The sequence below is a fragment of the Eulemur rufifrons genome, chromosome 30, assembly GCF_041146395.1.
Source record: "Eulemur rufifrons isolate Redbay chromosome 30, OSU_ERuf_1, whole genome shotgun sequence".
Classification (NCBI taxonomy): Eukaryota; Metazoa; Chordata; class Mammalia; order Primates; family Lemuridae; genus Eulemur; species Eulemur rufifrons.
This window is the reverse complement of record NC_091012.1, coordinates 101,068,127-101,140,215: the sequence shown is the minus strand read 5'-3', so window position 1 is coordinate 101,140,215 and position 72,089 is coordinate 101,068,127.

Below are 72,089 nucleotides of genomic sequence, written 5' to 3'. Positions count from 1 at the left end.
AAGCGATCCTCCTGCCTCAGCCTCCCGAGTAGCTGGGACTACAGGCATGCGCCACCATGCCCGGCTAATTTTTTCTATATATATTTTTAGCTGTCCATATAATTTCTTTCTATTTTTAGTAGAGATGGGGTCTCGCTCTTGCTCAGGCTTGTCTCGAACTCCTGAGCTCAAACGATCCGCCCACCTTGGCCTCCCAGAGTGCTAGGATTACAGGCGTGAGCCACCACGCCCGGCCAATTTTTCTATTTTTAGTAGAGACGGGGTCTTGATCTTGCTCGGTCTGGTCTCGAACTCCTGACCTCAAGTGATCCTCCTGTCTTGGCCTTCCAGAGTGCTAGGATTACAGGTGTAAGCCACCACGCCCGGCCAAGACAAATTCTAAAAGGGCTGTAACACTCATCCTTTTACTTTCAATCTGCAGTCGTGAGCCACATAAGGTTGCTATATATTATAGGCCCAAGGCCCATCAATACAACTATAAACATACTGTTTTATGCAATTGCTCTTAAAATCAGTTAGGAGAAGATACTCAGCCATATAACTGTTCTCGTTATATTAACAATGGCTGGATACTTTCTGGACAGCCCTTGTATATGTGCATTCACCGTTTACAACTACATAATTACCTTTCCCAGAGCTCTTTGTGTTTGCGCGCCTGGGCCCCAGTGTGTGAGTGTGTGTGTGTGTGTGTTTGTGTGTAAAATTTCCCTTCAGTGTTTCTTTTTTCGTTTTTGAGAAAAGAGTCTTACTCTGTCACCTAGGCTGGAGTGCAGTGGCCCGTTCCTAGCTCACTGCAGCCTCAAACTTCTGGGCTCAGGTGATCTTCCTGCTTCAGCCTCTTGAGTACGTAGCAGTAGCTGGGACACGCCGGCACATCTGCTAATTATGTTTTTAATTTTATGTAGAGACGGGGCCAACCAGCCAGCTATAGTTTAGCCTATATCTCTAATAATTCTCCTAATCTCCTCCTAATTGCCCGTGACCATAACTTCCATTATTGTTGAGTGTCCTAAGCCTCAAAGTTCTCCATGCTCTTTTGCAAATAAAGTCAGTTTTTTGTAGTTTTATTTTATATTATTTTTTTTTTTTGAGACAGAGTCTCACTCTTTTGCCCAGGCTAGAGTGCCATGGAATCAGCCTCGCTCACAGCAACCTCGACCTCCTGGGCTCAAGCAATCCACCTGCCTCAGCCTCCTAAGTAGCTGAGATTACAGGCATGTGCTACCATGCCTGGCTAATTTTTCCATTTTAGTAGAGATGGGGTCTTCATCTTGCTCAGGCTGGTCTTGAACTCCTGACCTCGAGCGATCCTTCCACCTCGGACTCCCAGAGAGCTAGAATTAGAGGCATGAGCCACCACGCCGGCCCAATTTCCACATATTTTAATTTTCACAAAAAACTTTCTGTTATTGATTTCTTTTTTCTTATCTATCTATCTATGTTTATTTATTATATTTTGAGGCAGAGTCTCACTCTACTGCCCATGCTAGAGTACACTGGTTTGAGCCTATCTAACGGCGACCTCAAACTCCGGGCCCAAGTAATCCTTCTGTCTCAATCTCCCAAGTAACTGAAACTACAGGCATGTGCCACCACACCTGGCTAATTTTTTTGTTTTTATTATAGAGATAGGGTCTCACTATACTGCCCAGGCTGATATCAAACTCCTAGCTACAAGAAATCCTCCTACCTCGGCCTCCTGAGTGGCTGGGCCAACAGGCACACACCACCACACCCGGCTAGTATATCTCTATTTTTAGTAGACACAGGGTCTCAGTTTTGCTCAGGCCGGTCTGGAACTCCTGAGCTCAAGCGATCCTCCACCTCAGCCTCCCAGACTGCTAGAATTACAGGCATGAGCCACCGTGGCTCTTTTTCATATTTTAGAGATAGGATCTCACTCTGTCATCCAGGCTGGAATGCAATGGTGTGATCCTACCTCACTGTAACCTTAACCTCCTAGGCTCAAGCAGTCCTCCCGCCTCAATGTCCTAAATAGCTGGGACTAGAGGCATGAGCCACCATGCCTAGCTAAATTGCAAAAATGTTTTGTAGAGATAGGGTCTTGCTATGTTGACCAGGCTGGCCTCAAACTCCTAACCTCAAGCGATCCTCCCTCCTTGGCCTCCTGAAGTGCTGGGGTGAAAGACCTGAGCCACTGTGCCCTGCTGATTTTCAATTTCATTCCAAGGAATAAAATACATTGTATTACTTCTCCCCTTTTAAGTATATTCAGGCTTGTTTTATGGCCTAGTATATGATCTAACCTGAGGGATGTTCCATGTGGACTTGAGAAGAATATATATTCCGCTATGGCTTGATGGAGTGTTCTATGGGGGTCTATTAGGACTAGTTGGTTTATAGTGCTGTTCAAGTCTTCTATTTCTTTTTTGATCATCTGTCTGGTTGTTCTAAGCATTAGCAAAAGTGGGATATTGAACTCACCAACTATTACTGTTGAATTATCTATTTTTCATTTTAATTTTGTTAGTTTTTGTTTCATGTATTTTGGTGCTGTTCTAACGTGCCTACGTGTTTATAATTGCTATATCTTCCTGATGACTGATGCTTTCATCATTAGAAAATTTCCCTATTGCTCTCTAGAAATATTTTTGTTTCAGAGTCTGTTTTATGTGGCATTTGAATGGCCACTGTAGCCTTCTAATGATCGCTGTTTGTATTAGGTATTTTTCTATATTTTCCTTTTTTTACTGTGTAGTAGGGGTGTCTTCTGTTGAAAACCAGAAAACCTCGTAGACAAATTCCTTTTTTTTTTTTTTGACACAGAGAGTCCCTCTCTACTGGGGCTCGAGTGCTGTGGTGTCAGCCTGAGTCATAGTAACCTCAAACTGCTAGGCTCAAGCAATCTTCGTGCCTCAGCCCCCCAAGTAGCTGGGACTACAGACATGTGCTACCATGCCTGGCTAATTTTTCTAGTGTTAGTAGAGACGGGGTCTGGATCTTGCTCAGGCTGGTCTTGAACTCCTGACCTTGAGCGATCCTTCTGCCTCGCCCTTCTAGAGTGCTAGGTATACAGGCATGAGCCACCATGCCTGGCCCTAATTTCTACATATTTTAATTTTCATAAATAACTTTCTGTTATTGATTTCTTTTTTCCTATCTATGTATCTATCTATCTATGTTTATTTATTTTATTTTGAGGCAGAGTCTGACTCTATTGCCCAGGCTAAGGTGCACTGGTATCAGCCTGGCTCACAGCAACCTCAAACTCCGGGCCCAAGTAATCCTTCGGTCTCAATATCCCAAGTAACTGAAAGTACAGGCATGTGCCACCACACCTGGCTAATTTTTTTGTTTTTCTTATAGAGATAGGGTCTCACTATACTGCCCAGGCTGATCTCAAACTCCTGGCTACAAGCAATCCTCCTACCTCGGCCTCCTGAGTAGGTTGGCCAACAGGCGGACACCACCACACCCAGCTAGTTTGTTTCTATTTTTAGTAGACACAGGGTCTCAGTTTGGTCAGGCCGGTCTGGAACTCCTGAGCTGAAGCGATCCTCCACCTCAGCCTCCCAGACTGCTAGGATTACAGGCGTGAGCCACCGTGGCTCTTTTTCATATTTTAGAGATAGGATCTCACTCTGTCATCCAGGCTGCAATGCAATGGTGTGATCCTAGCTCACTGTAACCTTAAACTTCTAGGCTCAAGCAGTCCTCCCACCTCAATCTCCTAAAGAGCTGGGACTACAGGCATGAGCCACCATATCTAGCTAAATTGCAAAAATGTTTTGTAGAGATAGGGTCTTGCTCTATTGGCCAGGCTGGCCTCAAACTCCTAACCTCAAGCGATCCTCCCTCCTTGGCCTCCTGAAATGAGGGGTGAAAGACATGAGCCACTGTGCCCAGCTGATTTTTAGTTTCATTCCAAGGAATAAAATACATTGTATTACTTCTCCCCTTTTAAGTATATTCAGGCTTGTTTTATGGCCTAGCATATGATCTAACCTGAGGGATGTTCCATGTGGACTTGAGAAGAATATATATTCCGCTATGGCTTGATGGAGTGTTCTATGGGGGTCTATTAGGACTAGTTGGTTTATAGTGCTGTTCAAGTCTTCTATTTCTTTTTTGATCATCTGTCTGGTTGTTCTAAGCGTTAGCGAAAGTGGGATATTGAACTCTCCAACGATTACTGTTGAATTATCTATTTTTCATTTTAATTTTGTTAGTTTTTCTTTCATGTATGTTGGTGCTCTTCTAACGTGCATACGTGTTTATAATTGCTATATCTTCCTGATGACTGAGCTTTCATCATTAGAAAATGTCCCTATTTCTGTCTAGAAATATTTTTGTTTCAGAGTCTGTTTTATTGGGCATTTTTATGGCCACTGTAGCTTTCTAATGATTCCTGTTTGTATTGGGTATATTTCTAATATTTTCCTGTTATTACTGCGTGGTAGCGGTGTCTTCTGGTGAAAACCAGAAAACTTGCTAGAGAAATTGCTTTTTTTTTTTTTTTTTGAGAAAAAGTCTCCTTGTGTACTGGGGCTCTAGTGCTGTGGTGTCAGCCTGGGTCATAGCAACCTCAAACTGCTGGGCTCAAGCAATCCTCCTGCCTCAGCCTCCCAAGTAGCTGAGATTACAGGCATGTGCTACCATGCCTGGCTAATTTTTCTATTTTTTTTTTTTTTTTTTTTTGAGACAGAGTCTCACTCTGTTGCCCAGGCTAGAGTGAGTGCCGTGGCGTCAGCCTAGCTCACAGCAACCTCAAACTCCTGGGCTCAAGCGATCCTCCTGCCTCAGCCTCCCGAGTAGCTGGGACTACAGGCATGCGCCACCATGCCCGGCTAATTTTTTCTATATATATTTTTAGCTGTCCATATAATTTCTTTCTATTTTTAGTAGAGATGGGGTCTCGCTCTTGCTCAGGCTTGTCTCGAACTCCTGAGCTCAAACGATCCGCCCACCTTGGCCTCCCAGAGTGCTAGGATTACAGGCGTGAGCCACCACGCCCGGCCAATTTTTCTATTTTTAGTAGAGACGGGGTCTTGATCTTGCTCGGTCTGGTCTCGAACTCCTGACCTCAAGTGATCCTCCTGTCTTGGCCTTCCAGAGTGCTAGGATTACAGGTGTAAGCCACCACGCCCGGCCAAGACAAATTCTAAAAGGGCTGTAACACTCATCCTTTTACTTTCAATCTGCAGTCGTGAGCCACATAAGGTTGCTATATATTATAGGCCCAAGGCCCATCAATACAACTATAAACATACTGTTTTATGCAATTGCTCTTAAAATCAGTTAGGAGAAGATACTCAGCCATATAACTGTTCTCGTTATATTAACAATGGCTGGATACTTTCTGGACAGCCCTTGTATATGTGCATTCACCGTTTACAACTACATAATTACCTTTCCCAGAGCTCTTTGTGTTTGCGCGCCTGGGCCCCAGTGTGTGAGTGTGTGTGTGTGTGTGTTTGTGTGTAAAATTTCCCTTCAGTGTTTCTTTTTTCGTTTTTGAGAAAAGAGTCTTACTCTGTCACCTAGGCTGGAGTGCAGTGGCCCGTTCCTAGCTCACTGCAGCCTCAAACTTCTGGGCTCAGGTGATCTTCCTGCTTCAGCCTCTTGAGTACGTAGCAGTAGCTGGGACACGCCGGCACATCTGCTAATTATGTTTTTAATTTTATGTAGAGACGGGGCCAACCAGCCAGCTATAGTTTAGCCTATATCTCTAATAATTCTCCTAATCTCCTCCTAATTGCCCGTGACCATAACTTCCATTATTGTTGAGTGTCCTAAGCCTCAAAGTTCTCCATGCTCTTTTGCAAATAAAGTCAGTTTTTTGTAGTTTTATTTTATATTATTTTTTTTTTTTGAGACAGAGTCTCACTCTTTTGCCCAGGCTAGAGTGCCATGGAATCAGCCTCGCTCACAGCAACCTCGACCTCCTGGGCTCAAGCAATCCACCTGCCTCAGCCTCCTAAGTAGCTGAGATTACAGGCATGTGCTACCATGCCTGGCTAATTTTTCCATTTTAGTAGAGATGGGGTCTTCATCTTGCTCAGGCTGGTCTTGAACTCCTGACCTCGAGCGATCCTTCCACCTCGGACTCCCAGAGAGCTAGAATTAGAGGCATGAGCCACCACGCCGGCCCAATTTCCACATATTTTAATTTTCACAAAAAACTTTCTGTTATTGATTTCTTTTTTCTTATCTATCTATCTATGTTTATTTATTATATTTTGAGGCAGAGTCTCACTCTACTGCCCATGCTAGAGTACACTGGTTTGAGCCTATCTAACGGCGACCTCAAACTCCGGGCCCAAGTAATCCTTCTGTCTCAATCTCCCAAGTAACTGAAACTACAGGCATGTGCCACCACACCTGGCTAATTTTTTTGTTTTTATTATAGAGATAGGGTCTCACTATACTGCCCAGGCTGATATCAAACTCCTAGCTACAAGAAATCCTCCTACCTCGGCCTCCTGAGTGGCTGGGCCAACAGGCACACACCACCACACCCGGCTAGTATATCTCTATTTTTAGTAGACACAGGGTCTCAGTTTTGCTCAGGCCGGTCTGGAACTCCTGAGCTCAAGCGATCCTCCACCTTAGCCTCCCAGACTGCTAGAATTACAGGCATGAGCCACCGTGGCTCTTTTTCATATTTTAGAGATAGGATCTCACTCTGTCATCCAGGCTGGAATGCAATGGTGTGATCCTACCTCACTGTAACCTTAACCTCCTAGGCTCAAGCAGTCCTCCCGCCTCAATGTCCTAAATAGCTGGGACTAGAGGCATGAGCCACCATGCCTAGCTAAATTGCAAAAATGTTTTGTAGAGATAGGGTCTTGCTATGTTGACCAGGCTGGCCTCAAACTCCTAACCTCAAGCGATCCTCCCTCCTTGGCCTCCTGAAGTGCTGGGGTGAAAGACCTGAGCCACTGTGCCCTGCTGATTTTCAATTTCATTCCAAGGAATAAAATACATTGTATTACTTCTCCCCTTTTAAGTATATTCAGGCTTGTTTTATGGCCTAGTATATGATCTAACCTGAGGGATGTTCCATGTGGACTTGAGAAGAATATATATTCCGCTATGGCTTGATGGAGTGTTCTATGGGGGTCTATTAGGACTAGTTGGTTTATAGTGCTGTTCAAGTCTTCTATTTCTTTTTTGATCATCTGTCTGGTTGTTCTAAGCATTAGCAAAAGTGGGATATTGAACTCACCAACTATTACTGTTGAATTATCTATTTTTCATTTTAATTTTGTTAGTTTTTGTTTCATGTATTTTGGTGCTGTTCTAACGTGCCTACGTGTTTATAATTGCTATATCTTCCTGATGACTGATGCTTTCATCATTAGAAAATTTCCCTATTGCTCTCTAGAAATATTTTTGTTTCAGAGTCTGTTTTATGTGGCATTTGAATGGCCACTGTAGCCTTCTAATGATCGCTGTTTGTATTAGGTATTTTTCTATATTTTCCTTTTTTTACTGTGTAGTAGGGGTGTCTTCTGTTGAAAACCAGAAAACCTCGTAGACAAATTCCTTTTTTTTTTTTTTGACACAGAGAGTCCCTCTCTACTGGGGCTCGAGTGCTGTGGTGTCAGCCTGAGTCATAGTAACCTCAAACTGCTAGGCTCAAGCAATCTTCGTGCCTCAGCCCCCCAAGTAGCTGGGACTACAGACATGTGCTACCATGCCTGGCTAATTTTTCTAGTGTTAGTAGAGACGGGGTCTGGATCTTGCTCAGGCTGGTCTTGAACTCCTGACCTTGAGCGATCCTTCTGCCTCGCCCTTCTAGAGTGCTAGGTATACAGGCATGAGCCACCATGCCTGGCCCTAATTTCTACATATTTTAATTTTCATAAATAACTTTCTGTTATTGATTTCTTTTTTCCTATCTATGTATCTATCTATCTATGTTTATTTATTTTATTTTGAGGCAGAGTCTGACTCTATTGCCCAGGCTAAGGTGCACTGGTATCAGCCTGGCTCACAGCAACCTCAAACTCCGGGCCCAAGTAATCCTTCGGTCTCAATATCCCAAGTAACTGAAAGTACAGGCATGTGCCACCACACCTGGCTAATTTTTTTGTTTTTCTTATAGAGATAGGGTCTCACTATACTGCCCAGGCTGATCTCAAACTCCTGGCTACAAGAAATCCTCCTTCCTCAGCCTTCTGAGTAGCTCGTACAACAGGCGCACACCACCACACCCGGCTAGTTGTTTTCTAGTATTAGTAGACACAGGGTCTCAGTTTTGCTCAGGCCGGTCTGGAACTCCTGAGCTCAAGCGATCTTCCACCTCAGACTCCCAGACTGCTAGGATTACAGGCGTGAGCCACCGTGGCTCTTTTTCATATTTTAGAGATGGGATCTCACTCTGTCATACAGGCTGGAATGCAATGGTGTGATCCTAGCTCACTGTAACCTTCAACTTCTAGGCTCAAGCAGTCCTCCCACCTCAATCTCCTAAATAGCTGGGACTACAGACATGAGCCACCATATCTAGCTAAATTGCAAAAGCGTTTTGTAGAGATAGGGTCTTCCTATATTGGCCAGGCTGGCCTCAAACTCCTAACCTCAAGCGATCCTCCCTCCTTGGCCTCCTCAAGTGCTGGGGTGAAAGGCATGAGCCACTATGCCCTGCTGATTTTTAATTTCATTCCAAGGAATAAAATACAGTGTATTACTTCTCCCCTTTTAAGTATATTTAGGCTTGTTTTATGCCCTAGCATATGATCTATCCTGAGGGATGTTCCATGTGTACTTTAGAAGAATATATATTCCACTATGGCTTGATGGAGTGTTCTATGGTGATCTATTAAGACTGGTTGGTTTATAGTGCCGTTCAAGTCTTCTATTTCTTTTTTCATCATGTGTCTGGTAGTTCTAAGCATTAGTGAAAGTGGGATATTGAACTCACCAACTATTACTGTTGAATTATCTATTTTTCGTTTTAATTTTGTTAGTTTTTGTTTCATGTATTTTGGTGCCGTTCTAACGGGCATACGTGTTTATAATTGTTATATCTTCCTGATGACTGATGCTTTCATCATTAGAAAATGTCCCTATTTATCTCTAGAAATAATTTTGTTTCAGAGTCTGTTTTATCTGATATTTGTATCGGCATGGTAGCTTTCTAATGATTGCTGTTGGTATTAGATATTTTTTGTATTTCTTTCTTTTTTACTGCGTTGTACGGGTGTCTTCTGGTGAAAACCAGAAAGCCTGGCAGACAAATTGCTTTTTTTTTCTTTTTTTGAGACTGAGTCTCACTCTGTACTGGGGCTCGAGTGCTGTGGTGTCAGCCTGGGTCACAGCAACCTCAAACTGCTGGGCTCAAGCAATCCTCCTGCCTCAGCCTCCCAAGTAGCTGAGATTACAGGCATGTGCTACCATGCCTGGCTAATTTTTCTATTTTTACTAGAGACAGGGTCTTGATCTTGCTCAGGCTGGTCTCGAACTCCTGACCTCAAGTGATCCTCCTGTCTTGGCCTTCCAGAGTGCTAGGATTACAGGTGTAAGCCACCACGCCCGGCCAAGACAAATTCTAAAAGGGCTGTAACACTCATCCTTTTACTTTCAATCTGCAGTCGTGAGCCACATAAGGTTGCTATATATTATAGGCCCAAGGCCCATCAATACAACTATAAACATACTGTTTTATGCAATTGCTCTTAAAATCAGTTAGGAGAAGATACTCAGCAATATAACTGTTCTCGTTATATTAACAATGGCTGGATACTTTCTGGACAGCCCTTGTATATGTGCGTTCACCGTTTACAACTACATAATTACCTTTCCCAGAGCTCTTTGTGTTTGCGCGCCTGGGCCCCAGTGTGTGAGTGTGTGTGTGTGTGTGTGTTTGTGTGTAAAATTTCCCTTCAGTGTTTCTTTTTTCAATTTTGAGAAAAGAGTCTTACTCTGTCACCTAGGCTGGAGTGCAGTGGCCCATTCATAGCTCACTGCAGCCTCAAACTTCTGGGCTCAGGTGATCTTCCTACTTCAGCCTCTTGAGTACGTAGCAGTAGCTGGGACACGCCGGCACATCTGCTAATTATGTTTTTAATTTTATGTAGATGGGGCCAACCAGCCAGCCTATAGTTTATCCTATATCTCTAATAATTCTCCTAATCTCCTCCTAATTGCCCGTGACCATAACTTTCATTATTGTTGAGTGTCCTAAGCCTCAAAGTTCTCCATGCTCTTTTGCAAATAAAGTCAATTTTTTATAGTTTTATTTATTTATTTTTTTTTTTGAGACAGAGTCTCACTCTTTTGCCCGGGCTAGAGTGCCGTGGCATCAGCCTCGCTCACAGCAACCTCAAACTCCTGGCTACAAGCAATCCTCGTACCTCGGCCTCCTGAGTAGCTGGGCCAACAGGCACACACCACCACACCCGGCTAATTTTTTTCTATCTTTAGTAGGCACAGGGTCTCAGTTTTGCTCAGGCCGGTCTGGAACTCCTGAGCTCAAGCGATCCTCCACCTCAGCCTCCCAGACTGCTAGGATTACAGGCATGAGCCACCGTGGCTGTTTTTCATATTTTAGAGATAGGATCTCACTCTGTCATCCAGGCTGGAATGCAATGGTGTGATCCTAGCTCACTGTAATCTTAAACTTCGAGGCTCAAGCAGTCTTCCCACCTCAATCTCCTATATAGCTGGGACTACGGGCATGAGCCACCATATCTAGCTAAATTGCAAAAATGTTTTGTAGAGATAGGGTCTTGCTATATTTACCAGGCTGGCCTCAAACTCCTAACCTCAAGCGATCCTCCCTCCTTGGCTTCCTGAAGTGCTGGGGTGAAAGACATGAGCCACTGTGCCCTGCTCATTTTTAATTTCATTGCAAGTAATAAAATACATTGTATTCCTTCTCCCCTTTTAAGTATATTCAGGCTTGTTTTATGGCCTAGCATATGATCTATCCTGAGGGATGTTCCATGGGCACTTGGGAAGAATATAGATTCCGCTTTCGCTTGATGGAGTGTTCTATGGGGGTCTATTAGGATTAGTTGGTTTATAGTGCTGTTCAAGTCTTCTATTTCTTGTTTGATCATCTTTCTGGTTGTTCTAAGCATTAGTGAAAGTGGGATATGGAACTCTGCAACTATTACTGTTGAATTATCTATTTTTCGTTTTAATTTTGTTAGTTTTTGTTTCATGTATTTTGGTGCTGTTCTAACGTGCCTACGTGTTTATAATTGTTATATCTTCCTGATGACTGACACTTTCATCATTAGAAAATGACCCTATTTATATCTAGAAATATCGTTGTTTCAGAGTCTGTTTTATGTGGCATTTGTATGGCCACTGTAGATTTCTAATGATTGCTGTTTGTATTAGATATTTTTCTATATTTTCCTTTTTTTACTGTGTGGTAGGGGTGTCTTCTGGTAAAAACCAGAAAACTTGGTAGACAAATTCCTTTTTTGTTTTTTTTTTTTTTTGAGACAGAGTCTCACTCTGTACTGCGGCTCGAGTGCTGTGGTGTCAGCCTAGGTCATAGCAACCTCAAACTGCTTGGCTCAAGCGATCCTCCTGCCTCAGCCCCCCAAGTAGCTGGGACTACAGGCATGTGCTACCCTGCCTGGCTAATTTTTCTAGTGTTAGTAGATACGGGGTCTGGATCTTGCTCAGGCTGGTCTTGAACTCCTGACCTTGAGCGATCCTTCCGCCCCGCCCTCCTAGAGTGCTAGGAATAGAGGAGTGAGCCACCATGCCCGGCCCTAATTTCTACATATTTTAATTTTCATAAATAACATTCTGTTATTGATTTCTTTTTTCCTTTTTATCTATCTATCTATTTATCTATGTTTATTTATTTTATTTTGAGCCAGAGTCTCACTCTATTGCCCAGGCTAGAGTGCACTGGTATCAGCCTAGCTCACGGCAACCTCAAACTCCGGGCCCAAGTAATGCTTCTCTCTCAGTCTCCGAGTAACTGAATCTACAGGCATGTGCCACCACACCTGGCTAATTTTTTTGTTTTTCTTATAGAGATAGGGTCTCACTATAGTGCCCAGGCTGATCTCAAACTCCTGGCTACAAGCAATCCTCCTATCTCGGCCTCCTGAACAGCTGGGCCAACAGGCGCACACCACCACACCCGGCTAGTTTTTTTCTATTTTTAGTCGATACGGGGTCTCAGTGTTGCTCAGGCTGGTCTGGAACTCCTGAGCTCAAGCGATCCTCCACCTCAGCCTCCCAGACTGCTAGGATTACAGGCGTGAGCCACTGTGGCTCTTTTTTTATTTTAGAGATAGGATTTCACTGTCTCATCCAGGCTGGAATGCAATGGTGTGATCCTAGCTCACTGTAACCTTAAACTTCTAGGCTCAAGCAGTCCTCTCACCTCCACCTCTTAAATAGCTGGGACTACGGGCATGAGCCACCATATCTAGCTAAATTACAAAAATGTTTTGTAGAGATAAGGTCTTGCTATATTGGCCAGGCTGGCCTCAAACTCCTAACCTCAAGCGATCCTCCCTCCTTGGCCTCCTCAAGTGCTGGGGTGAAAGGCATGAGCCACTATGCCCTGCTGATTTTTAATTTCATTCCAAGGAATAAAATACATTGTATTACTTCTCCCCTTTTAAGTATATTCAGGCTTGTTTTATGGCCTAGCATATGATCTATCCTGAGGGATGTTCCATGGGCACTTGGGAAGAATATATATTCCACTATGGCTTGATGGAGTGTTCTATGGGGGTCTATTAGGACTAGTTGGTTTATAGTGCTGTTCAACTCTTCTATTTCTTTTTTGATCATCTGTCTGGTTGTTCTAAGCATTAGTGAAAGTGGGATATGGAACTCTCCAACTATTACTGTGGAATTATCTATTTTTCGTTTTAATTTTGTTAGTTTTTGTTTCATGTATTTTGGTGCTGTTCTAACGGGCATACGTGTTTATAATTGTTATATCTTCCTGATGACTGACACTTTCATCATTAGAAAATGTCCCTATTTCTCTCTAGAAATATTTTTGTTTCAGAGTCTGTTTATCTGATATTGGTATGGCCACTGTAGCTTTCTAATGATTGCTGTTTGTATTACATATTTTTTCTATATTTTCCTTTTTTTACTGCGTGGTACGGGTGTCTTCTGGTGAAAACCAGAAAATCTGGCAGACAAATTGGTTGTTTTTTTTTTTTTTTTGAGACAGAGAGTCACTCTGTACTGGGGCTCTAGTGCTGTGGTGTCAGCCTGGGTCATAGCAACCTCAAACTGCTGGGCTCAAGCTATCCTCCTGCCTCAGCCTCCCAAGTAGCTGGGACTACAATCATGTGCCACCATGCCCGGCTAATTTTTTCTATATATATTTTTAGTTGTCCAGATTAGTTCTTTCTATTTTTAGTAGAGACGGGGTCTCGCTCTTGCTCAGGCTGGTCTTGAATTCCGGACCTCGAGCGATCCACCCGCCTCGGCCTCTCAGAGTACTAGGATTACAGGCGTGAGCCACCTCGCCCGGACCCACCCACGTATTGATGGGCACTTGGGTTGTTTCCACATCCTTGGAATGGTGAATTCTGCTGCTGTAAACATTCTAGTGCAGATGTCTTTTTTATAGAATGTCTTCTGTTCTTTTGGGTAGATGCCCAGTAATGGGATTGCTGGATGAAATGGGAGTTCTACGTGTACCTCTTTGAGGTATCTCCATATTGCTTTCCACAGAGGTTGCACTAGTTTGCAGTCCCACCAGCAGTGTCTGAGTGTCCCTATCTCTCCACATCCACGCCAATATTTATTGTTTGGGAACTTTGTGATAAAGGCCATTCTGATGGAATTAAGTGATATCTCATTGTGGTTTTGATTTGCATTTCCCTGACGATGAGAGATGTTGAGCATTTTTTCAGATGTTTGTCATCCGTTAGTCTATCTACTTTTGGAAAGTTTCTGTTCACGTCCTTTGTCCACTTTTTAAGGGGCTGTCTGGTTTTTCCTTGTTGATTTTCCTGAGGTCCATACAGATGCACAGATCTTAAGAAACACGAAATTGGTGACGTTTTACAAAGCAAGCACTTGCATGAAATGGCCACAAAGACCAGTACAGTATGTAGAACATTGCTGGCACCCCACAAAGCTGTATTATGCCCCCATCTAGTCATCACCCCTCAAAGTAAACTGCCTGTGTTACTAGAGGTTTCTGGCCTGTGTGTAAACATTATCCAGACAGAATCACAGAGCGTAAACATTCCTACACCTGGCTTCTTTTGCTTAATACTCTCACTTTGAGACCCACCTGTGTTGCTGCATGTCTGGATATGTGCTTGTTTTATTGCTTATAATAGTCTGTATAGACTTGGCTTGTGTGATACCCAGAATTCTAGGAAGAGCCCCACTGACCCGTGAATTTTATAATGCCCTCCCATTGCGTTGGGGTGGAACCTATGCATGTGACCAGACGTCACTCTCATGATTGCATTATTTTTGTGGCAAACAGGATTTTGCAGGTGAAATTAAGGTCACGGATCGGTTGCCCTTACCATAGAGAGATTACTCAGGGTGGGCCAGACCTAATCAGGCGATCACTTACAAGGGCCTAGGCCTTTGCTGAAAGAGAGATGGGAAGCATGAGAGAGCATTTGGAGGGGGCCAGGTGACAAGCACCTGCAGGTGTCCTCTCGGCCCTGAATACTGCCCCCTGCTGGCAGCCAGCAAGAGAAAGGGGGCCTCAGTCCGCCAGCCGCTGGGCACTGAATTCAGCTGACAATATGGATGGTCTGCAAGGGCTTCTTCCCAGAGACTCCGGAAAGGAGCACAGCAAGTCCAGCAGCATCCCACCCTGTGAGACCCTGAGCACGGAAGCCAGTCACACAGCGCACAGACTTCTGACCTACGCGGCTGTGAGCTAGTAAATGAGTGTTGGTTTCAGTGGCTAAGAGTGTAGTGGTTTGACCCACACCGATAAAAACCAGTATAGATTGTGGTTCCTGGATGGGAGGTGCTGCCGCCCTGTACTAGTCACGGCTCTCCAGAGCCACAGAACCAACAGCATACGTGTAGATGCAGATAGAAATGGAGACAGAGATGGAGAGAGAGATCTATGAGAGGGGATGTTATTAGGGGAATTAGCTCCTCCAGTGGTGGAGCCTGAGAAGTCCCCCGACAGGCCGTCTGCAAACGGGGACCCTACGATGTTGTTGCCATGGCTCAGTGCAAGTCCAAAAGCCTCGGAATGGGGGAAGCAGATGTGATTCTTAGTCCGAGGCCAAAGGCCTGAGGACCCGGCGGGCCGCTGGTATAAGCCCTGCAGTCCCAAGGGCAGAGAGCCTGGACTTCCGATGTCCAAGGGCAGGAGAAGGAGAGTGTCCCAATTCCCAGGGAGAAAGCGAGGAAATCCTTTTCTCCCCGCTTTTGTCCTATCCAGGACCCCAGCCGGGGACACGGTGCCTGCCCGTACTGAGGGCAGGACTTCCCCACTCTGTCCACAGACTCCAGAACAATCTCCTCTGGAAACCTCCTTGCAGACACACCCAGAAGTAATGCTTTACCGCTACTCCACGTGTGCCTTTGACACTTGAAATGAACCCTCGCAGGCTGTCTTGTGCATTGGGGGGGGGGGGGTATTACGCAGCACCCCTAGCCTTGATCCACTGGGTGCCAGTAGCGCCTCCCTTTTCACTCAAGAATGACAAAGACAAATGTCTTCAAATACTGCTAGACATCGCCTGGGGGCAAAATGCCCCTCCAATGGGACATCTAGAGAGAGAACCATTCCTCTAGAGCAAGTGAGAGCTACACCCCCCAGCTTTATTGAGGTAGGATTGACAAATAAAATGGTGTATATTACAGTATTCAATGTGATGTTTTGATACGTGTATACATTGTGAAATGATTACCAAATCAAGCTAATTGACACACCCACGATCTCAGATAGCTACCTTTTTGTGTGTGTGTGGTGAGAACACTTCAGATCTACTTTCTTAGCAAATTTCAACTATAGGCTACAACATTATTAACAGTAGTGACCATGCTGTCCATTAGGTCTTCAGTATTTATTCGTCCTGTAACTGAAGGTTTGTACCCTTGGATCAGGATTTCCCCTTTTCCCCACCTCCCAGTACGTGGCAACCGCCATTCTCCTCTCCGTCACTGTGAGTTTGACTTTTTTTTTTAAGATTCCACATATAAAAGACATCATGCAGTATTTGTCTTTCTGTGCTTGGCTTATTTCGATCAGGATAATGTCCTCGAGGTGCATCCGTGTTTTGGCAAATGGCAGATTTCCCTCTTTGATAGGTATATAGAGAGCTAGTTATATGTAAAGATGGGTAGGTAGATAGATGTAAATATAAATCAGTTTATTCAGTATATGATTCCATTTTATAACATCAAACACAGGACTATGTATCCATTGCCTACCAACACAGAAGTAAAGATTTGCAGTACTGGCCTATAGGTGTGTGAGAACTTAGGTACTGGTTTTCTTACATTTGCTTTGCTGTTTGGCGTACTGAATGTGCAGCCCTCTTGTCATCATGACTATAAAGGAGCGTCCAAATATTAAAGTTCGAGTCTGTGCATCATAGCATATTTATATTAACAGAAACTGGAGATTAGGCCAGAGAAATTAGCTTACATTCACCAGTGGAATACTATGCAGCCTGTACAAATATTTAAGGTCAGGATCATCCCTAATCATAAGCGACCCGGTCTGTGCATCGGGGAACAAGACAGGGAGAAGCATCTTACCGGAAAGCTTCTAAACCCAGCCCCCCGACCCGCCCCACTCCATCACAGCCCCCAGTGTGAGACCTGAGGGAGGCAGCGGCGGGAGGCAGCAGTGCTGACCGTCCGGAGCCGCGACGGTGTGGGCCCTGCCCTTTTCTCTGCTTCAGGCCTCGCTCCAACCCCCAAACCCACCAGTCCCCGCGTAGGGTCTTCCACATGCCTGGAGTTTCTGGACGGTCCCCTCTGCCATGCTGCCTGGGCCTAGTGTGTGGACTAGACGCCAGGAAGGACAGACACCTGGCCACGGGCATATGGCCTCTGGGCCAGCGTGGTATTTCTTTCAGGCCATCGCTGGAACTTGAGCCACCACACTGGTGCTGACAAGCTGATTTGGGGTGACTCAAATCTTTGATACAGACTCCCCTCCCCCACGCCCTCATCCGAAACACGAGCACGCGCGGGCGCACACACACACACACACACACACGCACACGCATAGGGGCACTTCCAGGGGCCAGGTTTTAGCACAGGGAGCTGCGCACCATTGACTCTGGCAGGGCTTACCCCGAGGGGCGGGGCACACCCTCGGGGTTCATGCCAGACAGGTCCCGATTGGACAGCTCACGAAAGAGGAGAAATGTCATGTGACACGAGCTCACCAATCAGAGGTAAATTTCGGACAGGCTCTGCTCTTCTGCCATTTTCCTGGCCAGCTGTGCCGTCCCTTCACGCCCATCTGACACACTGATCTCTAGCAGCCGCGCTCCTTCATCTCTGAGCGAGAACCTGGCGTTATGGCCACCCGGTCACACGTGAAGAAGGAGAAGAAGCACCAGCAGGGTGAGACGCCCTCAGGGCAGAAGAAGGATGCCGCCCGCGCCTCTGGCGAGGAAAGCGGCGCCGGCAATCGCCAGCTTGCTGCCACGGTCCCGGCCCTTTCTAGCGACCCGTCTCCATCGGGCGGCGGCGCCATGAGCAGTGGCCCAGCTGATGCCGCCGCCGCCGCCATTGCCATCACCCATGAAGGCCCGGGGCTGCTCTCTGAGGCCTGCGTGCAGGCGAAGAGGCGCTCTGACCTCCAGGGCAGCCGCAGACCCCACGCAGACCGCAGATGTGTGGCGTTCGAGACGGTCGGCCTGGCCGACGTGGAGCCAGCGCCCAAGGCCACTGGCCAGTCCGGCGGGCACCGGGCCCAGACCAAGAGCCCCGGGAGAAACCGTAGGAAGCAGCCCAGGTGCGACCAGGCTGCCCAGGCTCGGAGGCTTCCATGGCGCCGTCTGTTTCCTGCGGCTCCCAGGCCTCAGTGTTCTCATCCTTTGCCTCCATCTCCTCCTAGGTTTCAGCCGAGCAGCAGCCGCCACTCCCAGGCTTCCGCGTGGAGTCAGGCATCGCGGCCAGGGCCTGCCCTCCGCAGTCAAGCAGCCAGGGCAGGCCCTGACCTCCACAGGCAAGCATCTGAGCCCCGCCCTGCTCGCCGACGCGGAAGCAACACCAGCCCGCCTGGTCCTGCAGTCCGCCCGCCTGGCACTGCTCTCCGACTCCCTGCATCTGGTCTAGGTCCTGCTGTTCAAAGCCGTGCCGCCCCGCCTAGACCTCCTGTCCGACGCCGCGCATCTGCTTCAGGCCCTTCTCCACGCGGCCAGGTCACCGCACCAGGCCCTGGTGGCCACAGCCGGGCAAGTCCACCAGGTCTTGCCCTCTGGGGCCGCATCTCCACAGGAGACCGTGTTCTCCAGAGCCATGCTGCCCGGCAAAGTTCAGCCCTCTGCAGGCTCCCTTCGCCATCTGGGCTGGCTGCCCAGAGTCCTCCTTCTCCTAGTGTTGCCTCAAGAAGGCTGTTCTTCCAGAGCAGCTCAGGCTCACCTGATCCTGAGATCCTGGACTTTGTCCCCCACCCTGGTCTTGCCAGCCAGAGGAGTTCTTCCTCACCCTTCTCTCTTGGCAAATTCTCTTCTGTGTTCCCTGGGCAATGTAGTGAGAGCTCCTCCTCCTCCTCCTCCTCCCCCTGCCCCTCGTCCTCCTCTCCCCGGGCTAGGCTTTCTGTCCTCAGCACCTCTTCCTCATCCCGTGGGTCTTCTGACTTGGACTCCACCTACACTCCCAGCCTTGAAAGGGTTAGGCGCACCTTGCTGTTTGACCTTCCTGCTCTGAGCCCTGTCTTCCCAGGGAACCAGGCGAAGTAGGGAGCGAACCTGACCCCCCTACACCGCCTTTGTTGCCTTTGTTGTAACCCTCCATGAGCATCCTCCAAGGCCTACAAAAGTACTCAACATCCACACACTGTGTGGACGGGCTGCCTGCTCTATGGGTGCATGTTAGGTCTCCCAAAGTTCTGGCCATTAACCAACATCCTGAGCTGTTTTGAAGCCCCCCCTCCCCATGACTCCACCACCCAGCACTTAACCTGCTCTCAGCCCTTGATTCCAGGCCACCTTCTCCTTGAAGAGGGCCTGCCTTTGCCCATGAGCTGAGACTTCTCTCTTCCAAGTTGCCTTTCTTTAAGGAAAAATGTTTAATGAATAAAATAAAAGTGTCAGTTTCAGTTAAAAAAATGTGGAGTTTTTGTATTGCGGTCCAAAAAACTGTTGATGCTATGTCATATTTGGAGGATTAAAGGAAGTCGTTAGCATGTTAGCTGACGCTTTGGAAAGGAGAAGGAGTAAAATACCATCCTAGCAGTCATTTATTCCCATTGTCTGAAATGGAGTTCTGTCCAGGAAGTTCCCACCTAGGAACTATATGCCCTCTTAGCATAGGTGATGTGCAAGTTGGGCAGGAAGAGGGGACAGGGTTTAACACACGGTGCCTGGAGAAAAGGAGGGGTGGTGGAGATACCCAGGGTCAGGAATGAGGCAGAAGAGCATGATGAAGGGTGGTGAGGGGGGGAAGGGGCAGGATAACCCAGGTGGGAGTAGGGAAGCTGGGAGGAAGACCCAGGATCAGGAAGAGGGGAAGAACAGGGGTCAGGAGCCGGAGGGAGGAGGGTCTGAGTCTCCAGAGAAGAAAGAGTTCCTGTGTTGGGAACAGGGCTGCTGAAGTCAGGGCGGGTAGGGGGCCGAGGGGGTGATTCAAGGTTAAAGATTGACATGGGAAATGGTCCCATATTAAATGAAAAACTGTTAATGATAATCCCATCGTAAAAAATACTTGTAACCTCACCTGTGAGCAGGTATATGAAAGTGAGCCTGTGTGTATGCATGTGCGTGTTTGTGTGTACCGTACATATTTGGCAGGAACTACATGGGCATACGCCACCCTATAAACAGGTATATACTCGGCTCTTGGAATAAATGGTGATGTGAACTTATCTTCTGTGTTCTGCATTTTATACCTTGATCATATGACTACTTCTGTGATAGGATTCGACTCAATTCAGTGGAGTGATATCTATGTGAGTATACATACACACAGACTCACATATGTATTCACACACACACACAAATACACATATACATATAGGCATATATGCATATTTTAAGAGTTGCGGGGACATCTCTTTAAAACTAAAGAAGTTTTATAAATATAAATATATATGTATATTGTAAAGAGGTGCCAGGACAATCTGTAGGCATTTGAGTTATTACTAAGCCAGAGATCATGATTAAGGCCCGGAGAGATTTCAGAGAGGACAAAAGGAAACATCCCACAGAGCAAACTGAAATGGCCCCCCAGAGCAGAACTTGATCCAGGAAACTGGTGAAAGTTGACATGTAAAACTAACATACCGCCTATGAGATAAGTTGAGGTTCATACACCCAAATGACTAGGACAACTACACAAGGTGTTCACAACAGGATCACTGAGTCCCACTGTCTCCCCAATCCGCTACTCAAACCAGCAAGTCTTCTCCATTGCACGAAGCAACACCACCATCCACCCAGATACTGTGGCCCAAATCTAGGCATCATCACTGATTGCTGCCCTTCCCTCCTGACCTCACAGCCATTAAACTGTTCCCAGCTGAGACGCCAGATATCAACCTCGGGGAGCAGAGGGAGACAAGCCATCCTCGCTCGGCTCTTTCTGAATTCTAGCTGCACAGAATGCGTGAACATAATCAAATGGCCATTGCTCTACAACACGAAGTCATGGACCTGTAGACGACTGCAACACATTCTATTCATTCATTGTTCATTTAAGTACATCCCCAATATCATCACTATTACATTTTCCAAGTACATTCCATTTTATTTTGATGCATTGTCTATTTCATCCTTCGTAATCTTGTACCACATATGTTGCTCTAGACTTCATTCCATTCGTTTCTATTCCATTATGATACTGTAAATCCACAGGGCACATTTGACATTGATTTCATGCCAGTGCATATTCTGTCCCATTCTGTATTCCTTCGTATTTATTAAGGATTTTGAATCCCTCCTCTCTTCTTTAATATTTTATTTCACTGTCTATTCCATTCCTTTTCTCATAAAGTGGGATGTGTGTATGTGCTTCTGTGTGGGTGTGTTTGTGTGTGTTTATTCCCCACACCATCAGGTATTTATTTCCATTCTCCCATTATATTCCATTCCATTTATATCCTATTCAGTTTTCTGTTTCCTATCTTGTTCCAGTCCAGACTCCATTTCCCATTTCATTCCAGTTTCCACTGCAACCAGTCTCCACTGCATCCCATTCTGCACTCCGTTTCAAATCCATTTTCTATCCCGTATTATTTAGCATCCCAAATAGCATTCCATGCCATTTTGCATTGTGTTTCACCCCAGATGCTCATCCAGTCCAGTAAACCTCCCATCCCATTCTGCCAAAATTATTAGAATGGTGAATTTCAGGAGAACATCTTGCTAATATTTTAATCAAAGACCCACAAACCTGCGTGGCCTCTACCAAGAATTTCCTCTGTCTGCAATTTATCCATAACCAGGACACAATTGAGGATATGAACAACTTTTAGTAAGAAGAATGCGCCTCACAGTGATGTGCAATATAGTGTGAAAAGTTGGAAAAACATAAATGTGGGGCAATATTGGAATGTTTGAAAATGTAAGCTGCTTCTATAATGAGACCATTTTGTAGTTAAAACTGGCCTCGTGGATATTTGTTTATTGCCATGGAAAGGGTGTTTTTTGGACCCCCAAAACAGGGTAGAAGGCAATATCTATGGAGAAATGATTCCATTTTATAACATCAAACAGCAACATCAAAAACTATGGAGTATGTATGAATAGCCTTTCTACCAACATACAAGTAAAGATTGGCAGTACTCGCCTATAGGTGTGTGAGAACTTAGGTACTCGTTTTCTTACATTTGCTTTGCTGTTTGGCGTACTGAATGTGCAGGCCTTTTGTCATCATGACTAAAAAGGAGCGTCCAAATATTAAAGTTCGAGTCTCTGCATCACAGCATATTTATATTAACAGAAACTAGAGACTCGGCCAAATAAATTCGCGTACATTCACCAGTGGAATACTATGCAGCCTGTACAAATATTTAAGGTCAGGATCATCCCTAATCATAAGCGACCCGGCCTGTGCATCGGGGAACAAGACAGGGAGAAGCATCTTACCGGACAGATTCTAAACCCAGCCCCCCGACCCGCCCCCCTCCATCGCAGCCCCCAGTGTGAGACCTGAGGGAGGCAGCGGCGGGAGGCAGCAGTGCTGACCGTCCGGAGCCGCGACGGTGTGGGCCCTGCCCTTTTCTCTGCTTCAGGCCTCGCTCCAACCCCCAAACCCACCAGTCCCCGCATAGGGTCTTCCACATGCCTGGAGTTCAGGGACGGTCCCCTCTGCCATGCTGCCTGGGCCTAGTGTGTGGACTAGACGCCAGGAAGGACAGACACCTGGCCACGGGCATATGGCCTCTCGGCCAGCGTGGTATTTCTTTCAGGCCATCGCTTGAGCTTGAGCCACCACACTGGTGTTGACAAGCTGATTTGCGGTGACTCAAATCATTGATACAGACTCCCCTCCCCCACGCCCTCACCCGAAACACACACACACACACACACACACACGCACAGAATCGCGCACTTCCGGGGACCCAGTTTGAGGACAGGGAGCTTCACACTATTGACTCGGCCAGGGCTGACCCCTAGGGGCGCCACACACCCCAGGAGAAATGTCACGTGACAGCCAGCCCACCAATGACAGGTGAAGGTGGGGCGGGCTCTGCTGTCCCGCCATCTCCCTGGCCAGCCGCGCCGCCCCTTCACCGCCATCTGACACACTGATCTCTAGCAGCCGCGCTCCTCCATCTCCGAGCGACAACCTGGCGTTATGGCCACCCGGTCACACGTGAAGAAGGAGAAGAAGCACCAGCAGGGTGAGACGCCCTCAGGGCCGAAGAAGGATGCCGCCCGCGCCTCTGGCGAGGAAAGCGGCGCCGGCAATCGCCAGCTTGCTGCCGCGGTCCCGGCCCTTTCTAGCGACCCGTCTCCATCGGGCGGCGGCGCCATGAGCAGCGGCCCAGCTGATGCCACCGCCGCCGCCATCGCCATCGCCCATGAAGGCCCGGGGCTGCTCTCTGAGGCCCGCGTGCAGGCGAAGCGGCGCTCTGACCTCCAGGGCGGCCGGAGTCCCCACGCAGACCACAGGTGTGTGGCGTTCCAGACGGTCGGCCTGGCCGACGTGGAGCCAGCGCCCAAGGCCACTGGCCAGTCCGGCGGGCACCCGGCCCAGACCAAGAGCCCCGGGAGAAACCGTAGGAAGCAGCCCAGGTGCGACCAGGCTGCCCAGGCTCGGAGGCTTCCGCGGCGCCGTCTGTTTCCTGCGGCTCCCAGGCCTCAGTGTTCTCATCCTTTGCCTCCATCTCCTCCTAGGTCTCAGCCGAGCAGCAGCCGCCACTCCCAGGCTTCCGCGTGGAGTCAGGCATCGCGGCCAGGGCCTGCCCTCCGCAGTCAAGCAGCCAGGGCAGGCCCTGACCTCCACAGCCAAGCATCTGAGCCCCGCCCTGCTCGCCGACGCGGAAGCAACACCAGCTCGCCTGGTCCTGCAGCCCGACGACGTGCATCTGCTTCAGGCCGTGCTCCCAGCAGCCAGGTCACGCTGCCAGGCCCTGTTCTCCGAAGTCAGAGCCGAGGTCGCAATGGCAGCCGCCCGGTCCCACCAGGCCCTGCAGTGGGCAGCCGCCCCACCCCTCCTGGCCCTGCTGTGGGATGCCGTGCATCTGCTCCAGGGCAGGCTCCCCGCAGCCCGGTCTCTCTGCCAGGCCCTGTTCTCCGAAGCCAGAGCTGCGGCGGCAGCCACCCGGTATCCCCAGCCCGTGCACTTCGCAAGGGCGCCTCCCCGCGTAGCCCTACTGTGCGACGCCGTGCATCTGCTCCAGGCCCTCCTGCCTGTGGCCAGGTCACCCCGCCAGGCCCTGCTGTCCGGAGGAAGGCAAAGCCACCAGGTCCTGCCCTCTGTGGCCACATCTCCACACCAGACCCTGATCTCCAGAGCCATGCCGCCGGGCAAAGATCAGCTGTGTGCAGCCTCCCTTCTCCATCTGCCCTGGCTGCACTGCGTCCTCCTTTTCCTGTTGTTGCCTTAAGAAGGCTGGACTCCCAGAGCATTTCAAGCTCAGCTGATCCTGAGGTCCTGTACTTTGTCTCCCACTCTGGTCCTCCCAGCCAGGAAGGTTCTTCCTCACTTTTCTCTCTTGGCAAATTCTCTTCTGTTTTCCCTGGGCAAGGGAGTGAGAACTACTCCTCCTCCCCCTCCTCCTCCTCATTCCTCCTCTACCTCCTCCTTCTCCTCTTCCTCCTCCTCTTCCTTGCCTGGCTGTTCTGTCCTGACTACCTGTTCCTTCTTCCGTGGGTCTTGTGACCTGGGCTCCAACTCCACTCCTAGCCTTGATAGTGTTAGCACTTTGCTTTTTGATCTTCCTGCTCTGAGTGCTGTCTCTCCAGGGAAGCAGGCCCAAGTAGGGAGCATACCTGACCCCCAACACTGCCTTTGTTGTGACCCTCCATGAACATCCTCCAAGGCCGGCAAAAGGAATCAACATCCACCCATTGTGGGGATGGGCTGCGTGCTGCATGGTTACCTGTGAGGTCTCCCAAAGTTCTGGCCATTAACCAACATCCTGAGCTGTTTTGAAACCTCCCCTCCCCATGACTCCACCACTCAGCACTTAACCTGCTCTCAGCCCTTGATTTCAGGCCACCTTCTCCTTGAAGAGGGCCTGCCTTTGCCCCTGAGCTGAGATTTCTCTCTTCCAAGTTGCCTTTCTTTAATGAAAAATGTTTAATGAATAAAGTAAAAATGTCAGTGTCAGTTTAAAAAATGTGGAGTTTTTTGATTGAGGTGCAAATTTTTCTGGTAAGATGGTTCTCCCTGTCTCATTCCCTGTCGCACAGGCCAGGTCGCTTACGATTAGGGATGATACTGACCTTAAATATTTGTACAGGCTGCATAGTATTCCACTGGTGAATGTACGCGAATTTATTTGGCCTAGTCTCCAGTTTCTGTTGCTATGAATTCGCTGTGATGCACAGACTCGAACTTTAATATTTGGACGCTCCTTTTTAGTCATGATGACAAAAGGCCTGCACATTCAGTACGCCAAACAGAAAAGCAAATGTAAGAAAATGAGTACCTAAGTTCTCACACACCTATAGGCGAGTACTGCAAATCTTTACTTGTATGTTGGTAGAAAGGCTATTCATACATACTCCATAGTTTTTGATGTTGCTGTTTGATGTTATAAAATGGAATCATTTCTCCATAGATATTGCCTTCTAACCTTCTTTGGGGGTCCAGAAAACACTCTTTCCATGGCAATAAACAAATATTCACGAGGCCAATTTTAACTACAAAATGGTCTCATTATAGAAGCAGCTTACATTTTCAAACATTCCAATATTGCCCAACATGTATGTTGTTCCAACTTTTCACTCTGTGTCGCACATCACTGTGAGGCGCATCCCTCTTCCTAAAAGTTGTTCATATCCTCAATTGTGTCCTGGTTATGGATAAATTGCAGACAGAGGTGTTACAGTCTGAGTTATGCACTGAAAAATCATTAATCTGCCATTCGGCTTCTGTAAACCTGCTTCCTCCTGCTTGCTACCCCTAACACAGAAATTCCTAAGTGACTACAACACCCATGTTCTGCATAAAATGATTACAGCCCGCACATTTTGCATGAAGCTATTATGACACTCATGTTTTGCGTGAACAAGATATGGCCCAGAGCCCAAACTGCCCAGATCCTGTTACACCAAAGATAAGAAAATGATATAATGCTTACTCAAGGCTTTTTGTACACGTGCTTGCTGAATCTTAATAATTTTCCACCTATAAACTTACAATATAAAAACTTTCTGTTTCAAAGGCTCACTGCTGCTTTCTGTGCCGCCTTTGGGCGGTGCAGAGAGTAGTTGCTGGACAGCTAATAAAGACTCCTGATTTGGCTCAATTCGGTCTTTAGGTGGTCATTTCTCGCATCTCAGACAATAACATTTGGAGGCCTCAGCACGATTCTGCCCTAATATAGGCAGCTGGCGACCACCGGTGCCTGGAAACCAGGCGCGGATTCGAGTGTCTTGCCTAGGGGAAGGCCTCTGAGAGACGTTCCTCAGCCCTGGGCAGAGACTTGACAACGCGCCGGCCCGCCCCCCCCCCACACCTTCAAAACTGCAAATTCTTCTGGATGAGTCTTCTGGTTCTGTTCACCGGTGAGTTCTTTTCTGGTCTGTTTCTGGCTCTGGAGTTGTCTGGCACCTCAAGAGATTGGCTGGACGGAGCTTCACTTCTCAGGTGGGTTCCAAGAGGTGAGACGTCACCTGGAACTTACTGTCAGGAATCTGACTCTGTTTCCCTTTTCCTGAGTCCTGGTCGGATTTCCAGAACCTGATTCTATTTCCCTTTTCCTCGGGCGAGTCCTGGGACGCGAGGCGTCACCTAGAACTTGCGAGTCCTGGTCGGATTCCTGGTACTTTCTTTCAGGTTACTACTTTGATTTCTCTTGGCTTCGATTTCCATTTCGGTTTCACCTGCCATTTGGGTCCTAGGTTATAGTTTTAAACTTTAAAGAACAGCGCGCGCTAATCATTGAGGTCCGTGATTGTCAGTTTCCTATCTATCTTTTTCCTGAGGCCGTCCGGGGTGGTAGAACCGGGCCTCCCCCTCCCTCTCCCTCTCTTTCTGTCTGTGCCTTTCTCTGTGTGTGGTCTTCAGATCTTTTTAGGTGGCTGAAATTTCTGGTTTTCTGGTTTTCTTTTTCCAAACAGTGGGAGGGGTGAGACTGGGGCCACTCTGTGGAAATTCTGGTTCTGGTTTTCTGGTTTCCTGGTATTCTGGCTTCTGGGTGGTTAGTACAGAGCCAGTCTAATATGTCACCATCGGCACTTTTGGGTTGTTGGTCCTGTTGGGGCTTCGGTGTCTCTCTTGGATTACATCTTAATTATTCATAAGGGTGAAATTGTGCAACTAAAATGTAAAATAGGGTTGCGGTCTAAGGTAACAATAAGGCCAACCCCAGGACTGCCCAACCTGTCTTTCCACGGCCGCCAAGCAGGCACAGCTGGGTTAAGAATGATACTGTCTGTCTTTGTCTTTGTGGAGTTCTTTTGAGTGATATTGGCCAATTGTGTTTCTGTTTGTTCTGGTCTATCTCCTTGTGCTGTCTGTCTTTGTCCTAGTGCCTCAAAAAAGGTAGTTCTTTTGTCGTCAGTATGGACCAGTCCCCGTCTTGTGTCAAACGTGGTCTGCTTAGATGTTGAATTGTGTCTAATTCAGAGATTATTTAAAGGTTGATTCAAAATACAGATTTAAAAAGAAAATAAAAACAAGATAAAAAGTAACCAGTGAAGTACAGAAAAGAGATGTAAAAGGCTATGAATATATAAACATATTTTTGGTAAGAAAGGTTAAACAGAGAGGAGAATAATATTGTTTAAGAAAGAATCTTGTATGGTGAAAAAGGTAAAGTTAAGACAAAACAGAGAGGAGGAGTTCCAAGATGGCGGAGTGGTGGTGACGGCCTGGATCTGCGCTCCTGGTGAGGAAAGCATCGATCTGGACCTGCCACAACGCTAGAGGACTGCTCCCACACAGGAACAGCGGTGTGAATCCACGGAGAATCAGCGTGGGACAAACAGAGCGAGTGAGGTCTGAGGTGAACGAAAATTAGGAACGCGGGATTCTGCAGAACGCGGGACAGACACTAGCCAGCGGAGCGCGGGTCGGCTACACCTGCCCCCAGCCGGGGCGGGTGCAGCCTCTTGGGAAAGCGGCTTGCTCTCCTCAGTGTCCTCCGCTCCCAATTGAATAGAGCCCTGTCCCAGGCCAGCACAGAATCACTGAGGGATACGTGGGACATTGCAGACAGGAGGCTTTTTTGCAAAATTACCTTAGAACCTGGGGGCTCTCAGCTGAGACAGCGCTTGGCGAGGAGGGACGGATCTGCACCAGGGCGGAAAAACACAAAAGATTCCTGGACAGCAAATAGCATTGTACCCCATGCTGCCTTTTTCGGCAGCTCTCCAGCCGGTCACCCCCGGTGCGTGTCCTTGCTGGCCAGCCCCCGGGCAGTGGTGGTCTCTGCCTGCCGGGGAGCTGGTCCCCTCCAGCCCTGGAGCCCTGCAGGTGCCATCTTGAAATCGAGGGCGAAACCGCTCGGGAGCCATAAGTGCCGAGCGGCTCTCTCTGCCCGGCGCCCTCCGCTGGTCTCAGAACCAACGCCAGGAGTGCGGGATATGCATGAGCACGCTGGGCAGCAATAAAGGGAGCGGCTTGGACGCTGGGGCAATCTCCGCCTGGGCTGCGCTCGGAGTGAAGGGGCGGAGCTGCGCTAAGGCGTAAAAAAAAAAAAAAAAGAAAAAGAAAAAGAATAATAGGCTTGCCAAACTGTATGTTTTGTTCTTGGTGAATTTTTTCTGGGTTTTTTTTTTTTTTTTGCGGAGGCTCACCAGCCGGACAGCCTCGGCGGGTGCCTTTGCCCTCCGGGACTCTGGCTGCCGCGCCTTTTTGAGCGCGGAGGCTGGATCCCCACCACCCTCGGAGCTGTGCGGGCGCGCAGACGCCATCTTGAAATCCACTGCGAAACCGCCCGGGACTCAGCCGGGCGGGCGTGAAGGGGCGGAGCTGCGCTAAGCCGTAAAACAAAACAAAACAAAAATCATTGAGTCGCTAAACTATATCCTTCAGATTTGTGTATCTGTCCGCTTTGCGGTGTGGTGTGGTGCTATGTAGTTTGTTGTTGTTCATTTTTGTTGGTGTTTTTGGTGTTTTTTGTGTTTCTTTTTTTTTTCTTTTTTCTTTTCTCTTTTTCTCCTCTTTCTTTTTTTTCTTTCCTTTTCTTTTTCTTTTTTTTTTTCCTCTTTCTTTCTTTCTTTCTTTCTTCTCTCTTTTCGCCTTCTAACTGAGGACCCATGGTGAGTTTCGGAACGGGCCAGGTCCCTGGCTCTGGTACATACCGGATCCTGAGCAGTCACCCCCCAGCGCCGGCGATCTGCGGGCGTGCAATCGCCATCTTAGGGCCCACAGCCAAGTCACTGCGGAGCAATAGGGTACCAGGAGGCTCCCTGGATGGCCTCCTCCCCTGGTCCATGGACCTTATATAGGGGCCCCGCCCATGTGTAAACACTGAATACTTCTCCAGAAGCGAGAGTGTGGAACCTGATCCCTGGGGACATTGGGCCAAGGCAGACTTTTGCCCGTGGGAGCTACAGCAACTGGGGCGCTGAGAAAGCGAGGGCACCGTCCTCTCCCCATAGCTAGTATCTTGCCTGTGGATAGAGACAGAAACCTCCCCTATAGAGGAAGAACCAAAGGGAAAAAAACAAACAAACAAACAAAGAGAATTTCGGTCTACTATTAGTGTGGACCCTGCCTGCCTTCTGAAAGACCACAACATAGTGTCCTAACTCGCCAAAGCAGTCTTGGATCACTCCAATCCTCTAGGATTGGACCCATCAGAAGCAGTCCCCCAACGGAAACAGAAAGATCTCTAAACAATACACAACAGTCTCCCCCTCTTGCCAAAAGAAGCAACATACCTAGACTGCTTCATAGCCTAAGAATAGAGCACAAAGAGTGCTGTTAACCAGACTAAATCTATAAGAAAAGATCCAACGATAAATCTAGATGGGAAGGGCCCAGCGAAAAAACACGGAGAGCACAAAGAATCAAATGGAAAGCTCATCCCCAAAGAGAAATACCAGCTCCCAACCATTTGACACAAACCAGACTCAAAACACCAACATGTCACAGGAAGAATTCCAATTATGGATCATAAACAAGCTGAATAATATACTAGAATCAATAGATAAACAACACAAGGAAAACACAAAAAAAATACAGGATTTGGAGGAAAAATTCACTAAAGAAATTGAAATATTGAAGAAAAACCAAACTGAACTCCTAGAAATGAAGAATTCACTCAGCTACAAAACACTGTGGAAAGTCTCAAGAGCAGGGTAGATCAAACAGAGGAAAGAATCTCAGAAATTGAAGATAACTCCTTCCAACTAAATAAGTCAGCCACAGAGATAGATCAAAAAAGTAAGAGAAATGATCCGAGTCTTCAAGAAATGTGGGATTATGTGAAGAAACCTAACTTGAGAGTTATTGGCATTCCTGAGGGTGAAGAAGATAATAAGCAAGGGTTGGACAAGCTATTTGAAGACATAATCGAGGAAAATTTTCCAGGCCTTGCCAATACTCTAGACATACAGATTCAAGAAGCTCAAAGGACCCCTGGGAGATTCATAGAAAATAGGAAAATACCACGCCACGTAATCATCAGGCTGACCAAAATATCCACTAAAGAGTCCCTTCTCCGAGCTGTAAGGAGAAAGAAACAAGTAACTTACAAAGCAAAACCCATCAGAATTATGCCAGATTTCTCAGCTGAAACCTTACAAGCAAGAAGAGGTTGGGCCCCCATTTTCACGCTTCTGAAACAGAATAATGCCCAGCCTAGAATCTTGTACCCAGCTAAGCTAAGTTTTCTATACGAAGGAGAAATCAAGACATTCTCAGATAAACAAAGGTTGAGGGAATTCACCAAGACAAGACCAGCCCTCCAAGAAGTACTCAAAAGAGAATTACACATGGATCAGCACAAGAAAGATCCACGAATGTAAAACTACTCAAGAGCTAAAGATCAAATTCCAGATACCACAATGGCTCAGGAGAGAAAACATCGCAATGAAGTTCTACCCAACAAGCTGAACAAAAAACTGTCTGACTTATCAGTTTTCTCAATAAATGTGAATGGCTTGAATTCCCCGCTCAAGAGACATAGACTGGCCGAATGGATAAAAAAAACACAATCCAAGTATCTGCTGTCTTCAAGAAACTCACCTAACCTGCAAAGATGCATTTAGACTGAAAATAAAAGGATGGAAATCAATATTTCAAGCAAACGGTAACCAAAAAAAGCTGGCGTGGCAATCTTTATTTCCAATAACTTAGCTTTCAAACCAACAAAAATAATAAAAGACAAAGATGACTACTACATACTGGTTAAAGGCACAATTCAACAAGAAGCCATGACTATACTCAATATATATGCACCCAACCTAGGTGCACCTAGATTCATAAAGCAAACCCTACTAGATCTGAACCAAATGATAGATAACAATACTGTAATAGCTGGAGACTTTAACACCCCACTGACAGTACAGGACAGATCCTCTAAACAGAAAATAAACAAAGACATAATGGACCTAAATAGAATGCTAGAACAAATGGGCATGGCTGACATCTATAGGACATTCTACCCAGAGTCCACAGAATATACATTCTTCTCCTCAGCTCACGGGACATTCTCTAAGATTGACCATGTCCTAGGACATAAAGCATGTCTTAAAAAATTCAAAAAAATAGAAATTATACCATGCATCTTCTCAGATCACAGCAGAATAAAAGTAACAATGATCACAAACAGAAACCCTCACTCTTACTCAAAGTCATGGAAGCTAAATAACTTTCTCCTGAATAATTATTCTATAAAGGAAGAAATCAAGATGGAAATCAAAAATTTCTTTGAATTAAATGACAATGGAGATACAACTTATCAAAATCTATGGGACACAGCTAAAGCAGTCCTGAGAGGAAAATTCATATCCATAAATGCCTATACCAAAAAGACAGAAAACATGCAAATAGACAACCTAACGAATAGACTCAAAGAACTGGAGAAAGAAGAACAGAACGATCCCAAACCCAGCAGAAGGTGAGAAATTACTAAGATCAAATCAGAATTAAATGAAAAGGACAACAAAGAAACTATAAGGGAAATTAATAAAACAAAAAATTGGTTCTTTGAAAAGATAAACAAAATAGACACACCCCTGGCTAGACTAACCAGGATCACAAAAGTAAAATCTCTAATAACCTCCATTAGGAACATGAAAGGAGAAATCACAACCGATGCTACAGAGATACAAGATATCATCTATGAATTCTACAAAAATCTTTATGCACACAAACTGGAGAATGTGGAGGAAATGGACAAATTTCTAGAAACACATAGTCTTCCCAGGCTCAATCAGGAAGAAATAGTGTACCTGAACAGACCAATATCAAGAACTGAAATTGAAACAGCAATAAAAAACCTTCCCAAAAAGAAAAGCCTTGGTCCAGATGGGTTCACACCTGAATTTTACCATACATACAAAGAAGAACTGGTGCCCATCCTACATAAACTATTCTCCAATATTGAGAAGGATGGAATTCTCCCCAACACGTTCTACCAAGCCAATATAACATTGATACCAAAACCAGGAAAGGACGCAACAAAAATAGAGAACTATAGACCAATTTCTCTCATGAATATAGATGCAAAAATTTTCAATAAAATACTAGCAAATCAAATCCAAGTACTTATCAAAAAAATAATCCACCACGACCAAGTGGGCTTCATCCCAGAGATGCAGGGGTGGTTCAACATACATAAATCTATAAATGTAATTCACCACATAAATAGAAGCAAAAACAAAAACCATATGATACTCTCATTAGATGCAGAAAAAGCATTTGACAAAATTCAACACCCTTTTATGATAAAAACGCTTAACAAAATAGGCATTGATGGAACCTACCTAAAAATGATACGAGCCATATATGACAAACCCACAGCCAACATCATTCTGAATGGGGAAAAACTGAAAGCACTCCCACTTAGAACTGGAACCAGACAGGGCTGCCCACTGTCTCCATTACTTTTCAACATAGTATTAGAAGTCCTTGCGAGAGCTATCAGGCAAGAGAGCAGAATCAAGGGAGTCCAAATAGGGAAGGAAGAGATCAAACTCTCACTTTTTGCTGATGATATGATGTTATATCTGGAAAACCCCCAGGATTCAACCATGAGACTCCTGGAATTGATTAACGAATATAGCAAAGTCTCAGGCTACAAAATTAATATACACAAATCAGAGGCATTTATATATGCCAATAACAGTCAATCAGAAAACCAAATTAAAGACTCAATACCCTTCAAAATAGCAACAAAGAAAATAAAATATCTAGGTATATACCTAACTAAAGAGGTAAAGGACCTCTATAAGGAAAACTATGAAACACTGAGAAAAGAAATAGCAGAACTTCCAAATAGATGGAAAAATATACCAGGCTCGTGGATCAGAAGAATCAACATTGTTAAAATGTCTATACTACCCAAAGTGATCTACAGATTCAATGCAATCCCTATTAAATTACCAATATCATTCTTTACAGATGTAGAGAAAATAATTATACACTTTGTATGGAATCAAAGAAGACCCCGTATAGCAAAAGCAATTTTAAGCAACAAAAACAAAATGGGAGGTATTAATTTGCCAGACTTCAAACTATACTACAAGGCCGTGGTTCTTAAAACAGCCTGGTATTGGCACAAGTTCAGGGACACAGACCAGTGGAACACAACAGAAAATCCAAATATAGAACCATCCTCATATAGTCACCTAATTTTTGACAAAGCGGGAAAGAATATACTCTGGGGACAAGAATCCCTATTCAATAAATGGTGCTGGGAGAATTGGTTAGCCACTTGTAGAAGACTGAAACAGGACCCACAGCTTTCACCTCTCACAAAAATCAAATCACGGTGGATAATGGACTTAAACCTTAGGTGTGATACAATCAGAATTCTAGAAGAAAATGTAGGAAAGACTCTTACAGACATTGGCCTAGGCAAAGAATTTATGAAGAAGACCCCTAAGGCTATCACAGCAGCAACAAAAATAAATGAATGGGACATGATTAAATTAAAAAGCTTCCGCACAGCCAAAGAAACAGTCACGAGAATAAACAGACCACCTACAGAATGGGAAAAAATTTTTGCATACTACACATCAGATAAAGGACTGATAACCAGAATCTATTTAGAACTCAGGAAAATCAGCAAGAAAAAATCAAGCAACCCTATTAAAAAGTGGGCAAATGACATGAATAGAAACTTCTCGAAAGAAGATATAAGAATGGCTAACAAACATATGAAAAAATGCTCAACATCCCTAATCATCAGAGAAATGCAAATCAAAACCACAATGAGATATCACTTAACCCCAATGAGAATGGCCTTTATCAAAAAAACCCAAAACAACACATGTTGGCGTGGGTGCGGAGAGACAGGAACACTAATACACTGCTGGTGGGACTGCAAACTAGTGCAACCCCTGTGGAAAGCATTATGGAGGTATCTTAAACAGATTCAAGTAGACCTGCCATTTGACCCAGCAATCCCATTACTGGGCATATACCCAAAGGAAAAAAGGTCATTCTGTAACAAAGACACATGTACCCGAATGTTTATAGCAGCACAATTCACAATAGCAAAGATGTGGAAACAACCCAAATGCCCATCAATACATGATTGGATTAGTAAGCTGTGGTATATGTATACCATGGAATATTACTCAGCTATAAGGAATAATGAAGATACGACATCTCTATGGTTCTCCTGGAGAGAGTTGGAACCCATTATATTAAGTGAAGTATCCCAAGAATGGAAAAACAAGCATCACATGTACTCACCAGAAAATTGGTTTCCCTGATCATCACCTAAATACACATCTAGGAACGACACCAATCGGATATCAGACTGAGGTGGGGGGTGGGGGAGGGGATGGGGGTATGCCTACACAATGAGTGCATCGCGCACCGTATGGGGAATGGTAACACTTGAAGGTGCTGACTCGGGAAGGGGGGGTGGGGGGGGAGGGACATATACCTACCTGATGGGTGTAATGCGCACTACCTGGGGAACGGACACGCCTGGAGCTCTGACTTGGGGGGAAAGGCGGTACATGGGCAACGTATGTAACCTGCAATTCTGTATCCCCCATAACAATAAGATGAAATAAAAAAAAAAAAAGCCATTAACCATGAAGCTTTCACAGAAAAAAAAAAAAAAGACAAAACAGAAAGTTTTAAGTATGTTGTAGCTGGTCTGTGCAAGTTGAAATAAAGTCCATAAGAGGGGATTTAAGCCTCTGATATTTGACAAACTTTCCAAAATCCAAATTCCAGTCTTTTTGACCTCAAACTAGCTTTTTAAAATATTAAGGCCACTGAAAGTCTAAGAAAGACATATTGGGCTTGTTTGGTATGTTAAAACTATACAGGAACCACTGTCAAATTGGAAAAGGTATTAACTTTATTGGGATTATATTTATATAAACATGTTATTAATATATGTTCTAAATTGTAAAATATTGCTATATCTTCGTATATATTATCAGTAATCATTATGGTTATTCTGTTACGTTGTTGTATGCCATAAAATTAAGCAACTTTGTCAATTGTCTCTCTACCTATGGCTATTCTAAGAGTTTTGTCATCCATAGACAATTCCTGGCCCTGATGGGCAACCTGCATTTACCTTCCCCACCATGAGCCCAGACTGGGATCCAAATGAGGAACGAGGTAAGGAGGCTCTCGATCGGTATCGCCAGACTCTGCTAGGAGGCATACGGGCAGTGGCTAAAAAGCCAACTAATCTGTCCAAGGTGAGACCATACAGAGGCCTAACGAGCCCCCAGCAGTGTTCCTAGAATGCCTTTTTGAAGCTTACCGCCTGTATACTCCGATAGACACAGAAGCACTAGAAAATAGACGTGCCATTAATATTGCCTTTGCCACTCAGTCGGCCCCTGATATTAGGAGGAAGCTGCAGAAATTAGAAGGATTTGAGTAAATTACTGTCTGAGTTAATAGAAATTGCCCAGAAGTTTTATAACAACAGAGAGGATCCTGGGACTGCCCAGTCTAAAAGGATGGCCAAAATTCTTGTATCCGCTATGGTGAAACAAGAAAGATATAAAACTGAAAAAGGCAAGAGGCCCAAAAGACCAGAGGGGATACTAGAAGGAGAAAGACCAGCCTAAGCCGTGACCAGTGTGCCTACTGCAAAAAACATGGTCACTGAAAAAACGAATGTCCTCACCGAAAGCAGGAGGTGGCTAAGCCTGTGCCAGTCCTCATGGAGGACACAGACTGATGGGGCCAGGGCTCCATTCTGATAAGCCCCCAGGGGTCCAAGGTAACTCTGAATGTGGGGGGCAAACCTATAGAGTTTCTGATTGACACCGGAGCCACCAAGGATCATGTCACATATAAAAGGGCTAGTGAGGACTTGCTAACAAAATTAGCTCAGTTGGGCTACCGTGTTCCGGCTAAAAAGGCTCAGCTTTGTACCCAGACAGCAACCTACCTGCGGTACAAACTAAAGAAAGACAAACCCTCTCCACCAGTAAAATTAAAGCTATTCTAAAGATCCCACAGCCCCAAACTAAGAGACAAGTACGAGAGTTCCTGGGGGCAGTGGGGTACTGCAGACTCCGGGTCCCCAAGTTTGCTGAGATAGCAAAACCCCTATATGCTAACATGGAGGAAAGGCGGACGCTCTGATCTGGACTGAAAATGAGGCTAAAGCCTTCAAGAGCCTCAAACAGGCACTTGTGAGTGCCCCTGCACTGGCCTTGCCCGATTTAACCAAGCCTTTCCAGTTATATGTTGCTAAAACTGAGAGATAGCTAAAGGGGCCCTAACTCAAAAACTAGGACCCTGGAACAGACTGGTTGCATACCTGTCTAAAAGGCTGGACCCTGTAGCATCTGGCTGGCCAGGCTGCTTGCGAGCCATTGCTGCGACCACCGTCTTGGCAAAGAAAAGCCTCCAAGCTCATTCTGGGGCAGGACTTGTATATAATTGCCCCCCCCACTAGGTGGAGGCTCTACTAAAAAGCCCCCCAAGAGGTGGCTTTCCAACTCGCATATAACCCAGTACCAAGTGCTGTTGCTAGATCCCCCCAGAATCCGGTTCCTAAAGACAGCCTCCCTCAACCCTGCCACCCTGTTCCCACATGATGAGCCATCAGAGCCACTCCATGACTGTCTCAAAATGCTTGAGTCTCTTACAAACCTGAGAGCTGACCTCACGGACCTCCCGTGGCCGGGCCCTGATGAAGAATTATACACAGATGAGAGTAGCTACATCTCAGAAGGAGTCAGGTATGCAGGGGCAGCTGTCAGAACTGCAGACCGGGTTATCTGGGCCCAGGCTCTCGGACATGAAACCTCAGCCGAAAAGGCTGAACTCATAGCCCTGACCCAGGCCCTAAGATGGGGGAGAGCCTTTACAACGGCACATGTACATGGGGCACTTTACCAAGAGTTAGGACTGACTCCCCAGTGACGAGAGACAATGCTTTCAGCGACACGACAGCAAAAGAAGTCACACAAAAACCAGTGGGTCCTCTCCAAATTCTCCCTGTTCTGCTAGAATGGCTCCTGCCAAACTCCCCAAACTACACCAAAGAGAAAATTAAATTAAGAAAAGCCTTGAAGACTAAAACTGATTCAGGAGGTTGGAAAATCCTCCCGAACAATAGGGTCTTAGTCCCTAAACACCTATGACGAGACCTAATCAAACATCAGAACACCCACCTTGGCAACACCAAGTTAACCGAACTTCTCCAGAGGGACTACTACATTCCTCAGCTACATCAGATGGCCCAGCAGAAAACAACGAGATGTCTCACCTGTGCACAAGTCAATTCAGGTAAAGGGACTAATCCCCCCCGTCCCCGAGACCAGGTTAAGGGGACAAACCCCAAAGGAACAGTGAAAGGTGGACTTTACAAAAGTAAAACTAGACAAATATAGATATCACTACTTGCTTGTATTCATTGACACCTTCTCTAGATGGGCAGAAACTTTTCCTACAAAGTCAGAGACAGCACAGGTAGTTGCAAAAAAGTTAGTGACTGAAATTGTTCCTCGATTTGGCCTCCCACTTGCACTGGGGTCCGACAATGGCCCGATGTTCATCGCTCAAATGACTCAATTATTAAATTACACTGTGCTTATAGATCTCAGAGTTCAGGACAGATAAAAAGGATAAATAAAACTTTAAAAAACATTAAACAAATTAAAACTAGAGACTGGCGCAGACTGGGTAAGCCTCCTTCCCTTTGCCCTACTAAAAACCAGATACACTCTGCATGTTAAAAGCATAACCCCATGTAAAATCATGTTCAGCTGACTAACCCCGCTCCCGAGAAAGCTCTATTTCAGGTACAGCCTGGAGACCTTGTCTGGATAAAAAAAACTTCAGCCTGCCAGCTTAGAGGCCGGATGGACTGGACCCCTGCCAGTGATCCTCACCACGCCAACAGCCATGAAGGTTGCCAGAAAGCGCCGCTGGATCCACCACACGCAGATCAAGAAGGCGACCCCAGATCAACTCCCCGAGAAATGGATCGCCCGGCCCACTGAGGACCCACTAAAGATAAGACTTTCCAGAGACTCTTCTGGTTCCTCCTAGTTATCTGTTTTAATCCAGCAGACGACACCCCCCCCCCCATCAGCCTATAAACTACACTTAGGTGCTTACAAAGACAATAAATGACACTGTCATAATTAGACCCGGAGAGCCTTAGCAAAGGCTGGGCTGAAGCCTGTCCAAGCTCCCCACCCCTCTGCTGTCTCTGAAGACATGTCTCTGAGTGGCCTCCTCCCCCTCTTCTTGGGCTGGGAGAAAAGACTGCCCTTTAAACACAAAATTCCACTCTGCACTTAAAAGATAAATCCTTAGACATAAGCTAAACACCTTATTTACTTAAAACATTTATGTGAAGGGCAGAGTGGTGCAGATAGCCAGAAAAAGGTTGAAATAGATTGTTTGCGAGATCATTTTTGACAATATATATTGATATATTTAACAGTACTGTAAACACCAAAAAAGGGAGGGGTAAGTTTAAAGACATTTGTCATCTCTAGCATTCCTAATCCCCTAGGACAACACTTTTGTGAGCCATAACAAAACCACTTATTCCGATTCTGCTGACACTGCTCCTTGGCCCTTGCATCATAAAGAGCCTAATTTCTTATGTTAAACAAAGAGTTCAAGCTGTCAAACTTATGGTCCTCCAAACTCACTATCAATATATTTGTGATACTAATACCAAAGAATCAATGCTTTGATTCCTTCTAAAAACCGTGGGCAATGTTACAGTCTGAGTTTCACGCCAAAAAATCATTAATCTGCCAATCTGTTTCTGTAAACCTGCTTCCTCCTGCTTGCTACCCCCAACACAGAAATTCCTAAGTGACTACAACACCCATGTTCTGCATAAAATGATTACAGCCCGCACATTTTGCATGAAGCTATTATGACACTCATGTTTTGCGTGAACAAGATATGGCCCAGAGCCCAAACTGCCCAGATCCTGTTACACCAAAGATAAGAAAATGATATAATGCTTACTCAAGGCTTTTTGTACATGTGCTTGCTGAATCTTAATAATTTTCCACCTATAAACTTACAATATAAAAATTTTCTGTTTCAAAGGCTCACTGCTGCTTTCTGTGTTGCCTTCGGGCGGTGCAGAGAGTAGTCGCTGGCCAGCTAATAAAGACTCCTGATTTGGCTCAATTCGGTCTTTAGGTGGTCATTTCTCGCATCTCAGACCATAACGGAGGAAATTCTCGGTACAGGCCACACACGTTTGTGAGTCTTTGATTAAAATATTAGCAAGATGTTCTCCTGAAATTCACCATTCTAATAATTTTGGCATAATGGGATGGGAGGTTTACTGGACTGGATGAGCATCTGGGGTGAAACACAATGCAAAATGGCATGGAATGCTATTTGGGATGCTAAATAATACGGGATGGAAAAATGGGTTTGAAACGGAGTGCAGAATGGGATGCAGTGGAGACTGGTTGCAGTGGAAACTGGAATGAAATGGGAAATGGAGTCTGGACTGGAACAAGATAGGAAACAGAAAACTGAATAGGATATAAATGGAATGGAATATAATGGGAGAATGGAATGGAAAGGAGAATGGAAATAAATACCTGATGGTGTGGGGAATAAACACACACACACACACACACACAAACACACACTCATGCACCCACCACACTATATGAGAAAAGAAATGGAATATACAGTGAAATAAAGTATTAAACAAAAGAGAAAGGAGTCAAAATCCTTAATAAATACGAAGGAATACAGAATGGGACAGAATATGCACTGGCATGAAATCAATGTGAAATGTGCCCTGTGGATTTACAGTACCAGAATGGAATAGAAACGAATGGAATGAAATTGGAGCAACATATAGAATACAAGATTACGAAGGATGAAATAGACAATGCGTCAAAATAAATGGAATGGACTTGGAAAATGTAATAGTGATGAAATTGGGGATGTACTTAAATGAAGAATGAATAAATAGAATGTGTTCCAGTCGTCTACAGCTGCATAACTTTGTGTTGTGGAGCAATGGCCATTTAATTATGTTCATGCATTCTGTGCAGCTAGAATTCAGAAAGAGCCAAGTGAGGATGGCTTGTCTCCCTCTGATCCCCAAGGCTGATATCTGGCGTCTTAGCTGAGGTCAGGAGGGAAGGGCAGCAATCAGTGATGATGCCTAGATTTGGGCCACAGTATCTGGGTGGATGGTGGTGTTGCTTCGTGCAATGGAGAAGACTTGCTGGTTTGAGTAGCGGATTGGGGAGACAGTGGGACTCAGTGATCCTGTTGTGAACATGTTGGCCTCTACACTTTTAGTTGTCCTAGTCATTTGGGTGTATGAACCTCAACTTATCTCATAGGCGGTATGTTAGTTTTACATGTCAACTTTCACCAGTTTCCTGGATCAAGTTCTGCTCTGGGGGGCCATTTCAGTTTGCTCTCTGGGATCTTTCCTTTCATCCTCTCTGAAATCTCTCTGGGCCTTAATCATGATCTCTGGCTTAGTAATAACTCAAATGCCTACAGATTGTCCTGGCACCTCTTTACAATATACATATACATTTATATTTATATTTATATTTATAAAACTTGTTTATTTTTAAAGAGGTGTCCCCACAACTCTTAAAATATGCATATATACCTATATGTATATGTGTATTTGTGTGTGTGTGAATATATATGTGTGTCTGTGTGTATGTATACACACATAGATATCACTCCACTGAATTGAGTCGAATCCTATCACAGAATAGTCATATGATCAAGGTATAAAATGAAGAACACAGAAGATAAGTTCACATCACCATTTATTCCAAGAGCCGAGTATATACCTGTTTATAGGGTGGCGTATGCCCATGCAGTTCCTGCCAAATATGTACGGTACACACAAACACGCACATGCATACACACAGGCTCACTTTCATATACCTGCTCACAGGTGAGGTTACAAGTATTTTTTACGATGGGATTATCATTAACAGCTTTTCATTTAATATGGGACCATTTCCCATGTCAATCTTTAACCTTGAATCACCCCCTCGGCCTCCTACCCGCCCTGACTTCAGCAGCCCTGTTCCCAACACTGGAACTCTTTCTTCTCTGGAGACTCAGACCCTCCTCCCTCCGGCTCCTGACCCCTGTTCTTCCCCTCTTCCTGATCCTGGGTCTTCCTCCCAGCTTCCCTACTCCCACCTGGGTTATCCTGCCCCTTCCCCCCCTCACCACCCTTCATCATGCTCTTCTGCCTCATTCCTGACCCTGGGTATCTCCACCACCCCTCCTTTTCTCCAGGCACCGTGTGTTAAACCCTGCCCCCTCTTCCTGCCCAACTTGCACATCACCTATGCTAAGAGGGCATATAGTTCCTAGGTGGGAACTTCCTGGACAGAACTCCATTTCAGACAATGGGAATAAATGACTGCTAGGATGGTATTTTACTCCTTCTCCTTTCCAAAGCGTCAGCTAACATGCTAACGACTTCCTCTAATCCTCCAAATATGACATAGCATCAACAGTTTTTTGGACCGCAATACAAAAACTCCACACTTTTTTAACTGAAACTGACATTTTTATTTTATTCATTAAACATTTTTCCTTAAAGAAAGGCAACTTGGAAGAGAGAAATCTCAGCTCAGGGGCAAAGGCAGGCCCTCTTCAAGGAGAAGGTGGCCTGGAATCAAGGGCTGAGAGCAGGTTAAGTGCTGGGTGGTGGAGTCATGCGGAGGGGAGGCTTCAAAACAGCTCAGGATGTTGGTTAATGGCCAGAACTTTGGGAGACCTCACAGGCACCCATAGAGCAGGCAGCCTGTCCACACAGTGTGTGGATGTTGACTCCTTTTGTGGGCCTTGGAGGATGCTCATGGAGGGTTACAACAAAGGCGGTGTAGGGGGGTCAGGTTCGCTCCCTACTTCGGACTGGCTGCCTGGAGAGAGAGGGCTCAGAGGAGGAAGGTCAAAAAGCACAGTGCTAATGCTATCAAGGCTAGGAGTGGAGTTGGAGCCCAGGTCAGAAGACCCAGAGGAGGAGGAAGAGATCCCTTGGACAGAACGCCTAGCCCAGGGAGAGGAAAGGGAGGGGAAGGAGGAGCTCTCACTACCTTGCCCAGGAAAAACAGAAAAGAATTTGTCAAGACAGAAGGGTGAGGAAGAATTCCCCTGGCTGGGAGGAACAGAGTGGGAGACAAATTCCAGGACTTCAGGATCAAGTGAGCCTGAAATGCTCTGGGACTCCAGCCTTCTTAAGACAACAACAGGAGAAGGACTCTTCGCAGCCAGCCCAGATGTAGAAGGGAGGTTGCACATGGCTGATCTTTGCTTGGCGGCATAGCTCTGGAGATCAGGGTCTGGTGTGGAGATGCTGCTGCAGAGGGCAGGACCTGGTGGGTTTGCCTGGCTCCGGACAGGAGGGCCTGGTGGGGTGACCTGGGTGGGAAGAGCAGGGCCTGGTTTAGAAGCACGGCAGCCGTGGCACCGGCGCCAGCGACAGTGGCTACGGCAGCGTAGGCCGAGGCCAGCAGGCCCAGGCCTGGTGGCATGGCTGCAGAGGGCAGCGCCTGGTGGCACTATGGGGCTGGGGCTGTGGCCGAGACTCTGGCTGCAGAGAACAGGGCCTGGCAGAGTGATTGAGCTCTGGGGAGCACGGCCAGGAGCAGATGCACCGAGCGGAACAACCGGGCCAAGCGGGATGGCGCGGTTGCAGCTGTGGTTGTGGTGAGCAGGGCCTGGTGGGGTTACCTGGCCACAGGCAGCAGGGCCTGGAGCAGAAGCACGGCGTCGGACAGCAGGGCCACTCGAGATGGTGCGATTGCAGGGTGCAGGGGCTGGTGGGACCGCAGGGCTGCAGGTGCGGCCACGGCTCTGGCTTCGGAGAACAGGGCCTGGCAGAGTGATCTGGGTGCGAGGAGCACGGCCTGGAGCAGATGCATGGCCTCGGACAGCAGGGCCAGGCGTGGTGGCCCGGGTGCATTGTGCAGGGCCTGGGGTCATCCCCTGGCCACGACTGCGGCCACGGCTCTGGTGGCGGAGAAGAGGGCCTTGCAGAGTGACTGGGCTGCAGGGAGCACGGCCTACAGCAGATGCACGACGTCGGACACCAGGGCCAAGAGGAGTGGGGCAGCTGCGGACTGCAGGGCCTGGTGGGACCGCGCGACTGCGATTGCGACCTCGCCTCTGGCTTCGGAGAACAGGGCCTGGCAGAGTGACCTGGCTGCGGGGAGCACGGCCTGCAGCAGATGCACGATGTCGGACAGCAGGGCCATGTGGGGTGGCCTGGCTGCCTTGTGCAGGGCCTGGGGGCACCCGCCGGCAGCGACTGCGGCCCCGGCTCTGGCTGCGGAGAACAGGGCCTTGCAGAGTGATCCCGCTGCGGGGAGCACGGCCTGCAGCAGATGCACGGCCTGCAGCAGATGCACGACGTCGGACAGCAGGGCCATGTGGGGTGGCCTGGCTGCCTTGTGCAGGGCCTGGGGGCACCCGTCGGCAGCGACTGCGGCCCCGGCTCTGGCTGCGGAGAACAGGGCCTTGCAGAGTGATCCCCCTGCGGGGAGCACGGCCTGCAGCAGATGCACGGCGACGGACAGCAGGGCCATGTGGGGTGGCCTGGCTGCATGGAGCACGGCCTGGAGCAGATGCACGGCGACCGACAGCAGGGCGACTCGAGGTGACCCGGCTGCCGAGAACAGGGCCTGGAGGGACCCCTGGTCGGCGGCGGCTCTGGCTGCGGAGAACAGGGCCTAGCAGAGTGACCTGGCTGCTGGGAGCACGGCCTGAAGCAGATGCACGTCGTCGGACTGCAGGACCAGGCGGGGTGGTGCTGCTTCCGCGTCGGCGAGCAGGGCGGGGCTCAGATGCTTGGCTGTGGAGGTCAGGGCCTGCCCTGGCTGCTTGACTGCGGAGGGCAGGCCCTGGCCGCGATGCCTGACTCCACGCGGAAGCCTGGGAGTGGCGGCTGCTGCTCGGCTGAGACCTAGGAGGAGATGGAGGCAAAGGATGAGAACACTGAGCCCTGGGAGCCGCAGGAAACAGACGGCGCCACGGAAGCCTCCGAGCCTGGGCAGCCTGGTCGCACCTGGGCTGCTTCCTACGACGGTTTCTCCCGGGGCTCTTGGTCTGGGCCCGGTGCCCGCCGGACTGGCCAGTGGCCTTGGGTGCTGGCTCCACGTCGGCCAGGCCGACCGTCTCGAACGCCACACACCTGCGGTCTGCGTGGGGACTGCGGCCGCCCTGGAGGTCAGAGCGCCGCTTCGCCTGCACGCAGGCCTCAGAGAGCAGCCCCGGGCCTTCATGGGCGATGGCAATGGCGGCGGCGGCGGCATCAGCTGGGCTGCTGCTCATGGCGCCGCCGCCCGATGGAGACGGGTCGCTAGAAAGGGCCCGGACCGCGGCAGCAAGCTGGCGATTGCCGGCGCCGCTTTCCTCGCCAGAGGCGCGGACGGCATTCTTCTTCGGCCCTGAGGGCGTCTCACCCTGCTTGTGCTTCTTCTCCTTCTTCACGTGTGACCGGGTGGCCATAACGCCAGGTTGTCGCTCAGAAATGGAGGAGCGCGGCTGCTAGAGATCAGTGTGTCAGATGGCGGTGAAGGGGCGGCGCGGCTGGCCAGGAAAATGGCGGAAGAGCAGAGCCTGTCCGAACTTTACCTCTGATTGGTGAGCTCGTGTCACATGACATTTCCCCTCTTCCGTGAGCTGTCCAATCGGGACCTGTCTGGTGTGAACCCCGAGGGTGTGCCCCGCCCCTCGGGGTAAGCCCTGCCAGAGTCAATGGAGTGCAGCTCCCTGTGCTAAAAGCTGGCCCCTGGAAGTGCCCGTATGCGTGTGTGTTTGTGTGTGCGCGCGCGCATGCGCGTGTTTCGGAAGAGGACGTGGGGGAGGGGAGTCTGTATCAAAGATTTGAGTCACCCCAAATCAGCTTGTCAGCACCAGTGTGGTGGCTCAAGCTCCAGCGATGGCCTGAAAGAAATACCACGCTGGCCGAGAGGCCATATGCCCGTGGCCAGGCGTCTGTCCTTCCTGGCGTCTAGTCCACACACTAGGCCCAGGCAGCATGGCAGAGGGGACCGTCCCGGAACTCCAGGCATGTGGAAGACCCTACGCGGGGACTGGTGGTTTTGGGGGTTGGAGCGAGGCCTGAAGCAGAGAAAAGGGCAGGGCCCACACCGTCGCGGCTCCGGACGGTCAGCACTGCTGCCTCCCGCCGCTGCCTCCCTCAGGTCTCACACTGGGGGCTGTGATGGAGGGGGGCGGGTCGGGGGGCTGGGTTTAGAAGCTTTCCGGTAAGATGCTTCTCCCTGTCTTGTTCCCTGATGCACAGACCGGGTCGCTTATGATTAGGGATGATCCTGACCTTAAATATTTGTACAGGCTGCATAGTATTCCACTGGTTAATGTAAGCTAATTTCTTTGGCCTAATCTCTAGTTTCTGTTAATATAAATATGCTGTGATGCACAGACTTGGACTTTAATATTTGGACACTCCTTTTTAGTCATGATGACAAAAGGGCTGCACATTCAGTACGCCAAACAGCAAAGCAAATGTAAGAAAATGAGTACCTAAGTTCTCACACACCTATAGGCCAGTACTGCCAATCTTTACTTCTATGTTGGTAGGTTATTCATACATAGTCCATTGTTTGATGTTATAAAATGGAATCATATACTGAATAAACTGATTTATATTTACATCTGTCTACCTACCCATCTTTACATATAACTAGCTCTCTATATACCTATCAAAGAGGGAAATCTGCCATTTGCCAAAACACGGATGCACCTCGAGGACATTATGCTGATCGAAATAAGCCAAGCACAGAAAGACAAATACTGCATGATGTCTTTTATATGTGGAATCTTAAAAAAAAAGTCAAACTCACAGTGACGGAGAGTAGAATGGCGGTTGCCACGTACTGGGAAGTGGGGAAAAGGGGAAATCGTGATCCAAGGGTACAAACCTTCAGTTACAGGACGAATAAGTACTGGAGACCTAATGGACAGCATGGTCACTACTGTTAATAATGTTGTAGCCTATAGTTGAAATTTGCTAAGAAAGTAGATCTGAAGTGTTCTCACCACACACACACAAAAAGGTAGCTATCTGAGATCGTGGGTGTGTCAATTAGCTTGATTTTGGTAATAATTTCACAATGTATACACGTATCAAAACATCACATTGAATACTGTAAACATACACCATTTTATTTGTCAATCCTACCTCAATAAAGCTGGGGGGTGTAGCTCTCACTTGCTCTAGAGGAATAGTTCTCTCTATAGACGTCCCATTGGAGGGGCATTTTGCCCCCAGGCGATGTCTAGCAATATTTCAAGACATTTGTCTTTGTCATTCTTGAGTGAAAAGGGAGGCGCTACTGGCACCCAGTGGATCAAGGCTATGGGTGCTGCGTAAACCCCCGCCCGCCCCCCCCAAATGCACAAGACAGCCTCCTACAAGAATTATCTGGTCCAAAATGTCAAGTGTCAAGGACACGAACACACTACCCTTAGAGGAAAACATGGATAATTTTGACTGTATGGAAAGAAAGGGCCTGTGTTCACCAAAGCACACATTTAGAGACTGAAAAGATAAAGCCCCAGGACGGGAGAAAGCTATTTGCAATATACATGTATCCCACAAATGTCTTGTGTACAGAGTATATTGCCTCCTAACATCAAGAAGGGAAAGGGACAGTGCAATGAACAACTGGCAAAACATTTGAACGGGAACCTCACAGAGGAGGACGCCCAAACGACTGACCACTAAACAAACAAACACCTGCCTGAGCCCGCTCACCAGGCATGTGCAAGGGAAAATCCCAGTGACGTATCCCAAAACACCTGCCAGGACAGCCAAGACAACTAGCAGCATCCAGGCTTGGTGGGAGGGCAGGGAGGACAGGGAGGAACCCTACTTACCCTGCCCGTGGGAGTGTAAATGGGTACCGGCACTTTGGAAAACCGTTTGGCAGTATCTATTGAAGCAGAACATGTGCGTGTTCTATAACCCAGCAATCGTGCCTGTGTTACTTGTCTATTCCTAATAACAAACTGCCACAATCTTAGTGGCTTGAGAACAATGTGTCTTTCTCAGCTCCCAGTGCCGTAGGTCAGAAGTGCACGGGGCACGGCCTTGTTCTCTGCTCGGCGTTTCACAGGGTGAAATCAGGTGCTGGCCAGGCTGCGTTCCTTTGTGGAGGCTCTGAGGAGGAATCCCATTCCAAGCTCATTCAGGTGACTGGCAGAATCGCTCACGCCCCGGGCTTCTCCAGTCGAGGCCCACAGCTACTTGCCACGTCGGCCACACCGTGCCCACTCTCATGCTTGAGTCTCTCAGGAAAGGCGCAGGGTAGTTTCACAGCTCACCTGATTAGGTCTGGCCCACCCAGGATAACCTCCTTATGGGAAGGTCAGTCCACAGATCCAGACCCTCATGCGTCTGCAAAATCTGCTTTCCCATATAATGGAACATAATCACAGGAGTGACAGCTCATCACAGTCACGCGCTCTTCTCACACTCAACTTGCAGGGCTTATACAAGGTGGAGGGTCATTGGGGGTCACCTTAGACTTACCCCTACCACAATCTCCCTTCTGGCCCCCAGGCATCCACCGGTCCCACATACAGAATGCGTTCACCCCATACCGCAGTCTCCCAATTTCTCATCCTATTCTAGCATCAGCTCAATTCCCAAAGCTCACCTAAATCCCATCGTTTCAAAGTCCAAACTCTCCTCATCTTAACCACGTGGATCGGGCACGGATGAGCTTCCTGGGTATGACCATCCAGGTCCACTCCTGGGACACAGTCCGTCTCCAACTTCAGGCCGCTGACACTAAAGTGACAAGCTATCTTCCTCTAGCACTCCCAAAATACACTGATGGGAGAAGGCCAGGATAACAGGTGTGAACATTCTGCCTTAACACCGGGGGAGGGAGGATGGAAGGTAGAAGGGAGTTAGAGTGCTAAGGCAGGTGGGAAATCTGGCTGGGAGAACACCTGAATTCTTTGCTAAAGTCTCCAAGCCTGGAACAATCCTCGGTGCCTCTCAGTTCTGCCCCTGGGCCCTGGGTTCTTCCCTCTGAGTCATCCTTCCTCTTCCATGAAAGGCAGCAGGTGCCCGCAGCTGAGTAGTGCTGACAGCCTGCTCCCCGCCAGCCAGCGGCAGCTTAGGGGTCCCACAGCCTCTCTTCATTTGGTACTTTCTCTTTCCCTTTAAGTCCGAGCTGGCAGTGTTTTTGCTGCTTGACGTCTCTAAGGACCCTGTGGGTCCTGTGTGCATTTCACTGGCATTCACTCAGTCACACAAAAGCGCCATCCTAGATGTGTTCAAGAGAATCCCTTCTTCATGTGGGGGTCCTGCCGAGATGACTGAGGGACAGCACCCCTGAGCCTCCCCGAGGCCCGCCGGCATAGTTCAGACAATCTGCGAGAGGAGATGCGCCTTCAGTTTCTTGAAAGGGATTTTTGTGTGACCCAACACTCTGACCTTTGGGTCTTTCTGGGCTTTCAGCAAACTTTTGAACAACCTCACCCTCTGCTTTCTCTCTAGGCCGCACTTCCAGAAGCAACCTCTCAGTATTCGCTCCTCTTCCCTTCCATCTACACAGGCTGAGAATTTCCCGAATCATCGAGTCCCGGTTCCTGCTGTTAAACGCTTCTCCCCACGGTGTAGCTTCCTCCTCTCACCTTCTGCTATAAACAGCAAGAAGAAACCAGGCCGCTCCTTAACATTGTGCTTGCAAGTCTCCCCAGCCACACGTCCAAGCTCAGTATCTGCGAGTTGGGCTTTGCACATACTTGGAGGAGGCGTCCTGCTGCGCTTGCTGCCCCAGAGAAGGCGGGTCCCCCTTCCTGTACTTTCCAGGAACATGGTCCTCGCTCCTTTTGGAGCCCTCACTGTCAGAAACCTCCAAGTTCACATTTGCACCAAAAGCCAGAGATGTAACAGTACTTTGGGATCTCTCTGAGGCCATTGAGGGTTTCCCTAAGATTCCCCTTATTGCATGAGAGCCCCCACCGGCAGTGTCATTAAGTTCCAGACGGGTACCCACGGCCTGCTGGAGGCAAGCCAGGTTTCTCCTCTGACGCCGCCCACATTCTGCTGGCCTCCTCCCACGCCTGGCCCACATAGCCACGGTCCTCACCTCTACTTCCTTCTTTCCATAAAACTCCAGGCAACAAGCTTGTTAGACTTTCTGCCACTACAAAGCAGGGATCCCCCTTCCTCCAGGGTACAACATCACCGTCCTCCATCCTTCCAGACCCTCACCAGCAGCGTCCTAAAAGGCCAGACTTCTCCTCACAGTCTTGTCTGAGGCAAGTAAGGCTTTTGCCAAAGCGATTGAGGTTGTCTCTGTCAGGCAGCAGAAAACTCTTTAGCCTTCGCCACTGCCCGGTTCTAGAGCCACGCCCACAATTTCAGGGGTTTGCAGCCTGTGAGGGTTCATTTCAGGTGTCAAAGGCACACGTGGAGTAGCGGTAAAGCATTACTTCTGGGTGTGTCTGCGAGGAGGTTCCAGAGGAGATTGTTCTGGAGTCTGTGGACGGAGTGGGGAAGTCCTGCCCTCAGTACGGGCAGGCACCGTGTCCCCGGCTGGGGTCCTGGATAGGACAAAAGGGGGGAGAAAAGGCTTTCCTCGCTTTCTCCCTGGAAATTGGGACACTCTCCTTCTCCTGCCCTTGGACATCGGCAGTCCAGGCTCTCTGCCCTTGGGACTGCAGGGCTTATACCAGCGGCCCGCCGGGTCCTCAGGCCTTTGGCCTCGGACTAAGAATCACATCGGCTTCCCCCATTCCGAGGCTTTTGGACTTGCACTGAGCCGTGGCAACAACATCGTAGGGTCCCCGTTTGCAGACGGCCTGTCGGGGGACTTCTCAGGCTCCATCACTGGGGGAGCTAATTCCCCTAATAACATCCCCTCTCATAGATCTCTCTCTCCATCTCTGTCTCCATTTCTATCTGCATCTACACGTATCCTGTTGGTCTGTGGCTCTGGAGAGCCGTGACTAGTACAGGGCGGCAGCACCTCCCATCCAGGAACCAAAGTCTATACTGGTTTTTATCGGTGTGGGTCAAACCACTACACTCTTAGCCGCTGAAACCAACACTCATTTACTAGCTCACAGCCGCGTAGGTCAGAAGTCTGTGCGCTGTGTGACTGGCTTCCGTGCTCAGGGTCTCACAGGGTGGGATGCTGCTGGACTTGCTGTGCTCCTTTCCGGAGTCTCTGGGAAGAAGCCCTTGCAGACCATCCATGTTGTCAGCTGAATTCAGTGCCCAGCGGCTGGCGGACTGAGGCCCCTTTCTCTTGCTGGCTGTCAGCAGGGGGCAGTATTCAGGGCCGAGAGGACACCTGCAGGTGCTTGTCACCTGGCCCCCTCCAAATGCTCTCTCATGCTTCCCATGTCTCTTTCAGCAAAGGCCTAGGCCCTTGTAAGTGATCGCCTGATTAGGTCTGGCCCACCCTGAGTAATCTCTCTATGGTAAGGGCAACCGATCCGTGACCTTAATTTCACCTGCAAAATCCTGTTTGCCACAAAAATAATGCAATCATGGGAGTGACGTCTGGTCACATGCACAGGTTCCACCCCAACACAATGGGAGGGCATTATAAAATTCAAGGGTCAGTGGGGCTCTTCCTGGAATTCTGGGTATCACACAAGCCAAGTCTATACAGAATATTATAAGCAATAAAACAAGTACATATTCAGACATGCAGCAACACAGGTGGGTCTCAAAGTGAGAGTATTAAGCAAAAGAAGCCAGGTGTAGGAATGTTTACGCTCTGTGATTCTGTCTGGATAATGTTTACACACAGGCCAGAAACCTCTAGTAACACAGGCAGTTTACTTTGAGGGGTGATGACTAGATGGGGGCATAATACAGCTTTGTGGGGTGCCAGCCATGTTCTACATACTGTACTGGTCTTTGTGGCCATTTCATGTAAGTCCTTGCTTTGTAAAACGTCAACAATTTCGTGTTTCTTAAGATCTGTGCATCTGTATGGACCTCAGGAAAATCAGCAAGAAAAATCAGACAGCCACTTAAAAAGTGGGCAAAGGACGTGAACAGAAACTTTCCAAAAGAAGATAGACTAACGGATGACAAACATCTGAAAAAATGCTCAACATCTCTCATCATCAGGGAAATGCTAATCAAAACCACAATGAGATATCACTTAATTCCATGAGAATGGCCTTTATCACAAAGTTCAAAACAATAAATATTGGTGTGGATGTGGAGAGATAGGGACACGCAGACACTGCTGGTGGTACTGAAAACTAGTGCAACCTCTGTGGAAAGCAATATGGAGATACCGCAAAGAGGTACACGTAGAACTGCCATTTCATCCAGCAATCCCATTACTGGGCATCTACCCAAAAGAACAGAAGACATTCTATAAAAAAAGACATCTGCACTAGAATGTTTATAGCAGCAGAATTCACCGTTCCAAGGTTGTGGAAACAACCCAAGTGCCCATCAATACGTGGGCGGGTCCAGGCGAGGTGGCTCCCGCCTGTAATCCTAGTACTCTGAGAGGCCGAGGCCGGTGGATCGCTTGAGGTCAGGAATTCCAGACCAGCCTGAGCAAGAGCGAGACCCCGTCTCTACTAAAAATAGAAAAATATGCCGGGCATGGTAGCACATGCATGTAATCGTAGCTTTTGGGAGGCTGAGGCAGGAGGATCGCTTGAGCCCAGCAGTTTGAGGTGGCTATGAGCGAGGCTGACACCACAGCACTCGAGACCCAGTAGAGAGTGACTCTCTGTCTCAAAAAAAAAAACAAAAAAAAAAACCCCAATTTGTCTACCAGGTTTTCTGGTTTTCAGCAGAAGACACCCCTGCCACGCAGTAAAAAAAGGAAAATATAGAAAAAATATCTAATACAAACAGCAATCATTAGAAAGCTACAGTGGCCATACCAATATCAGATAAAACAGACTCTGAAACAAAAATATTTCTAGAGAGAAATAGGGACATTTTCTAGTGATGAAAGCGTCAGTCATCAGGAAGATATAGCAATTTTAAACACGTAGGCACGTTAGAACAGCACCAAAAAACATGAAACAAAAACTAACAAAATTAAGATGAAAAATAGATAATTCAACAGTAATAGTTGGAGAGTTCAATATCCCACTTTCACTAATGCTTAGAACAACAAGACAGATGATCAAAAAAGAAATAGAAGACTTGAACAGCACTATAAACCAACTAGTCCTAATAGACCCCCATAGAACACTCCATCAAGCCATAGCGGAATATATATTCTTCTCAACTCCACATGGAACATCCCTCAGGTTAGATCATATGCTAGGCCATAAAACAAGCCTAAATATACTTAAAAGGGGAGAAGTAATACAATGGACTTTATTTCTTGGAATGAAATTAAAAATCATCAGGGCACAGTGGCTCAGGTCTTTCACCCCAGCACTTCAAGAGGCCCAGGAGGGAGGATCGCTTGAGGTTAGGGGTTTGAGGCCAGCCTGGTCAACATAGCAAGACCCTATCTCTACAAAACATTTTTGCAATTTAGCTAGATATGGTGGCTCATGCCTCTAGTCCTAGCTATTTAGGAGATTGAGGCGGGAGGACTGCTTGAGCCTAGAAGTTTAAGGTTATAGTGAGCTACAATCACACCATTGCATTCCAGCCTGGATGACAGAGTGAGATCCTATCTCTAAAATATGAAAAGAGCCACGGTGGCCCACACCTGTAATCCTAGCAGTCTGGCAGGCTGAGGTGGAGGATCGCTTGAGCTCAGGAGTTCCAGACCGGCCTGAGCAAAACTGAAACCCTATGTCTACTAAAAATAGAAAAAAACTAGCCGGGTGTGGTGGTGTGTGCCTGTTGTCCCAGCTACTCAGGAGGCCGAGGTAGGAGGATTGCTTGTAGCCAGGAATTTGAGATCAGCCTGGCCAGTATAGTGAGACCCTATCTCTATAAGAAAAACAAAAAAATTACCCAGGTGTGGTGGCACATGCCTGTAGTTTCAGTTACTTGGGAGATTGAGACAGAAGGATTACTTGGGCCCGGAGTTTGAGGTTGCCGTGAGCTAGGCTGATACCAGTACACTCTAGCCTGAGTAATAGAGTGAGACTCTGCCTCAAAATAAAATAAATAAACATAGATAGATAGATAGATAGATAGAAAGGAAAAAAGAAATCAATAACAGAAAGTTTTTTATGACAATTAAAATATATGGAAATTAGGGCCGGACGTGGTGGCTCACGCCTCTAATCCTAGCACTCTGGGAGGCCGAGGCAAGAGGACCGCTCGAGGTCAGGAGTTCAAGACCAGCCTGAGTAAGATCAAGACCCCGTCTCTACTAAAAATAGAAAAATTAGCCAGGCATGGTAGCACATGCCTGTAATCTCAGCTACTTTGGAGGCTGAGACAGGAGGATTGCTTGAGCCCAGCAGTTTGAGGTTGCTATGAACCAGGCTGACAGCACAGCACTCGAGCCCCAGTACAGAGTGACTCTCTGTCTCAAAAAAAAAACAAAAACAAAAACAAAAACAAAAAACACCAATTTGTCCACCAGGTTTTCTGGTTTTCACCAGAAGACACCCCTACCACGCAGTAAAAAAGGAAAATATAGAAAAAATATCTAATACAAACAGCAATCATTAGAAAGCTACAGTGGCCATACCAATATCAGATAAAACAGACTCTGAAGCAAACAGGACACACAGCTCTCACCCCTCACAAAAATCAAATCACGGTGGTTAACAGACTTAAACCTTAGGTCAGAAACTATTAGAATTCCAGAAGAAAACGTAGGAACGACTCTTACAGACATTGGCCTAGGCAAAGAATTTATGAAGAAGACCCCTAAGGCAATCACAGCAGCAACAAAAATAAATAAATGGGACCTGATCGAATTAAAAAGCTTCTGCACAGCCAAAGAAACAGTCACGAGAATAAACAGACAACCTACAGAATGGGAAAAAATTTTTGCATACTACACATCAGATAAAGGACTGATAACAAGAATCTATTTAGAACTCAGGAAAATCAGTAAGAAAAAATCGAACAACCCTATCAAAAAGAGGGCAAAGGACATGAATAGAAATTTTTCAAAAGAAGATATAAAAATGGCTAACAAACATATGAAGAAGTGTTCAACATCTCTAATCATCAGGGAAATGCAAATCAAAACCACAATGAGATATCACTTAACTCCAGTGAGAACGGCCTTTATCAAAAAGTCCCAAAACTATACATGTTGGCATGGGTGTGGGGAGATAGGTACACTCATACACTGCTGGTGGGACTGTAAACTAGTGCAGCCCCTGTGGAAAGCAATGTGGAGACACCTTAAACAGATTCAAGTAGACCTACCATTCGATCCAGCAATCCCATTACTGGGCATCTACCCAGAGGAACAAAAGTCATTCTATAAAATAGACACCTGCACCCGAATGTTTATAGCAGCACAATTCACAATCCCAAAGATGTGGAAACAACCCAAATGCCCGTCGATTCATGAATGGATTAGCAAAATGTGGTATATGATTACCATGGAATATTACTCAGCTATTAGAAATAATGGCGATATGGCATCTCTTTGGTTCTCCTGGAGAAAGCTGGAACCCATTCTATTAAGTGAAGTATCCCAAGAATGGAAAAACAAGCACCACATGTACTCACCAGCAAACTGGTTTCCCTGAGTGCACATTTGGGATTAACTCCAATTGGGTATCGGACAGAGGTGGGGGCTGGGGGGCGGGGATGGGTGTATACCTACTTGATGAGTGCGATGCGCACTGCCTGGGGAATGGACACGTTTGAAGTTCTAACTGGGGGGGATGGGGTGGGGGGAGGGGATGGGTGCACACCTACATGATGAGAGTGATGTGCACTGTCTAGGGAATGGACACAACTAAAGCTCAGACTCGGGGGGATGGGGAGGCATGGGCAATGTATATAGCCTGATCTTTTGTACTCCCTTAATGAGCTGAAAAACAAACAAAACATAAAAAAAAAAAAAAAACGAAAAATATATCTAGAGATAAATAGGGACATTTTCTAATGATGAAAGTGTCAGTCATCAGGAAGATATAACAATTAAAAACACGTAGGCACGTTAGAACAGCACCAAAATACATGAAACAAAAACTAACAAAATTAAAACGAAAAATAGATAATTCATCAGTAATAGTTGGTGACTTCAATATCCCACTTTCACTAATGCTTAGAACAACCAGACAGATGATCAGAAAAGAAATAGAAGACTTGAACAGCACTATAAACCAAGTAGTCCTAATAGACCCCCATAGAACACTCCATCAAGCCATAGCGGAATATATATTCTTCTCAGGTGCACATGGAACATCCCTCAGGATAGATCATATGCTAGGCCATAATACAAGCCTGAATATACTTAAAAGGGGAGAAGTAATACAATGTATTTTATTACTTGGAATGAAATTAAAAATCAGCAGGACACAGTGCCTCATGCCTTTCACCCGAGCACTTCAGGAGACCAAGGAGGGAGGATCGCTTGAGGTTAGGAGTTTGAGGCCAGCCTGGCCAATATAGCAAGACCCTATCTCTACAAAACATTTTTGCAATTTAGCTAGATATGGTGGCTCATGCCTGTAGTCCTAGCTATTTAGGAGATTGAGGCGGGAGGACTGCTTGAGCCCTGAAGTTTAAGGTTATAGTGAGCTAGGATCACACCATTGCATTCCAGCGTGGATGACAGAGTGAGATCCTATCTCTAAAATATGAAAAAGAGCCACGGTGGCTCACGCCTGTAATCCTAGCAGTCTGGGAGGCTGAGGTGGAGGATTGCTTGAGCTCAGGAGTTCCAGACCGGACTGAGCCAAAGTGAGACCCTGTGTCGACTAAAAATAGAAAAAAAACAGCCGGGTGTGGTGGTGTGCGCCTGTTGTCCCAGCTACTCAGGAGGCCGAGGTAGGAGGATTGCTTGTAGCCGGGAGTTTGAGATCACCCTGGGCAGTATAGTGAGACCCTATCTCTATAAGAAAAACAAAAAAAGTAGCCAGGTGTGGTGGCACATGCCTGTAGTTTCAGTTACTTGGGAGATTGAGACAGAAGGATTACTTGGGCCCGGAGTTTGAGGTTGCTGTGAGCTAGGCTGATACCAGTGCACTCTATCCTGGGCAATAGAGTGAGACTCTGCCTCAAAATAAAATAAATAAACATAGATAGATCGATAGATAGATAGTTAGAAAGGTAAAAAGAAATCAATAACTAAAGTTATTTATGACAATTAAAATATGTGGAAATTAGGGCAGGGCGTGGTGGCTCACGCCTCTAATGCTAGCACTCTGGGAGGCCGAGGCGGAAGGATCACTCGAGGTCAGGAGTTCAAGACCAGCCTGAGCAAGATCCAGACCCCGTCTATACTAACACTAGAAAAATTAGCCAGGCATGGTAGCACATGCCTGTAGTCCCAGCTACGTGGGAGGCTGAGGCAGAAGGATTGCTGGAGCCCAGCAGTTTGAGGTTGCTATGCCCCAGGCTGACACCACAGCACTCGAACCCCAGTACAGAGCGAGTCTCTGTCTCAAAAAAAAAAAAAAACCAATTTGTCTACCCGGTTTTCTGGTTTTCACAAGAAGACACCCCTACCATGCAGTAATAAAAGGAAAATATTAGAAATATACCCAGTACAAACAGCAATCATTAGAAAGCTACAGTGGCCATACAAAGGTCAGATAAATCAGACTCTGAAACAAAAATATTTCTAGAGATACAGAGGGACATTTTCTAATGATGAAAGCATCAGTCATCAGGAAGATATAACAATTATAAACACGTATGCCCGTTAGAACAGCACCAAAATACATGAAAAAAAACTAACAAAATTAAAACGAAACATAGATAATTCAACAGTAATAGTTGGTGAGTTCAATAACCCACTTTCACTAATGCTTAGAACAACCAGACAGATGATCAGAAAAGAAATGGAAGACTTGAACAGCACTATAAACCAACCAGTCCTAACAAACCACCATAGAACACTCCATCAAGCCATAGCGGAATATATATTCTTCTCAAGTCCACATGGAACATCGTTAAGGTTAGATCATATACTAGGCCATAAAACAAGCCTGAATATACTTAAAAGGGGAGAAGTAATACAATGTATTTTATTACTTGGAATGAAATTAAAAATCAGCAGGACACAGTGGCTCATGCCTTTCACCCCAACACTTCAGGAGGCCAAGGAGGGAGGATCGCTTCAGGTTAGGAGTTTGAGGCCAGCCTGGCCAATAGAGCAAGACCCTATCTCTACAAAACATTTTTGCAATTTAGCTAGATATGGTGGCTCATGCCTGTAGTCCCAGCTATTTAGGAGATTGAGGCGGGAGGACTGCTTGAGCCTAGAAGTTTAAGGTTACAGTGAGCTAGGATCATACCATTGCATTCCAGCCTGGATGACAGAGTGAGATCCTATCTTTAAAATATGAAAAAGAGCCACGGTGGCTCACGCCTATAATCCTAGCAGTCTGGGAGGCTGAGGTGGAGGATCGCTTCAGCTCAGGAGTCCCAGACCGGCCTTAGCAAAACTGAGACCCTGTGTCTATTAAAAATAGAAAAAAACTATCAGGTGTGGTGGTGTGCGCCTGTTGTCGCAGCTACTCAGGAGGCCGAGGTAGGAGGATTGCTTGTAGCCATGAGTTTGAGATCAGCCTGGGCAGTATAATGAGATCCTATCAATATGAGAAAAACAAAACAATTAGCCAGGTGTGGTGGCACATGCCTGTAGTTTCAGTTACTTGGGAGAATGAGACCGAAGGATTACTTGGGCCCGCAGTTTGAGGTTGCTGTGAGCTAGGCTGATACCAGTGCACTCTAGGCTGGGCAATAGAGTGAGACTCTGCCTCAAAATAAAATAAATAAACATAGATAGATAGATACATAGATAGGAAAAAAGAAATCAATAACAGAAAGTTATTTATGAAAATTAAAATATGTGGAAATTAGGGCCTGGTGTGGTGGCTTATGCCTCTAATCCTAGCACTCTGGGAGGCCGAGGCGGAAGGATTGCTCGAGGACCGGAGTTCAAGAGCAGCCTGAGCAAGATCAAGACCCCGTCTCTAAAAAAAAATAGAAAAATTAGCCAGGCATGGTAGCACATGCCTGTAATCTCAGCTACTTGGGAGGCTGAGGCAGGAGGATTGCTTGAGCATAGCAGTTTGAGGTTCCTATGACATAGACTGACACCACGGCACTCGAGCCCCAGTAAAGAGTGAAACTTTGTCCCAAAAAAAAAAAAAAGAAAAGCAATTGGTCTGCCAGGTTTTCTGTTTTCACCAGAAGACACCCGTACCACGCAGGAAAAAAAGGAAAATATAGAAAAAATATCTAATATCTAATACAAACAGCAATCATTAGAAAGCTACAGTGCCTTACCAATATCAGATAAAACAGACTGTGAAACAAAAATAATCCTAGAGATAAAGAGTGACATTATCTAATCATGAAAGCGTCAGTCATCAGGAAGATATAACAATTACAAACATGTATGCACGTTAGAACAGCACCAAAATACATGAAACAAAAACAAACAAAACGAAAAATAGATAATTCAACAGTAAAAGTTGGAGAGTTCAATATCCCACTTTCACTAATGCTTAGAACAACCAGACAGATGATCAAAAGAGAAATAGAAGACTTGAACAGCACTATAAACCAACTAGTCCAAATAGACCACCATAGGACACTCAATCAAGCCATAGCGGAATATATATTCTTCTCAACTCCACATGGAACATCCCTCAGGTTAGATCATATGCTAGGCCATAAAACAAGCCTAAATATACTTAAAAAGGGAGAAGTAACACAATGTACTTTATTTCTTGGAATGAAATAAAAATCAGCAGGGCACAGTGGCTCATGCCTTTGACCCCAGCATTTCAGGAGGCCAAGGAGGGAGGATCGCTTGAGGTTAGGAGTTTGAGGCTAGCCTGGTCAACATAGCAAGACCCTATCTCTACAAAACATTTTTGTAATTTAGCTAGATATGGTGGCTCATGCCTGTATTCCCAGCTATTTAGGAGATTCAGGCGGGAGGACTGCTTGAGCCTAGAAGTTTAAGGTTACAGTGAGCTAGGATCACACCATTGCATTCCAGCCTGGATGACAGAGTGAGATCCTATGTCTAAAATATGAAAAAGAGCCACGGTGGCTCACGCCTGTAATCCTAGCAGTCTGGGAGGCTGAGGTGGAGGATCGCTTGAGCTCAGGAGTTCCAGACCGGCCTGAGCAAAACTGAGACCCTGTGTCTAGTAAAAATAGAAAAAAACTAGCCGGGTGTGGTGGTGTGCGTCTGTTGTACGAGCTACTCAGGAGGCCGAGGTAGGAGGATTGCTTGTAGCCATGAGTTTGAGATCAGCCCGGGCAGTACAGTGAGACCCTATGTCTATAAGAAAAACAAAAAAATTAGCTAGGTGTGTTGGCACATGCCTGTAGTTTCAGTTACTTGGGAGATTGAGACAGAAGGATCATTTGGGCCTGGAGTTTGAGGTTGCTGTGAGCTGGGCTGATACCAGTGCACTCTAGCCTGGGCAATAGAGTGAGACTCTGCCTCAAAATAAAATAAATAAACATAGATAGATAGAAAGATAGATAGTTAGAAAGGAAAAAAGAAATCAATAACTGAAAGTTGTTTATGAAAATTAAAATATGTGGAAATTAGGGCCTGGTGTGGTGGCTCACGCCTCTAATCCTAGGACTCTGGGAGGCTGAGGCGGAAGGATCGATCGAGATAAGGATTTCAAGAGCAGCCTCAGCAAGATCAAGACCCCGTCTCTACTAAAAATAGAAAGAAATTATCTGGACAACTAAAAATATATATAGAAAAAATAAGCCGGGCATGGTGGCACATGACTGTAGTCTCAGCTACTTGGGAGGCTGAGGCAGGAGGATCGCTTGAGCCCAGCAGTTTGAGGTTGCTATGACCTAGGCTGACACCACAGCACTCGAGCCCCAGTACAGAGTGAGACTCTGTCACAAAAAAAAAAAAAAAAAAAAAAAACAATTTGTCTACCAGGTTTCCTGGTTTTCACCAGAAGACACCCCTACCACGCAGTAAAAAAAGGAAAATATAGAAAAAATATCTAATGCAAACAGAAATTATTAGAAAGCTACAGTGGCCATACCAATATCAGATAAAACAGACTCTGAAACAACAATATTTCTAGAGACAAACAGGGACATTTTCTAATGATGAAAGCATCAGTCATCAGGAAGATATAACAATTATGAACACGTATGCCCATTAGAACAGCACCAAAATACATGAAACAAAAACTAACAAAATTAAAACGAAAAATAGATAATTCAACAGTAGTAGTTGGTGAGTTCAATATCCGACTTCCACTAATGCTTAGAACAACCAGACAGATGATCAAAAAAGAAATGGAAGACTTGAACAGCACTATAAACCAACTAGTCCTAATAGACCCCCATAGAACACTCCATCAAGCCATAGCGGAATATATATTCTTCTCAAGTGCACCTGCAACATCCCTAAGGTTAGATCATATGCTAGGCCATAAAACAAGCCTAAATATACTTAAAAGGGGAGAAGTAATACAATGTATTTTATTACTTGGAATGAAATTAAAAATTAGCAGGACACAGTGGTCTTGCCTTTGACCTGAGCACTTCAGGAGGCCAAGGAGGGAGGATCGCTTCAGGTTAGGAGTTTGAGGCCAGCCTGGCCAATAGAGCAAGACCCTATCTCTACAAATCATTTTTGCAATTTAGCTAGATATGGTGGCTCATGCCTGTAGTCCAAGCTCTTTAGGGGATTGAGGCGGGAGGACTGCTTGAGCCTAGAAGTTTAAGGTTACAGTGAGCTAGGATCATACCATTGCATTCCAGCCCGGATGACAGAGTGAGATCCTGTCTCTAAAATATGAAAAAGAGCCACGGTGGCTCACGCCTGTAATCCTAGCAGTCTGGGAGGCTGAGGTGGTGGATCGCTTCAGCTCAGGAGTTTCAGACCGGCCTGAGCAAAACTGAGACCCTGTGTCTACTAAAAATAGAAAAAAACTAGCCGGGTGTGCTGGTGTGCGCCTGTTGGCCCAGCTACTCAGGAGGCCGAGGTAGGAGGATTGCTTGTAGCCGGGAGTTTGAGATCAGCCTGGGCAGTATAGTGAGACCCTATCTCTAGAAGAAAAACAAAAAAAGTAGCCAGGTGTGGTGGCACATGCCTGTAGTTTCAGTTACTTGAGAGATTGAGACAGATGGATTACTTGGGCCCGGAGTTTGAAGTTGCTGTGAGCTAGGCTGATACTAGGGCATTCTAGCCTGGGCAATAGAGTGAGACTCTGCCTCAAAATAAAATAAATAAACATAGATAGATAGATAGGGGAAAAGAAATCAAAAACAGAACGTTATTTATGAAAATTAAGATATATGGAAATTAGGGCTGGGAGTGGTGGCTCACGCCTCTAATCCTAGCAGTTTTGAGGCCGAGGCGGGAGAATCGCTCGAGGTCGGGAGTTAAAGACCAGCCTGAGCAAGATCAAGACCCCGTCTCTACTAAAAATAGAAAAATTAGCCAGGCATGGTACTACATACCTGTAATCTCAGCTACTTGGGAGACTGAGGCAGAAGGATTGCTTGAGCCCAGCAGTTTGAGGTTGCTATGACCTAGGCTGACACCACAGCACTTGAGCCCCAGTACAGAGTGAGACTTTGTCTCAAAAAAAAACAAAAAGCAATTTGTCTACCAAGTTTTCTGGTTTTAACCAGAAGACACCCCTACCATGCAGTAAATAAAGGAAAATATGGGACCATTTCCCATGTCAATCTTTAAGCTTGAATCACCCCCTCGGCCCCCTACCTGCCCTGACTTCAGCAGCCCTGTTCCCAACACAGGAACTCTTTCTTCTCTGGAGACTCAGACCCTCCTCCCTCCGGCTCCTGACCCCTGTTCTTCCCCTCTTCCTGATCCTGGGTCTTCCTCCCAGCTTCCCTACTCCCACCTGGGTTATCCTGCCCCTTCCCCCCCTCACCACCCTTCATCATGCTCTTCTGCCTCATTCCTGACCCTGGGTATCTCCACCACCCCTCCTTTTCTCCAGACACCGTGTGTTAAACCCTGCCCCCTCTTCCTGCCCAACTTGCACATCACCTATGCTAAGAGGGCATATAGTTCCTAGGTGGGAACTTCCTGGACAGAACTCCATTTCAGACAGTGGCAATAAATGACTGCTAGGATGGTATTTACTCCTTCTCCTTTCCAAAGAGTCAGCTAACATGCTAACGACTTCCTCTAATCCTCCAAATATGACACAGCATCAACAGTTTTTTGGACCGCAATACAAAAACTCCACATTTTTTTAACCGAAACTGACACTTTTATTTTATTCATTAAACATTTTTCATTAAAGAAAGGCAACTTGGAAGAGAGAAATCTCAGCTCAGGGGCAAAGGCAGGCCCTCTTCAAGGAGAAGGTGGCCTGGAATCAAGGGCTGAGAGCAGGTTAAGTGCTGGGTGGTGGAGTCATGGGGAGGGGAGGCTTCAAAACAGCTCAGGATGTTGGTTAATGGCCAGAACTTTGGGAGACCTCACAGGCACCCATAGAGCAGGCAGCCCGTCCACACAGTGTGTGGATGTTGACTCCTTTTGTGGGCCTTGGAGGATGCTCATGGAGGGTTACAACAAAGGCGGTGTAGGGGGGTCAGGTTCGCTCCCTGCTTCGGACTGGCTGCCTGGAGAGAGAGGGCTCAGAGGAGGAAGGTCAAAAAGCATGGTGCGAATGCTATCAAAGCTAGGAATGGAGTTGGAGCCAAGGTCAGAAGACCCACAGGAGGAGGAAGAGATCCTCCGGACAGAACGCCTAGCCGAGGGAGAGGAGGAGGAGGGGGAGGAGGAGGAGGAGGAGGAGGAGGAGGAGGAGGAGGAGGGGGAGGGGGAGGAGGAGGGGGAGCTCTTACTACCTTGCCCAGGAAAAACAGAAGAGAATTTGCCAGGAGAGAAGGGTGCGGAAGAATTCTCCTGGCTGGGAGGACCAGAGTGGGAGACAAATTCCAGGACTTCAGGATCACGTGAGCCTGAAATGCTCTGGGAGTCCAGCCTTCTTAAGGCAACAACAGGAAAAGGAGGACGCAGTGCAGCCAGGGCAGATGGAGAAGGGAGGCTGCACACGGCTGATCTTTCCCCGGCGGCATGGCTCTGGAGATCAGGGTGTGGTGTGGAGATGCCGCCACAGAGGGCAGGACCTGGTGGCTTTGCCTTCCTGCGGACAGCAGGGCCTGGCGGGGTGACCTGGCCACAGGCAGCAGGGCCTGGAGCAGATGGGCGCCGTCGCACACTAGGGCTACGCAGGGAGGCCCGCTTGCGAAGCGCACAGGCTGGGGGTACGCAGCGGCTGCGATTGCGACCTCGGCTCTGGCTTCGGAGAACAGGGCCTGGCAGAGTGACCGGGCTGCGGGGAGCCTGGTCTGGAGCAGATGCACGGCCTCGGACAGCAGGGCCAGGAGGGGTGGGGCGGCTGCCCCCTGCAGGGCCTGGTGGGACCGGGCGGCTGCCATTGCGACCTCGGCTCTGACTTCGGAGAACAGGGCCTGGCAGCGTGACCTGGATGCTGGGAGCACGGCCTGAAGCAGATGCACGTCGTCGGACTGCAGTGCCAGGCGGGCTGGTGTTGCTTCCGCGTCGGCGAGCAGGGCGGGGCTCAGATGCTTGGCTGTGGAAGTCAGGGCCTGCCCTGGCTGCTTGACTGCGGAGGGCAGGCCCTGGCCGCGATGCCTGACTCCACGCGGAAGCCTGGGAGTGGCGGCTGCTGCTCGGCTGAGACCTAGGAGGAGATGGAGGCAAAGGATGAGAACACTGAGCCCTGGGAGCCGCAGGAAACAGATGGCGCCGTGGAAGCCTCCGAGCCTGGGCAGCCTGGTCGCACCTGGGCTGCTTCCTACGGTTTCTCCCGGAGCTCTTGGTCTGGGCCTGGTGCCCGCCGGACTGGCCAGTGGCCTTCGGCGGTGGCTCCACGTCAGCCTGGCCGACTGTCTCGAACGCCACACATCTGCGGTCTGCGTGGGGACTGCGGCTGCCCTGGAGGTCAGAGCGCCGCTTCGCCTGCACGCAGGCCTCAGAGAGCAGCCCCGGGCCTTCATGGGCGATGGCAATGGCGGCGGCGGCGGCATCAGCTGGGCCGCTGCTCATGGCGCCGCCGCCCGATGGAGACGGGTCGCTAGAAAGGGCCGGGACCGCGGCAGCAAGCTGGCGATTGCCGGCGCCGCTTTCCTCGCCAGAGGCGCGGGCGGCATCCTTCTTCGGCCCTGAGGGCGTCTCACCCTGCTGGTGCTTCTTCTCCTTCTTCCCGTGTGACCGGGTGGCCATAACGCCAGGTTCTCGCTCAGAGATGGAGGAGCACGGCTGCTAGAGATCAGTGTGTCAGATGGCGGTGAAGGGGCGGCGCGGCTGGCCAGGGAGATGGCGGGACAGCAGAGCCTGCCCCACCTTCACCTGTCATTGGTGGGCTGGCTGTCACGTGACATTTCTCCTGGGGTGTGTGGCGCCCCTAGGGGTCAGCCCTGGCCGAGTCAATACTGTGAAGCTCCCTGTCCTCAAAGTGGGTCCCCGGAAGTGCGCGAGTCTGCGCGTGTGTGTGTGCGCGTGCGTGTGTGTGTGTGTGCGTGCGTGCGTGTGTGTGTGTGTGTGTGTGCGCGCGCGTGTGTGTTTCGGGTGAGGGCGTGGGGGGAGGGGAGTCTGTATCAATGATTTGAGTCACCCCAAATCAGCTTGTCAGCACCAGTGTGGTGGCTCAAGCTCAAGCGATGGCCTGAAAGAAATACCACGCTGGCCGAGAGGCCATATGCCCGTGGCCAGGCGTCTGTCCTTCCTGGCGTCTAGTCCACACACTAGGTCCAGGCAGCATGGCAGAGGGGACCGTCCCTGAACTCCAGGCATGTGGAAGACCCTACGCGGGAACTGGTGGGTTTGGGGGTTGGAGCGACGCCTGAAGCAGAGAAAAGGGCAGGGCCCACACCGTCGCGGCTCCGGACGGTCAGCACTGCTGCCTCCCGCCGCTGCCTCCCTCAGGTCTCACACTGGGGGCTGCCATGGAGGGGGGCGGGTCCGGGGGGCTGGGTTTAGAATCTTTCCGGTAAGATGCTTCTCCCTGTCTTGTTCCCCGATGCACAGGCCGGGTCGCTTACGATTAGGGATGATCCTGACCTTAAATATTTGTACAGGCTGCATAGTATTCCACCGGTGAATGTACGCGAATTTATTTGGCCTAGTCTCTAGTTTCTGTTAATATAAATATGCTGTGATGCACAGACTCGAACTTTAATATTTGGACGCTCCTTTATAGTCATGATGACAAGAGGGCTGCACATTCAGTACGCCAAACAGCAAAGCAAATGTAAGAAAACCAGTACCTAAGTTCTCACACACCTATAGGCGAGTACTGCAAATCTTTACTTCTGTGTTGGTAGGCAATGCATACATAGTCCGTTGTTTGATGTTATAAAATGGAATCATATACTGAATAAACTGATTTATATTTACATCTGTCTACCTACCCATCTTTACATATAACTAGCTCTCTATATACCTATCAAAGAGGGAAATCTGCCATTTGCCAAAACACGGATGCACCTCGAGGACATTCTGCTGATCGAAATAAGCCAAGCACAGAAAGACACATACTGCATGATGTCTTTTATATGTGGAATCTTAAAAAAAAAGTCAAACTCACAGTGACAGAGAGTAGAATGGCGGTTGCCAAGTACTGGGAGGTGGGAAAAGGGGAAATCGTGATCCAAGGGTACAAACCTTCAGTTACAGGACGAATAAGTACTGGAGACCTAATGGACAGCATGGTCACTACTGTTAATAATGTTGTAGCCTATACTTGAAATTTGCTAAGAAAGTAGATCTGAAGTGTTCTCACCACACACACACAAAAAGGTAGCTATCTGAGATCATGGGTGTGTCAATTAGCTTGATTTGGTAATCATTTCACAATGTATACACGTATCAAAACATCACATTGAATACTGTAAACATACACCATTTTATTTGTCAATCCTACCTCAATAAAGCTGGGGGGTGTAGCTCTCACTTGCTCTAGAGGAATGGTTCTCTCTCTAGATGTCCCATTGGAGGGGCATTTTGCCCCCAGGCGATGTCTAGCAATATTTGAAGACATTTGTCTTTGTCATTCTTGAGTGAAAAGGGAGGCGCTACTGGCACCCAGTGGATCAAGGCTAGGGGTGCTGCGTAAACCCCCGCCCCCCCCCAATGCACAAGACAGCCTCCTACAAGAATTATCTGGTCCAAAATGTCAATAGTGTCAAGGTTGACAAGCCCCGTGGTAGTGGATTTACATAATTCAGAAAAGCTTAAAGCAACATTTAAATCACAAGCAGGCTGGGCGCGGTGGCTCACGCCTGTAATCCTAGCACTCTGGGAGGCCGAGGAGGGTGGATCACTCGAGGTCAGGAGTTCGAGACCAGCCTGAGCAAGAGTGAGACCCCGTCTCTACTAAAAATAGAAAGAAATTATATGGACAACTAAAATATATATATACAAAAAATTAGCCGGGCATGGTGGCGCATGCCTGTAGTCCCAGCTACTCGGGAGGCTGAGGCAGTAGGATCGCTTAAGCCCAGGAGTTTGAGGTGCTGTGAGCGAGACTGACGCCACGGCACTCACTCTAGCCCGGGCAACAGAGTGAGACTCTGTCTCAAAAAAAAAAATAAATAAATAAATAAATCACAAGCAATCATGCCAGTGATTGATAATTATTGCTAAAAGTTTGATATGTGCACGTGTTAAATTTCGTATGTTAAATTTGTGCTTCATAATCACCAAGAGAGTACGGTTGAGGTAAAGTATTTCATTTTCAAGGTTAATTCTTCCTGCCCCATCTACAAATGCTTTTCAAATGTTACAGATATTACAGATATTTCCCGTGCTTCAGAAATTATGCCCCTTAGGGTTTGTAATTTCAGCTCATTTACATAGAGGGATATCCCACCAGTATCAGTCCTTCATCATCTATCTTCTGACCTTCACCTTTCTGATTTCCAAGTATTTACATGTTTGGTTAAGGTAAAGAAGAGCTGTGCTTCATAAAGCAATGCATCTGCTACGTAAAGGGCAGTGGGGTTGAATAGCCAGGTCACAGCAATCTGATGACCCCACCGGTGACTGGATTCGGAATGGGCATTTCCCAGATGTAGTGGATGAGATACGGGCCCATGTCAGCTTGGAGTCTTTGGAGAGCGTTTTCTCAGCTCTTCAAGAAATAAAAGAGACACAACACACTGTGCACACACACACACACACACACACTAACGCACACAGACACAGAAATTTAAAAGAATGTATATATCTAGCGTTATAAATAACAAGTGAATTTAGCATATATTGCTGGATGTACTGTCAATACAAAATCCCATGGGATTTCTATATCCTAGCATGGAAGACATAAAGAGAAAACTTTTAAATGCAATTTCTTTTCTTTTTTTTTTTTTTTGAGACAGAGTCTCACTCTGTTGCCCAGGCTAGAGTGAATGCCGTGGCGTCAGCCTAGCTCACAGCAACCTCAAACTCCTCAGCTCAAGCAATCCTCCTGTCTCAGCCTCCCGAGTAGCTGGGACTACAGGCATGCACCACCATGCCCGGCTAATTTTTTTCTATACATATTTTTAGCTGTCCATATAATTTCTTTCTATTTTTAGTAGAGATGGGGTCTCGCTCTTGCTCAGGCTGGTCTCGAACTCCTGAGCTCAAACGATCCACCCACCTCGGCCTCCCAGAGTGCTAGGATTACAGGCGTGAGCCACCGTGCCCGGCCTTAAATGCAATTGCTTATAGCATCGGAAAACACCAAATGCCTGGGAACAAACGTAGCCAAGGTTCCCAAGACCTCTGCCCAGGAGTCTACATAACTTTTCGGAGAGAATTGAAAGGAAGACCTACCTAAATCAGAAATATATCATGGTTTTGCGTCGGAAAACAATATTATGAAAGTAAATTGAAGAGAGAATTCTAACGAAAACGATCTGTGGATTCAATGCAATCTCAATTAAATTTCCTGAAAATGAAAATTGGCACACTGCTTCCAAATTGTATAAGGATATCCAAGATCCAAGAAAGCCAAGCCACCGGAAAACAAGAACCCTTTTTAGGACCTTCACAGCCAAGTAGCAAGACCAACTATACAGCTACAATGATTAAAGACAGTGTGGTATGGGCACGATACTAGACAAAGAGGCCACAGGAGCAAAGAGGACAGTGCACAGACAGACTCGCATATATGTGGTCTCCCCCATGTACAACAGATGTGCCACCTCCATGCTCTGGGAGCAGGACGGTCTATTAACTAAGCAGAGCTGCACTGATTGGATATCCATGTGGAAACAATTGACTTTGGGCCTCACTTACCCCATACACAAGAATTAATTCCAGAAGTTCAGTTTGCTACACCAGAATGTGTGAGCGTCCCTGTATGATCTTGGGGTAGACCAAAGTATCTGCAACAGGACGCAAACACACTACCCTTAGAGGAAAACATGGATAATTTTGACTGTATGGAAAGAAAGGGCCTGTGTTCACCAAAGCACACATTTAGAGACTGAAAAGATAAAGCCCCAGGACGGGAGAAAGCTATTTGCAATATACATGTATCCCACAAATGTCTTGTGTACAGAGTATATTGCCGCCTAACATCAAGAAGGGAAAGGGACAGTGCAATGAACAACTGGCAAAACATTTGAACGGGAACCTCACAGAGGAGGACGCCCAAACGACTGACCCCTAAACAAACACCTGCCTGAGCCCGCTCACCAGGCGTGTGCAAGGGAAAATCCCAGTGACGTATCCCAAAACACCTGCCAGGACAGCCAAGACAACTAGCAGCATCCAGGCTTGGTGGGAGGGCAGGGAGGACAGGAGGAACCCTACTTACCCTGCCCGTGGGAGTGTAAATGGGTACCGGCACTTTGGAAAACCGTTTGGCAGTATCTATTGAAGCAGAACATGTGCGTGTTCTATAACCCAGCAATCGTGCCTGTGTTACTTGTCTATTCCTAATAACAAACTGCCACAATCTTAGTGGCTTGAGAACAATGTGTCTTTCTCAGCTCCCAGTGCCGTAGGTCAGAAGTGCACGGGGCACGGCCTTGTTCTCTGCTCGGCGTTTCACAGGGTGAAATCAGGTGCTGGCCAGGCTGCGTTCCTTTGTGGAGGCTCTGAGGAGGAATCCCATTCCAAGCTCATTCAGGTGACTGGCAGAATCGCTCACGCCCCGGGCTTCTCCAGTGGAAGCCCACAGCTGCTTGCCACGTCGGCCACCCCGTGCCCACTCTCATGCTTGAGTCTCTCAGGAAAGGCGCAGGGTAGTTTCACAGCTCACCTGATTAGGTCTGGCCCACCCAGGATAACCTCCTTATGGGAAGGTCAGTCCACAGATCCAGACCCTCATGCGTCTGCAAAATCTGCTTTCCCATATAATGGAACATAATCACAGGAGTGACAGCTCATCACAGTCACGCGCTCTTCTCACACTCAACTTGCAGGGCTTATACAAGGTGGAGGGTCATTGGGGGTCACCTTAGACTTACCCCTACCACAGTCTCCCTTCTGGCCCCCAGGCATCCACCGGTCCCACATACAGAATGCGTTCACCCCATACCGCAGTCTCCCAAATTCTCATCCTATTCTAGCATCAGCTCAATTCCCAAAGCTCACCTAAATCCCATCGTTTCAAAGTCCAAACTCTCCTCATCTTAACCACGTGGATCGGGCACGGATGAGCTTCCTGGGTATGACCATCCAGGTCCACTCCTGGGACACAGTCCGTCTCCAACTTCAGGCGGCTGACACTAAAGTGACAAGCTATCTTCCTCTAGCACTCCCAAAATACAGTGATGGGAGAAGGCCAGGATAACAGGTGTGAACATTCTGCCTTAACACCGGGGGAGGGAGGATGGAAGGTAGAAGGGAGTTAGAGTGCCAAGGCAGGTGGGAAATCCAGCTGGAAGAACACCTGAATTCTTTGCTAAAGTCTCCAAGCCTGGAACAATCCTCGGTGCCTCTCAGTTCTGCCCCTGGGCCCTGGGTTCTTCCCTCTGAGTCATCCTTCCTCTTCCATGAAAGGCAGCAGGTGCCCGCAGCTGAGTAGTGCTGACAGCCTGCTCCCCGCCAGCCAGCGGCAGCTTAGGGGTCCCACAGCCTCTCTTCATTGGTACTTTCTCTTTCCCTTTAAGTCCGAGCTGGCAGTGTTTCTGCTGCTTGACGTCTCTCAAGGACCCTGTGGGTCCTGTGTGCATTTCACTGGCATTCACTCAGTCACACAAAAGCGCCATCCTAGATGTGTTCAAGAGAATCCCTTCTTCATGTGGGGGTCCTGCCGAGATGACTGAGGGACAGCACCCCTGAGCCTCCCCGAGGCCCGCCGGCATAGTTCAGACAATCTGCGAGAGGAGATGCGCCTTCAGTTTCTTGAAAGGGATTTTTGTGTGACCCAACACTCTGACCTTTGGGTCTTTCTGGGCTTTCAGCAAACTTTTGAACAACCTCACCCTCTGCTTTCTCTCTAGGCCGCACTTCCAGAAGCAACCTCTCAGTATTCGCTCCTCTTCCCTTCCATCTACACAGGCTGAGAATTTCCCGAATCATCGAGTCCCGGTTCCTGCTGTTAAACGCTTCTCCCCACGGTGTAGCTTCCTCCTCTCACCTTCTGCTATAAACAGCAAGAAGAAACCAGGCCGCTCCTTAACATTGTGCTTGCAAGTCTCCCCAGCCACACGTCCAAGCTCAGTATCTGCGAGTTGGGCTTTGCACATACTTGGAGGAGGCGTCCTGCTGCGCTTGCTGCCCCAGAGAAGGCGGGTCCCCCTTCCTGTACTTTCCAGGAACATGGTCCTCGCTCCTTTTGGAGCCCTCACTGTCAGAAACCTCCAAGTTCACATTTGCACCAAAAGCCAGAGATGTAACAGTACTTTGGGATCTCTCTGAGGCAACTGAGGGTTTCCCTAAGATTCCCCTTATTGCATGAGAGCCCCCACCGGCAGTGTCATTAAGTTCCAGACGGGTACCCACGGCCTGCTGGAGGCAAGCCAGGTTTCTCCTCTCACGCCGCCCACATTCTGCTGGCCTCCTCCCACGCCTGGCCCACATAGCCACGGTCCTCACCTCTACTTCCTTCTTTCCATAAAACTCCAGGCAACAAGCTTGTTAGACTTTCTGCCACTACAAAGCAGGGATCCCCCTTCCTCCAGGTTACAACATCACCGTCCTCCATCCTTCCAGACCCTCACCAGCAGCGTCCTAAAAGGCCAGACTTCTCCTCACAGTCTTGTCTGAGGCAAGTAAGGCTTTTGCCAAAGCGATTGAGGTTGTCTCTGTCAGGCAGCAGAAAACTCTTTAGCCTTCGCCACTGCCCGGTTCTAGAGCCACGCCCACAATTTCAGGGGTTTGCAGGCTGTGAGGGTTCATTTCAGGTGTCAAAGGCACACGTGGAGTAGCGGTAAAGCATTACTTCTGGGTGTGTCTGCGAGGAGGTTTCCAGAGGAGATTGTTCTGGAGTCTGTGGACGGAGTGGGGAAGTCCTGCCCTCAGTATGGGCAGGCACCGTGTCCCCGGCTGGGGTCCTGGATAGGACAAAAGGGGGGAGAAAAGGATTTCCTCGCTTTCTCCCTGGGAATTGGGACACTCTCCTTCTCCTGCCCTTGGACATCGGCAGTCCAGGCTCTCTGCCCTTGGGACTGCAGGACTTATACCAGCGGCCCGCCGGGTCCTCAGGCCTTTGGCCTCGGACTAAGAATCACATCGGCTTCCCCCATT